This window comes from Physella acuta, unplaced genomic scaffold, assembly GCF_028476545.2.
Source record: "Physella acuta isolate Inbredline_101_S28 unplaced genomic scaffold, ASM2847654v3 ptg000027l, whole genome shotgun sequence".
Classification (NCBI taxonomy): Eukaryota; Metazoa; Mollusca; class Gastropoda; family Physidae; genus Physella; species Physella acuta.
The window spans coordinates 232,388-304,476 of NW_026731547.1; the positions used below are offsets into that span (position 1 = coordinate 232,388).

A 72,089-nucleotide genomic window follows, 5' to 3' on the forward strand; every position below is an offset into this window, starting at 1 on the left:
TGTCTCTTCGAATTATATAATAGGAGTTTGTTATTGTTTTGTAATTTCTGGTATTTTGTTTTACTAAACAAATGTGTGATATCAACTCTTGCTATTTATAACTCTTTGTATAATAAACATGGAACCATTTTGACGTAGACTTTATCGTATTAATGAGTCTAATCGTGAACATCTTAGGATTACCCATTTTTACATTAAACTTTGACCTTGATAATATGACACAATCTGTTGCGTTAGGTTTTGACGGAGTGTGGGTTTTTCAGCAGTAATTTTGTCGACCTGATTTCACTTTCTTAACTTCAAGTGTATGGCTCATCATCTTAAAAAGTATAAGCAACATTACATTTTTTATAATAATACATTAAGTGATTGGACTAAAATCGGGTAACTTCTCAATATTTTGCGTTTTGAGTGGATTTTTTTAAAGTTCCCGTCTCCACACATTACACCGCTTGCCTTATTATCTTGCCGCTACCAATTAACCCTTAACTATCGTTCATTCCGCTTTTATACACACTTTCAACCGTGGGATAACAATACCGGGCTTACATCAACTCACACAAACACTTTTCTCTACGGTCTAGACTATTCTAACCCATTCTAAAACCTCCAAATGACCCGTAAAAACTTGCTTTGGGTGAATATCTCGTACGATAATGTTGTAAATTAAGAAGAAGAAGAGCTAACAATAATAAAAACAATGATAAAGAAGAGAAAGCAAACAAATATTGAATACAATAATTCAACGGCAGAAAATATCTTCAAAACTGCGGCCAATTGTCCACAGCGTATGACTCGGTTTTTTTGTTTACCCAGTGCGACTGTAGAACGTCCCTGAGTTTATCCAGCTATGATGGGAACCTGACTAACGTTGGTTGTAATGAAAGCATCTGGGCATAGTTATGAAAACGTTATCAATACATATGCTAAGGACACAAAAATACTTGAGCTCTACTTCACTTGCCAAAAGAAATTTCGTTTTGTATATCAATTATATAACGAGGTTTACCTACGTTTTATGTTTCACCAAACAGATCATGACAATAACAAACATCAAAATTGCAATAAAAATAAACATAATATTAATAAACATTTAAATAGACAATAGTGGAAACACGTTCTTCAAAGTTGTGAGAAGCAATTCAATCTATAGTCGAGTAGTGATCTATCGGAGTGATGTAACCGTCGTTTAACTGTTCAAGCTGTTGTGACGTCAGCTGGCCTTCTATAGCCTCAGAACTTTGATTCAGATGACCAACGGTTGGTGCCAGCGAGTCTTGAACATCTACCTCGCTGTAGTGCCGCTCTTGTGCGTGTAAGGTCAAGATGTCCCCAGCGTGTGTCTCGCTTTGTTGATGACCCCGTGTGTCTGTGTAGTGGGTCTGGACATCCTGAACTTCGCTGTACTGGTGTAGGTTAGACAACTCTAGTGTAGGAGACGGAGGATAACTCTCGCTGTCTTGTACAGGAGTTATTGCAGCATTCATGTAGCGGTCTCGATCAGTTTCTCTGTCATTGAAGTAGCATTTGTCGTAATGTACAGTAGGACGACAAAACCGTGCAGTGCATTTGTTCACTGGGTGACAAAAGAGGTCAATGTATGCTCTTAAAAATGAGGGTTATATAAAGAATATATTAATCAGTAGAGATCAAGTCTAACTAATGCAGGCGACCACTTACTTTTTGTATAATGAGTCACCAAACAGACGAGGACAATAATCAATATCAGGGATGTGGTTGCCATGGTTATTAAAAATATGACAACCAACCTAAAACTATTGGTGTTTTCTGTGGAATATATAAATCTTTTTTTTATATATTTCCTTAAAAACATGTTAGTAAATATCTTACAAAAAATTTCCAAAAGTAAATTTTAGTAATATATATATAACAAAATAGTTTTGAGACAAATATTTAGGCTACAACAGGCTTCCACATGTTTAACGAAATTTGGTAGGAGTAAGCGTATATATATATATATATATATATATATATATATATATATATATATATATATATATATATATATATATATATATATATATATATATATATATATATATACATATATATATATATATATAAAGCAAGACATTTTTTAAAGTACAACACGCTATTATGGAAAAATGATTTGGAAAGACAAAACAAGTAAACAATTATTATTTTCATAATCACTGACTAATGGTTTCAAAGAATACCCTAACTATCTTCTTATTTTAGTGTTACTAAAATGTTTCAAAATGAATAAGCGAAACGTACTTTGTTTTTCATTGAGTTAACTCTGATAATGTTTAACTTTTAGACGGTATTTAATTGTTTTGAAATTAAGTTTTTTGTGTTTAAATACTGTGATATTAATGCTCGGTTCATTTCTTGTAACAGTAAAATGTTTGCTATATTTTAAATAACTGTTTTACTACCAAGATGAGTTTACTGAATTCGAGGTGAGGCCGAACATTTTTCAATTCGTGTCTGCAAGGAAACAGCAGACTTATTTGCAGTAGATATTTATTATTACGTTTTCTTTTTTGAATGCAAATATTGTTTTAAATGTTTGTTTGTGATGTTGGTGCTCGGTTCATTTTGTAAACCACTAAACTATAAACAATACATATGCGTTGAATAACTGTGTATACTATTAAAATGGGTTAAGTGAATACCCAAATTAAGTTAGTTTTGTGCGTCCAAAAAGGCTAAGAACCACTGGCCTAGACCAATATATAATATCTAATAGTCCAACCTAGATATTCCCAAAACCTCAGTATTTGAATGAATTATAGGGTTCGGCGTGGTCTATTCGGTAAAGCTCATGGTTGCTAAACCAAAAAGTCTAGAGTTTTGAATCCTCGGACAGATGAGAAAACTCCAACAGCATACAACTGCTGCCTTGTAGTTTGTTCTTGGTTGGACAAAGGCTATTGGTATCAAATCCAAAAAGAAAGGCAGAATGATTTCGCATTCAATAGCCTCAATAATCTGTATTATAACAAGTTGAAACGTAGGCCTATACTTAATTGTGGTGGAGGGAGTCCCTTCCAGCAATATACATTAAGAACAAAGAAGAAAAGAATGAATTAATTATTCTTTTGAAAAAAGAAATCTCTGTTTTCTCTTGATTAGGGAGAGAAGAAATTCGTCAAGAATAATTGCTAGTTTAAAACGGAGGGGGCATATAAATTAACTTAAAAAATATTAGCTGAAAATTTAAAGTCATAACTTTGTTACAAATTTCACCTACTTGAATTAGTCACAGAAGAGAAAGGTTGAGTTGGCGTTCTCATTGTAGAACCTAAAAATTAAAAAAAAATCCATATATATTTTAATTATTTGGGAATATAATACATTTATAAAAATACATCTTTAACAACTGCATTTATTATTTTGTCTAGTTTGCTTGAAAATGGTTTAAAAGTTTACACTATTTCTATTTTAAAGTCATAATAAGTGACATTTCTCGTTAGTTCAGGTGTAAGCATGCATAAAAAAACTGTAAGAACGTTATTACAAGCTACGTGTTTACCTGTGGTATATGACATAGTAGCAATTTCTTGTTCTGTTTATAGGAAATATACTACGTTACAGAAACATACACATACTTTTAATGCAAGTTCTAAAAACATATATCAACCACATTTTCAGATGTAGGCCTTTAGGTATATACAAAATTAAAGATAATTACTTGAAAGAAAAAATTATTAGAAAATACGACAATTTTCATCAGCTTAACAAGCAAATTAATTATTTTTATCTTACTTGTATTGATAATTTAATTGATAAACGAAAATATCCTAAAGTTATTTTAAAGAACTTACCTTTTTGCAGAACTACCTTAAAGATAAAGATCAACGCCTCCTTTTCGACATTTCTCACCAAAACTTGGAAGATTTGTACATCATCTACATCAGCCGGGTAAAGTTGAATAGTAACATTGAAGGTGTCATCACCTGATCTCCTTACACCAACATACCTGAAGAGACCAGTGACGTGTGACGTGTTGACTTTGATCACGTGACCGTTTATCCCGATATGGTCGTGTAGGGGAGAGCTTGAGACAACACAAAACTGTATGGTCAGTGGTTGGTCAAGTCTGGCTGGGATTGGCTGCTTCAGGTTGTCGTTGTTACATATGGCTGGAGAAAATATGTAACGTTCATAACAGACACATGATTTTAAAAATATTTTGTTGTGGAAAGGTTTAACTTAGTATCCTCACCTGTATGATTAACTATATTTACTGTACACTTCAATGTAACGTTAAACACTTTTATTTCTATCCACAGAGCTTTGTCATTAGTTTTTCTGTGTAAAACAATGTCCACTCCATACTGGTATCTGCTGTTATACTTTGTTACTTGTATATCTTTGTCTGACAGACGTTGGTTGTCCACATAAACCTCCATCTTGTGTTGATGTTGTATGTCTACACCAGACTTTAGACAAAAGTTGATTGACACATTCTTGTTGAGTGGAGTGTAGATTGTGTAGTTAGGGTTTGGGTTATAGCAAAACTGGGGATGGTCTGTAATATATAAGCAATACAATATATTTAAAATTCACACTCACGCACTGCCACATAGACGCACATAGACGCACAAAGACACACAGAAATAGGCACACACACACGCCTTTGAGCACTTACACACACGCTATTTTTAATAGGTGTTTCTTCTACCTAACACAATTAAATGTACATTTTCATTAAAAATAATTAGCCCAATACAATTAAAACTATGTGGGAAGTACAAATTCTTCACCAAAGTTATCTTACTTATCTTCTTCTTCTTCGTTCTTAATTTAAATGTTTGAATGGATCCCGTCCAAAAAAGTATACGTGTCAACAGATTTTTTAGGCCATTGACTCCGATTTCAGCCTGCTTTTAGGATTTGCTTCCATTGCCTTTGTCCAACCAAGAACAAACTACAAGGCAGAAGTTGTTTGAATTTGGATTGGTCTCTCCTAGAAGAGTGGCTGCCCGAGGTTTTACATATCAAAATGTAGCTTTCTAAACATACAGTTTTTAAATAGTACTAGAATACCCGTCATCCGTTGGATAACTGTGGGTTTCGGGGGTCATCCATCAAAAAACATCACGTCTGTCACTCAGAGGCATAGCAACCCTTCCTGGCGCCCGGGGACAAACTTTTCGATTTTAACCCCCCCCCTCCCAAGATTTCAATTTTCAACCTCCCCCCCCTCAAACTTTTGATGTGCACCCCCCCCCCCCCCCCCCACTCAAACTTTCGATTTGAACCCCCCCCCCCTCAACCTTTCAATTTATTTTTCCAAACCATTTTGGCGCCCCAACATATGTCCCCCCGCCCCCCCCCCTTCCCCCCTCCACCTCCCTCCACCTCCCCTTCCCCCCCCCCGCCTCCCCTCCCGCCCCCCCCCCCCCTCCTCGCTACGCTACTGCAGTGTCACTTATCGTCAAAAAAAAACAGACCCCACTTTCAAAAATTTGTTTTTTATCTTTTAAAAACACCGAAAACACCGATTTCGGACTATCCCTTCATATACTGACTTCATAGGTGACCTACTCAACTCTACTTCACCTGCCCAGTGTCCCGCCAAGTCTCAGACAACATGTTTTTATCGTTTAAAAAACGATTCCAGCCGAGCATGTCTCTGACCACACTATCCTTTCATATGCTTAGGACAAAGAAACAGACAAACTCTACTTCACCAGCCCTGTATCCTGCCAAGTTCAGATAGGCAACTTTATTATTCACATCTAAAAAAAAAAAAATTGAAAAAAAAAAATCATTGACGAATTGGTCTAGAACCTGTGCCACCCACATGAGAGCCGACCTCACTACCAAGTTAGCTATTTACTCGTGACATTACAAGTGAAGTTTTATACTATACTTTGAGTCTCCTTACGCGCATAGATCTACATCTAACTCTAGTAGTAGTAACTTTCAAATTAAATTTTATCTTAAATTAGCAAAACAAAAATTTATATAAAATAAAGAAGGTCTGAAATTATCTAGATCTAGATAGAATTATCTAGATCTAGTCTAGATTCTACGACTCTTTTGCTTAAGTCTTCTTATGTTTAGTTTTTCTTGCTAGACCTAGAATCTAGATCTAATCATTAGCTACGCTTATAGGCCCGGAGCGAGCATTTCAAAATTACCATATTCCAAACAAAGATTTATATAAAATAATAAAGGTCTAAAATAGTTTAGTATATAGAAAATCATTATTATCTAAATCTAGATAGAAAATTATCTATATTTTAGATCTACGACTGAGCTATATCTAGAGTTTACGTCTATAATTTTGCACACTTAGCGGTATAGAAGCCGCGTATGAATCTTAAGTTATGCAAATAGGCCCCGCATCCAGCATTTCCTAATTAGCATATTTCATAGCTATACAAAAAAAGATTTATATAAAATAATAAAGGTCTAAAATAGTTTATTATATAGAAACTCATTATTATATAAATCTAGATAGAATTATCTATATTCTAGATCTACGACTGGTTTGCTAAAGTTTCGTTTTTTTTATTGTATTTATAACTAATAAATCTTGGATTTGACCTAGATTTTTAGATTCTAGATTCTAGATCTAGATCTATAAATAACTTTCCTTCGACAGCTGATCTTTAGACCTAGAGAAATTTATTGTAAAACTAAATGAAAAAGACAGTTGAAAATTGATATAAGTGTTGGAACGTAATAAATACAGCAAACGGACGTATTGTTAAAGTTAAAGCCGACAGAAAATTAGCTTTAGAACGCGTTAAACATTGGAATGGGAACACAATCTTCTTCGATAGGCCGCCATTATCGATGAAAAAAAAATAAACACATCATGTGACGTCACTGTTTCCGTCGAGTCTAGTGGCTTTTCAAATCTTTTTTAAAAAAATGGGTTCCTCTGCGTATGAATAAATCAATTAATTAATTAACGTCTTTAAATAAATTTGTGATCAACAGTCTGTCTGCATTAAAAAATTATTCTCTACCTGCATACTATTTTACAGCTTTCCAGATAGAGTCGAACATATCACAATAGTCGATCAGGCAAACAAATAAATATTCAAACATGTAAACAAAGTTGAGTTTTAGTAGTATATAGATACATTCATGTTTAGATTTATATACGTTATTTTCCTACTCACCCAAGCTTTGAAAATATTTTATTAGTTATAAAAACTAACCTTTCAGTTTAATGTCAAACATGACTTGAATAGAGCTTGATATTATTTTATGTTTTATATTAATTGTATAGAGCCTGAAGTCTGATTCTTGTGTAGTGTTCAACAAGACTTGAACACTGAAGAAATTTGTTGAACTCCATGTAGTGCTGTTAACCTGTAATCGGTTACTGTCAACATTCGCAATGACATAACCAGAGGTTATGACGTCAAAAAAAAAACATAACGGTGTCATTAACATTTGCGTGAATCACGCTGTTGTTGGTTGTATCATCAAATAAACGTGGGGGACCTGGCAAAAAAAATCAATTGCACTTTGAACATAGTTACACGTGTCGTGTAACGCTAAAATAACAAAACATTCTTTTGTTGTTATTATTGTCTTCCAAGTATTTTCACTTTCAATTCTTTCAATACATCCCATTATAACACAGTAAAATTGTTTTTACATTATATACAACATATTGATTTTAAATTTAATGGAACTGCAAATAAATTAATAAAAACTTACATGTTGAGTGTGTTAAATGTAATGTACGTTTACTGTTATGTCCTAGAAAATCTGTCACTTCACAAATGTAGCTTCTGATGTGTGAACACAATGGGTCGTAGAGGGATGTTTCAAGTGACATTTTAGGCTGGTAGTTTTTTGGGCTGAATGTTTGACTTGCTACAACAGTTTCCGTTTTGGAATCTTTGATTTTTATAGCTCGTGGGTATCCTGTCGCTGAGCAGTGTAATTTTAGATTAAGCTCATCGTTATCACTAGTTAACTGATAACTAAAGGTCACGTTGTCGGTACTACCTACAAAAAAATTATTGAAACGTTAGTTTTTATCTAAACATTTTTTTTTATTTGATATTTGAGTTGAATAGTTTATTATCTTTTACATCCACCCATATCTGACTCTCAACAACCTTCCTACAGCAGGTAAACAAGACAAGTGGTATGACGCCCTGATCCCGTTCTGTCAGGTTATGTATTGTAATGTTGACTGTACTGTGATACCCACTCTCACTAACAGTCACCTCATATCTCCCAGTTGACAAAGGAAATATTTCATCGTTTCCAGCCATGATAGTTAAATGTTCTGTCACATTTTTACCACAGACAACAAGAGTGCCAGAGCCAGTGCCGTTAACTGCTGATGCGATTCGGATACTTTGGGATCTCTCAACACACAAGGTTGGAGTCTCTAAAAATACGCTTATATTAAGTTTACATATGTTTTAGTTTATTAACAAAAGCTTTTATATTGTGAGAAAATGGAATATTTTTAAAAGTATTTTAATAAACTTTAGAGATTGAAACTTTCATTTCAAAGTTATGTTGAAAACATGTTAGTTGACTGTTGAGCCATGATTATGTTTATATTTAAAGAGATGCAAGCTAGTTAATAAATTCATAGAGTGAATTACTATCGATAAACCATATTTGAATCAAACTATTTAAGATTAGACAAATAATATTGTAGAGAAACTCACCATTTACCTGACATTGCTTATGCTTGCCAGCTGCTGCTGGACACGGATATGGTATCTCTTGTAAAGACGAGGCTAGAACATAATACTTTTAGTACAATATATTTACACAGTTCAAAGTAGATTAATTTACTTATATTTAAATATGAAAGTGTCAATTGGTCGCATAAATTATAAAATATGTGTGACTTACCAAAAATAACTATATACAAAAGTAGAAATAACAACAGCCTCTTGTCCATAGATCTGGCAGAATTTGTATGGAGCCTATACCATAAACGGCATTGTTTATACCATAAACTTAACAATAAATATAGTAGAGTCAAAAACATTTTTTTAAAAAATCTATATTTTCCTTCGATTGTTACATTTAGTACAGACATTTTCTTTTCTTTTAATAATTCTGAATCTAAACGAATGCGTTTGTTATACGCAACACAATATCTTATTAAAAAAACATTCAAACATATTTCAGATGTGTTAATTTATCTTGTGATTGATATTGATGAAAATGAAACATAAATGGCTAACATCCATTCGCTAAAAAGAAGATATGAACTATTTGAATATTACGTGACTCATCTGTTTTTATAAAGTGATTAGCCAGACTCAAATTATATCGGAAGGGTGTTGGTTGGGTTTAAATGATTTAGTGATTCCATTGTTCAAAGGTTGCAATAAAATAAAACGCATTATGATGCTCGACACGAGATAACATACGTAAAGATTTATAGTTGTTAATTATTTTTGTTAAATTTAAACCGATTTTGTTATTAATAATCAGTAAATATAATGAAGTCAGTACACTGTGTTTAACCAATTCTTTTATTTTCTTTTACATTGTAAGGCTTTGATCAAAGTTTTAGAAGTACGTATGCCAACACACTAAAATAGCATATACTAGGACAATCAAACGAAAGTAACACACAGCTGCTGTATACAATGTGTACTGTCCTCATTTCGTTTTTTAAGGAAGTAAATAAACAAAGGGAGAGAACCGTTTTATTAACGACAAATGTAAAATCAGCAACGTTAAAATATGCTGCATGTAATAGTAAACTCCTTTAAAACAAATTTTTAACAATGCCATTTTACCAGTTATGGCATAACTGCTAGTAATAACCAATCTGCAGGAACAAAAGACGTAATCATAAAATAAAATTAAAATAGAATAGGAGGCAGAATAGAACTACAGTGCCGCCAGACCCCGCAATGCGGAGGGGGGGGGGCGCACGGCATTTAGGAGCCCACAGCCGACCATAATAAATTTTTTTATCGTTAAAAAATATAATTTTCTTGCATTTTTGACTTGATGGTTGTTTTGTAAAACGATTACCGTAGCTGCGATTTGATTATCTTTATTCTATAGACACCACCCCACGCTCTTGAATATTCTTTCTTCTTTTGTTTTTAAAACACTGTGAAAGCCGAGTCCTCTCTCTCCAACAATTAAACTTAACAAAGATAAGCAAACGTTCAAACCACTTCCATGACTTATTTCCCTTTTTTAAAAGTCAAATATGGGTGCTCATAAGCTCATTTTAATAGATTTCTACTAAACAAATTAAAAAGCAATTACTTCTATTACGTATTATTAGTTTTTATAAAGTACTTACTAAAGAATGACATTTTATAAAATGGAAATGTATATAAAATTAATAATATGAATACAAAAAACAAAAATAATCATAACACGAGACACCATTACTTCTACAAAGCTTTCATGTTTTATATTTTTTTGGCCGACAATATGTTAAGAAGACCTATAGCAGAGATAAAATAAAACTGATTTTATCAAAACACACTAATGCACTTACACACATGACATGATGTAGATCTTGTAATTTGTTTCAATTGAAAATAAAAAGCTTTTTTTAAAATCCCGAACAGGCCAACAATGAGTATCCTATGTTCGTATTTTGTGTTTGTATATATATATATATATATATATATATATATATATATATATATATATATATATATATATATATATATATATATATACATGTTTATATATATATATATATATATATATATATATATATATATATATATATATATATATATATATATATATATATATATATATATATATATATATATATGGGGGCTGAAATTATTTTTTTTTGCGGGGTGGCCCTTTATTTCTAGTTCCGCCACTGAGAGGAGGTACATACAACTACAACTCTTAACAACATTTTGTAAAATGAGGTGTAATTGCCGGGGGAATACAACGATCATCTATACCAGAAAGTATGAAATTCGTATCCCAAAATTAAGACCATTGGACGTCCCAAATTCTACCAAGACCAGAATGTTAATTTAAGTAAAGGCAGTATTTTAAACATGGGACAGAAGATTCGGGATATGAAGGAATAGTGTGGTCAGCATTACGTTGTTCCGCCTCTATTTTTGCTTACGTGAGTTATCAGTGTTGGGTGGACTCCGGGACGATTTATGGACTTTGACCAGGACTCGAACTCGAGACTTTTGGGTCGCAGTCTAGCTCTATACCGCTATGTCACGACGTTACATCATACCAAGTGTAAAAATACAAACTAACAGGCTAGTTCTATTTTAGATGGTAGAAATTGTTTAATTGTGCCACTATTAATTTGTATCATAATATACTCTACTAAGCCTTACTTGGCATTGTTAAATTACTGTTTTTAAATACATCTAAACACGTTTATGGTAATTAAATTACTATACGACATCAAAGGCATTTATTACGTGATACTTTGTCATGCTATTCTACTTCACCGGCAGGTGAGATTAGTTAAAATAAATTTAAAGCTGAAATATTTTTTATGTTTGACACTTTTCCTTGCTGAACTTCGTTCACTAATGTCATAACCTAGAGCTAAGTGTGTTTTCCGGTTAACTTAGTAACACAAAACATTTCAATCTTTCTACTTAGCTGTGTAAAGAAAATGAATCATAGAACATCTAGAAAAATTTGACTTTTATAAAGAACTTTAACACTTTTAACTCTTTGTGATTATAAATAATTCGGATCGACTAGAGTTGCCAATTGTAAAAACAAAAAATATTTCAAACGTAATAATATGAAGTATTGTATGTATGTCAAACTTTCATAGACACGTTCTCGTTTCTTCCATGCGTGTAGCATCAAAACGTATGTTGTTCTCTGACAACCTGGTATTTTTGTAATTTGTATGTGTTTATGATTATTCTTGTTTTTTATGGGAAAAAAAGCATATTGGCATAGAACCTTAAAAAGAAAGAGCGATATTGCATCGTTAGATAAGAAATGTTGTGGTGTTGCCCTGCTAGCTTATAAAGATCCCGGTATAGCATCGTTAGATAAGAAAGAGTGTGGTATAGCACCTTAATAGAAGAAAGATGGTGATATAGCACTTTTAGATAAAAATGAAAGATTGTGGTAAAGCAACGTTTGATCAGTAGGAGAACCAAGCTATTTGGAAAGATACATCAGGTATTTTAATCGTATATTTCGTCGTTCAGATATTCTAACATTCAGATATGTTTCGCTTGTGTTTGTTACATTTATACGACACCTTTAGTGTACATTTACCTTCCAAATACTGACACATGTATTGATACAAACGAACACATAGGACGATGACATGCAATTTACTCTAGAAATATTTTATATTAGCAAAAAATATACAGTGGAGTACTTTCCTTAAAGTATACTTTTTAAATTAATTTTATTAAAAAAAGCTTAAAATTGATAAAATCAGTATTTAACATTTAAACACTATAAAGTTTTTTCACAAGGTTTGAAATTACTATCCTATAACTAATTCTGGCGTTAATATAAGTTAACAAAGTAGAAAGACAATGTTTGCTATATACTTCTATTCTGATTACTGAATTGGTTAATTACATTGTACTTTATTATAATTATATTAAATGTAAGTTGAGCTCGCTACTTCAAAACACACGTCTTTTAAGCAACTGTATATTTTTTTAAAATGTGCGAAATCTACATGTAATGCATTGTATTTATTCATTTATTATTTATCACGTATTTATTCATTTAATATTTTGCCTGATGTCCGTTTGCCTTTTGCTTTATATAATTAAACTAGACAGTCGTATATGCTGAATTATAGAAAACATAAGTTTTTCCATCGTAGCTCACTGCGATGTTTGAGTCTGTGGATACTTCATCAGGACGATCGTAGTGATCGATTACATCAATATACGATGCCATATCGTCCTCCGTTTCATTTAAACCACAAACTATTTCTTCATAGTGGTCGTTGTAATCGACTACCTCAATATATGCATCGATGTCTTCATCGTCGGAATTAGTTTTGGATTTGGTCCAGACAGTCGTATAATTATTTTCTATTTGAAAAAAAATCTTAAATAATTATTGCATTAATAACTTAGCACATGTTTTGTAATCCTCAATATTGCATCAAAATATAAATAGTTTAAATCATTAAATTGTAAAATAAATAGTATGAATAATGTATATATATATCTCAATTTAAAAAACATCATTTTAATTTACTGTACAATTTAAAAGTCATGTTAAACTATTATTTAATTGGTGTTATAATCGTATGTTTAACTACACACTTTGATTCAACTAAATTTAATAAACTTTAATTTCCAATAAAAATAAAATCTTCTAATGATTAATGTAAAATATTTATTTATTTTTAGAACGAAATATTTTATTTAAGATTGATATATTTACCTTCAAAGTAACTGCTAGCGTTTCTGAAACTTATAATACATTTTATATAAATATGCTACTATACACGCAAACATTTTAATGGAAAACAGATCAAATAATAATTTGTTCAGTACATCAAAAATTGCATTGCTATGAAATTTTTTTATTAAAACTGTACTTACATCCTACAAACAAAGGGTATACCTGATTGGATTATAAGACAAATATTTAGTTGCTTGTTCCTCAATACTTCTTACAAAATATCAAAATATGTTATATTTTTCCAATTAGAAATGTTAAGCAATTTAAATGAAAGATAGAATACGATATCAATCATGTGTGACGACTAAAATTGTTTTTTAACCCTAACTGTTTATGTTCAGATGGCATAAGCTGATAATATTTCTTACATTTAAATTTAAAAACTCCTATCAGTGCTATAATACAGAAAGCAGACAGCCCTGTAGATATCGCTATAGTTTCCCAAGTCTTTAAACCTATATAAACACGTAAATAATTACTTTTTAAAATGCTGAATACATTTTCAAATAAAAAGTTAATTTAAGCATCAATTATAATTATTTGGTGTATTTCTTAATGATAAATGTGGTATTTACCTTTAGTGTTGTGTAATAATGCTACTGTAATGTTTACACCATATGCTGCATCCGACTTTTCTCCAGTTACTTTAGGATATAAGTTGACGTGAAATGTGGTGACGCCAGACTGGATTTCTTCATACAAATTGACTTGACATTCTGACCTAAAGTATTCCACTGTGTTCGTGTAGCTTGTGTGGTTATACTGGACTCGGTCTTGGGGAATCTTAGGAGTTAGGTTCAGAATTAATGTCTCCATAAACATGTGTCTCCAAAATAGTAGGTTTTTTTTTAGACTTTTTACATGCTTTAGTACATGCTACAAAACAAAATAAGCAACTTTTATTAAAGCCTGATTAGTAATTAAGATTGTCCACACCTGGTATACATTTACTGAGTGAGATGACTTATAAACAATGTCACACATTAAAACAGGATAAACTTTTTCAGTCCAACAGATTAACCATTTGTCATTTAGGAAAAAACAATCAGGTCGTGTGGGTCGTACTGTTGAAACAATATATGTAAATATACTAGATAATGTGGTTTTACAATGAGAAGGAACTTAATTACAAATATACTACTGGACAAAAGTTATGAACGAATAGTGAAATGTAATCGAACATATTAGAACTATCGTATATTAAACGTTAGCTAGAAAAGTATTAGCAACATGTTTTTTTTTAATATAATTTAAATATCATTTAAAGAATAATAACCATATTACAAATGTTTGAATAATTTAATTACAAGTACCATTAATAGCACTTTGCACACTTAGGTCAGATTTTTAAACAGTAAATTTAAAATAACTTTTAATATTAACATTATTACCGTATGTTGTAAGATTGCAGTCAAACAACATTATGTCATCAACTGGATCCCACAAGCTCCACCTCGTGCCATGTAAGCTGCGACTTACAGGAAATGTAAGGTTTGTCTCTATGTAATGTTGATGTTTTGTTAAAGTGGCTTGTGCTGAAGTTGTTTCTCCAGGTGCAACTGTACACACAGCCTCATCAATACAGATTATAACTTGTTTGAAATTTTGTTTCCAGAAAAAAAAATTGTTCTCCGTTCTACCTGTTGTATTTAGCTTAACATTTATTGTTTTTAATGTATTTTCTTCAGCAGGACCACATGATGTAATTACTAAGAAGTAAAAAGGTTCAATACGTTCATAATTCATTACAACACTTGTTGTGTCGATAACTATAACAAACTATTACAATTCAGTTAAAATTATTTCATGAAAAATATCCTGTATTCTTTTTCTACATTTTAGAACGTAATTAAATAAAAGCTTTTGATTCAAACGTTCTTGTTGAGTTTTCTCAATGTATTAACATTTTATTATAATATAATTGATGACTAAAATAATGTATTGTACAATTAATTAACGCAAATATAGTTAGTATAACCGAGCTAGAAAGCTAGTAATTTATATTGGAAACTTTAATTAATCAAACATCGAATTACGTCATTGTCATCCGATATAAATCCACGTGCAATTAGACATAATATATGTCCGGTAGAATTGGTTGAAATAAATTTTGCTCGCCAGTTTTGATCCCCTCGACAAATGACAAAACGCCGTGAAAAAAGGTAAATTAAAAGCATTAAAAATCTAAAGTAAATTGACAACATCATTTGGGTGGTTTACAAAATGATATAAAAAACTGTATTATTAATTTTTTTGGATACTTATATCATAAGTAATGAAGTTTTCTTAAATTTAGTTTCTGATTTATCAACATATATTTCATATGAATTTTTTTTATTGAATTTAATTGAAGCTAACACTGATTAGTATATTTTTTGAAAGTAAAAACGGTTTTATTTGTGCTAATTTAACAAAAACATTATTTAAAAGTAATGACAACTTACACTTACACAAAAGAAAAAAATCTTAAAACAAACCTTCAAAGCACAAAACCACAACACCTAAAATAGAAATTACTGCTCTATACATGGTGTAAAAATGTAGAAACAAAATCCAACACAACGAGTGACATTTAACTTAATGTGCTGGATTAATCACGCCAGTCACTTGACTTTACAAAATCAGGGCACACGGCATACATTTTCTTTATCAAGTGAAAGTGTAGATGTCTAGCTTATTGACTCATTGTTGGTGTGTTATTAACACACCTCACTCAGAAAAAAAATGCCGAAGTGCCCCAAATCTAGAGACCACAGTCTAGTTCGTCCAAGAAGTTGTTTGAACCCTCCGATATAAAATATAATAAAAAACAACAACAAAGAAGATGTTATTAAATATAGATGGGTATTTAATTATATAGATAGTATATTGGATATGTATTGACACCTATGTACATGTCTTTCATATTGAGATAGCGAAGATTATGATTAGCTTACAGCACAAACTGATACCAAGTCTTGAAATTTGAACGGCACCGCCGTTCTTAGCAATCTACGTGGCACTTTTAATCTTTTTACCAGGACCATCAAACTTTTTCTCTACTCTAATAATAATTTGTCTTTCTTTTATTTTCAGCTGCATAAGCAAACTGTACATTGTCTAGTCACAACAACCAGAAAACACGGTCACCAGTCTAAAAATACATCATTGGTAGCAAATGATTGTTATCATAACCAGTGTATCTTTGAGACACATTTTTACAGGGAGTGAAACATTGAGTTGGGTGATGGGATATACATATATATATATATATATATATATATATATATATATATATATATATATATATATATATATATATATATATATATATATATATATATATATATATATATATATATATATATATATATATATATATATTCTATGACGACCGTGTGACGAAAAGATACCTGAAATGTCCTATCAATTTTCTTTTCTTTCTGAGAAAACAGCAATGCGCGACTGGTCCGCAAGTTTACAACTTATAAAAAGCAAAGTGGAGTATGTCTATTAATCCCATCCTAAGTCATTTTAGTCATCTCTTGTAGTGTTGGGAGCGTTTTAAAACAAAAGTCGGTGCAATAGTGCTCATGGTTGAGCCCGTGGTTCTCCGGGGTCACACACTGATGCAGTTGTGTGAGAGTGTATGTGTGTGTGTGAGGAGGGGTACACCTGACCCCCCGCAGGACGCCCAATACGTGAACCCCCCCCCCCCACCCCTATTGTTATGACGGCCACTGGTCCAACCGCACCCTACCGACCGGGACACCGCCCCTACCATATTAAATAAAATGTTTATGTCAGTGTTGAACAAACCAGACGTTTTTATGGGAAAGTGAAACAATTCATTAAATATGTCCACTTAATCGTCCTAACTTGGTTAAATTCCCTCTAGTAATTTTACGATTTTGCGGGTCCGGACAGTGGCGTCGCCAGGTCGGGTGTCACTCGGTGAAGCAACTTATGGTGTCACCCACCCCACATTTTTTTCTCTGTAAATTTTGCAGTTGGTTTACCCCCCCCCCCCCCCCCCCCCAACTCCCATGGTAAAAGCTTAAAAGTGTTCACATTTAATCTAATTGTGTTTATCTATTATGGTTTAACTCCCCCCCCCCTTTCTTTTCGTGATCGTCATTATGTACTTAAAATACTTTTAAACTCTAATTTACCATTCATTGAACTGGGAAAAAAAATGTTTAACATATCTTGCAATCTTTTTGTCATGGCGTCACCCTCGTAAATGGTGTACCCTGTGATGTCCTCGCGACGCTTCTGGGTCCGGTTCCGATATTGGCCTTTGAATGGGTGCTAATGCCCTTAACAACATAATGGTTGGTAATGGTCTTAACAACATAATGTGATGTTTTAGTTACTCATCGTAGAAGAAATATTATATCAAGGTAAGAAATTAAAAGTAAATTGATGCGTGTCATTTAGGTGAACATATGCATGAATGTATTCAAAAATTACTTTAGCATAGAAATATTATGTTATTCTTGTGCTATACTTAGAAACTTTATAAATGGCTTATAAATACAAAGTGTGTTTTTAATTAATATATATCTAGCTAATAGCGATCGGTCATGAAGTACTTTTTACCGAATTTTATTTTTTCTACAACTAATCCCCGTTTTCTTAAAAAAATCGCGGTCTTTTTAAAAGTAATTTCGTGTGTAAAATGGTGTTATTTATACTTTTAACAACCCTATAAACACTTAGTTTACCATCTTTATGGAGGACTTTGGACTGTATTTATTCAACCTAACGAACGCAACTTTAGGATTTCCCGTCGTTGCATCGAAACTTGACCCCGACCGATGTGTCACATGACTCAAAACATTGCAGTTTGAATGGGCTGTGAGAACTGACTAAGCGTGGGTGTGTAAGCCGTACTCTTATAAGCCTGACCTAATTTTGTTGCGATTCAAATATATAGTTCGTTGTCTCGAGACTCATACTAAGTTTTATTACACATTTTTTTTAAAACATAAAGCACTAACAAACTTGAATCATCTACCCAATAGTTAAGCTAGTTGATTAAATTGAGTAAAGAAAGCACACAAACACTCATATCAGAATTCACATTTCTTTCAAGTTATAGGCCTAACTGTTAATTAATTGATATACTTGAGTAAAATTGCCAAAAATAACTAAAAATAAATAAATATAAATAAATCAAATAAACAGAAATATAGAGTGTAGAACCAACTTCTCCATTATTTACAAAATATTTTAGCCACCTAGATGGAGGCATACGGCTGTGGTCAGGCATGTAGAGGGGTGTGCGCCGCTATGCGACACTTACCCCTAGACACAACTCTATGTGGTTCCCCCAACGACCCCAAGAAGAGATAAGGGGTCATCCATAAATGAAATCATACTCCTAGGGGGGAAGGGGGAGTCCGTAATTTTGTGACGATGTGTGATGAGAGGGAGGGGGGGGGGGGGGGGGGGGGTTCAGATGTTGCGACGTCACATTTTTGCATTATAAAAAAGCTATGTTAGAAAACGAATTTTAGACGTTATTTCGCGTTTTAGATAACTGTTTTAATAAATTGTAATAGTTTAGACAAGAATTTTGGAAAAATATCGATGTTTAAAAATTCAACTGCAATTTTGAGGGGTGGTTGTAGGTTGAGGTGTGACGTCATTTTAAGGGGGGGGGGGGGGGTTGTCTGGCTTTTTGTGACGACGTGTGACGGAGGGGGGGAGGTAAAAATCGTCAAAAAAAGCGTGACGTCATTTATGGATGGCCCCTAAGGGATGATTTCGGTTTTTAGATTTTAGCAGTCAAAAACTGACGTATTTTTACACTATTTAAACATAGAACACTAGCTTTTCATATTCAAAGTAACAGTTAAAAAGAGTCGTTAAACAAGACATTTCTTTTTTGTAAGTGTTTACCTCCCCCTTTATCCCATAGCACATTGAAACACATCCCCATTAAAGATGACTCCCCAACCCCGCTTGTACTTTATAATAACATCATACTTCAGTCACAACCCCTCCCCCACTCCTACTAAAAATACACATTGCACTTTTATGAATGTTGGAAAATTGATGTGTTTTAATACACACGCTTTAGTCAAAGTAGAATGAAATTTAACTTATTAAACAGTGTCGGTACATTATAATAATAGTTGGTGCTTTACAACTAGGCGCAGTTTTACAATAAACATTTACAGCAATATGTGTTTTATTTTATTTTTCTTTCGACGAACTGATTTAACCCACAAGCAAAGACTTTTCGACTATTATGAAATGGTCCACTGTTTCGCGGAATTTCAAGATATATGTTCAACAAATATTTGTTAATTAAGTCGAGCTAATATAGATGTAGGTCAAATTTATTTTTTACTTTAAAATTCTTTTTTTTAAAATCACCTTACTAGATGTTTCAAAAAGTGTTGGTTTCCGAGTTAAAAAATTGGTACCTTTACATGGAATTGATGGAGCATGGAGCGGTGCTTTAACGGGTAGGCTTATGTAGCCGTTTCTTTTAAATTTGACTTATCCTTTGATAATAGTTTGAAAAATAGTCTTTAAATGTTTAAGTGGTACGTCTTACTTTATTTCAATATAGCATTACAAATTATGAATCGCATTTCTTAAAAGTTTTTGTTGTAAAGCGGTGCAATAAAAGTATCACATACCATACATGTGATAAAGGCGAAGTTGTGATGAGATGGCAGATCATTAGAGGAGATAGAGTTCTATTTATAACATTAAAAATGCCTTTTTAAGCTTCCGTCTAAGTACGTGTGTGTGTATGTGTGTGCGTGCGTGCGTGTGTGTATGTATGCGTGCGTGCGTACGTGTGTGTGTATGTGTGTGTGTGTGTGTGTGCGGTAACAACAATCCATTGCAACCATACATCCTGCACACGTTATCTTTTTTTTCTAGAAAACCTGAACCGGAATCAAAACTCCTATTTTCATATAAACAAGCTACATTACAGTGAAATTAAAAATTCTCAAAAAATAATTCTTACTTGCATACCACTTAAACTCTGTAGGATTTGTACTTTCAAATACATAATGTTTCGATAGCTCAGTGCTAATGGATGTGTTTACTGTTTGCTATCTCCATTCTACATACCATTAAGTTATAGTATATTTAATGGTATATTTTTTATCTTACATTTTATTTTTCATGTTTAAATATTTCATAAACAACAAGAAGAAATAACTGAGTTTTTTTTTTTTTTTTTTTTTTTTAAAGGCAACACATTTTGTTTTATTTAATTTTACGAATGTGTAAACCAAAGGGATAAACATAGTTGCATTTATTCTTTATATAAATATGTAAGAATTAGGTAGCATTTGTAGAAATAATATGTATAATATCATGTTTTAAATATGAGAGTATTTTTTATTACAGCTTAAACGTGCGGGATATTTTTAGTTTTTAATCTTTAACGTGAGTAGTAGTAAGTCACAAACTTGAATATAGAGGGAAAAAAAATCTATGTTGAAAGTAGGCTATGATATCGCAATAACACAATAACAATTTTTTAAAAAAACTTTAAAATGCGTTGTAGCTTTAACAGCATTAATAATTTACTGCAACAACACAATTAGGAAAAAAAACTAGTTACGTGTATATAATGATGACTTTGGTAATAGCATTCATTATAACTATCATTATGATGCATTTGGATTAAACTAATATCCGTTGATTATAGTTTAGATTTAGAACTGATAATATATTATTGAATTATTTCCAGCAAAAATTAAGAGCAAAATATATATCTTAATAGAGGAGTTGTGTGACGAAACATACCATTAAGTTAATGTTTGTAGATAAATTATTATATTCGTAAGAGTATTTTATTATATCAATGGATAAACTGGTGTTGTTAATACTACAATTGTATCAAGTTTGTTCTGGTAAGTTATTTATATTTTATATATTATTTATATGTGTAACCATACATTCACTTTTAATTTAAACATGGTAAATTAAATTATTTTTTATATATTTACAATATGTAAAACATATTCAAACTAAATATAAACATTGTTTTCTAGCTTCGTCCGTACATGACCAGCAAAATTCATGTCACACATACTCCAGCAATAAAACATGTGCAGTACCGGGTAAGTTCATTCACGTAAAGTAGAATAATTTGTTGTGCTATAAAATAATTTTAGAATATTTTTTAAATTTATTTTTGAGTTATTGAAAATTAATTAACCATACCAATTTTATATCCAATAAGATTGTCTTTTACATAATCAACGAAATTCATCTACTTCGTTTTCAATAGGAAAATCTTTTAATTCATTCCCACCGCCGTGTTTGTAAATAATAAATTAAATAAAAACTTGGCAATTTTTAGCTGTTAAGCTAGACAAAGTTTTTACACTGAAACTCTTCACTTGAGATATTTTTTATTGCTTGGTTTGTAAACATCTAATTTAATCGAATGTAAACATGTTTTTAGAGACTCCAAGCTTGTGTGTTGAGAGATTCCAAAGTATCCGAATCACATCAGCAGTTAACGGCACTGGCTCTGGCACTCTTGTTGTCTGTGGTAAAAATTTGACAGAACATTTAACTATCATGGCTGGAAACGATGAAATATTTCCTTTGTCAACCAGGAGATATGAGGTGAATGTTAGTGAGAGTGGGTATCACAGTACAGTCAACATTACAGTACATAACCTGACAGAACGGGATCAGGGCGTCATACCACTCCTCATATTTACCTGCCCTTTAAGGTGTCTTGACAGTCAGATATGGGTGGATTTAAAAGGTAATAACCTGTTTAATTGAAATATCAAACCAATATATACTATTTAGATAAAAACCTAACGTATGATTTTTTTTCTAGGTAGTACCGACAACGTGACCTTTAGTTATCAGTTCACTAGTGATACCCATGAGCTAAATCTAAAATTACACTGCTCAGCAACAAGATATCCACGAGCTATAAAAATTAATGATGTCACAACAGCAACTGTTGTAGCAAATGAAACATTCAGCGCAAGAAATTACAAGTCTACAATGTCACTTGAAACATCACTCTACGACCCATCGTGTTCACACATTACAAGTTACATTTGTGAAGTGACAGATTTTCTAGGAAATAAAAGTACACGTACATTGCATGTCACACACAAAAAATGTAAGTTTTTTTTATATTCATTTGCAGTTTCATTGTATATAATTTAAAAACAATTATACTCTGTTTTAATGGACTTTATTGAAATTTGAAAATAATTGAATAGAATAATACAAACAAAAGAAATGCTATTTGCATTTGCTTTTTTGTTAACTTAGCGTTGCACGTATAACTACGATCATAGTGCAATTGATTTTATTGCCAGGTCCCCCACGTTTATTTGATGTTACAACCAATAACAGTGTGATTCAAACAAATGTTAATGACACCGCCATGTTTTATTTTGACGTCATAACATCTGGTGACGTCATCGTGGAAGTTGACAGTAATCGAACACAGTTTAACATCACTAGATGTAGGTCAAATAATGTTTACTGTGTTCAAATCTTGTTGAACTCTACACAAAAATCAGACTTCAGGTTCTATACAATTAATCTAAAATATAATGGATCAAGTTACATTCAAGTCATCTTTCGCATAGAACTAAAAGGTTAGTTAATATAACTATTAAACTATAATCAATGCTTGGGTGAGTAGGAATATAACGTATATAAATCACAACATGAATGTATTCTCTTTCCAAAATCTATGTTTATGAAATTACATATTAATAAGAAAAATATTTTTGTGAAGAATTTTATAGGCCTAATTCCTACCAAGTTTGATTGTATTGACGTAATTTGTTGTAAAAATATTTGTAAGAATGTGTTAGGTATAAGAAATATAAAAAATTGCGTTGGTGCTTCTTCGTGTGCGTGCTCAAAAGCGTGTGTCTGTTTCTAAGTGTCTGTGTGCGTCCATGTGGCACTGCGTGACTGTGATTTTTTAACATAATGTATTGCTTAAATATTACAGACCATCCACAGTTCTGCTATATCCCAAGCCCTAACTATACAATCTACACACGACCCAGCGCGAACTTGTCTGTCAACTTTTGTCTGAAGTCTGGTGTAGACATACAACATCAACACAAGATGGAGGTTTATGTGGACAACCAACGTCTGTCAGACAAAGATATACAAGTAACAAAGTATAACAGCAGATACCAGTATGGACTGGAGATTGTTTTACACAGAAAGACTTATGACAAAGCTCTGTGGATAGAAATAAAAGTGTTTAACGTTACATTGAAGTGTACAGTAAATATAGTTAATCATACGGGTGAGGATACTAAGTTAAACCATTCCACAACAAAACATAATTTAAATTAAATCAGGTCTTTTTTTATAAGCGTTATATATTTTCTCCAGCCGTATGTAACAACTTGCAACAGCCAATCCCAGCCAGACTTGACCAACCACTGACCATAGAGTTTTGTGTTGTCTCAAGCTCTCCCCTACACGACCATATCGGGATAAACGGTCACGTGATCAAAGTCAACACGTCACACGTCACTGGTCTCTACAGGTATGTTGGTGTAAGGAGATCAGGAGATGACACCTACAATGTTACTATTCAACTTTACCCGGCTGATGTAGATGGTGTACAAATCTTCCAAATTTTGGTAAAAAATGATGAGAAACAGTCGATGGTCTTTTTGTCTCAAGTTGCCCTGCATAAAGGTAAGTTTCACAAAAATAATTGAAGGATATTATCAATCATTTCTAAAAGAAAACAGCACTCAGTTGCCTATCCAGGAGAAAGCAGGGGAACTGGCCGTCCTCCTGTATTTCTTTATAGAAATTTAAATAGTATTGTATTATTATATTTAAAGAAAATCAATTATTTTCTCCTTTTTAATGCATTATTACATTAAAGATTGTTATTAAAACGTTTCAGGCGATTGGTTTTTCGGTAGGCTTCTTTAAATATTTTTTAATAGAGTTGCGTGACTAAAAACTACTGCGCACCAAATGAACATGATAATGCTCGTATAATAGTGCGGAAAGAGTAATATTAAGACAGCCTACTCATTTCAGAGCATTTTAATTAATTCATAAAAAATGAATTAGGCATCCAAATAAATAAAATTTGATGTCATATTGCATTGTCTTCAAGTCTTGACCAGCGTGAAGCGAATCTGAAAGTTAAGAGTGCCTTAAATTTCACTCGCCCGTTTCGATCTATAACGACAGACTGGCGACAGATAAAGCATGTAAAAATGCTTCGAATACGTATTTTATAACTTTAGTAAGTCACTTTATTTTGTTTCTCTGAACAGAACAATGGAATGTTACTGTCAATAAGTCGCATAAAAAAGGTAAAATTGTTTAGTGTGTTAAAAATAAAGCTCGTGTCCACATTATATTCTTTGTGTGTATTTAAAACTTGATTTTACCCGGAATACTGCTTATTCACTATTAATAAAGAAAAAAAATTAACATTTAGCTATATCAGTACTTAAAAAGGCTGTTCCTAATATGTGTATTACAATATACATTATAACTTTTCACATAAGATAGGCCTACACATTGTTACTAATTACTTTTAGTTTCAGATTTTTCAGTAAAATCATCAAGCCCGTCTCTCTTACCAACCACAACTACCGGTAGAAGAAAGTTGTGTTTCAGTTACGATTAAAAAATGTTAGCTACGTCTTCGTTTTAAGTTTATCTACACCCCATTTTAAACATACAATAACTATATGAGTGCATCACTTACATTTTTCGTAATGAACAAAGAAAATGGCAATATTTACAAAGATAACTTTAGTTTAAAAGAAAGGAAATAACAGTTGTAACTGTAACAGGAACTAATTGTTTTATATAATCTACTAGCCCCAACAAGATTCTATTTTAATATAGGCTATGTCCAAAAATAATAATCCAGACTTGCAAATAGTGGGGTGATACGACGTTGACGCTGTATTTATTAAACGCCAATCTATTTCAGAACTTATTTAACTCTATTTGCACACCGTATATAATTTATAGTTTTATTTTTATATGTAAACGTTCACGTAAGAGTGTGCATTACGTACTGTAATAATAATATATGTCATTTTATATAAATAGCATCCACTGCAGTAAACTCAGTCTATACAACTGCTAACGTATCAACTCTAAACGGCGAGACTTCTAGAGATGACGTCACAGTGAAGGTGATCATCGGTGCTCTAGCGGCGGTCACCATCGCTACAATTATCGTCGTCTTCTCTGTGCGTAGAATGAAAGGTATTTTCATTTTAATACATCTTCTTTTACTTATTATAAACCTCACATGTAAACTAAGATTCGGTAGATGAAGAAGAGTTCATATTTTTGTGTAAATTCGATATTTGAAGGGTTAGTGTGGTATGCTAGGTAGCCTTTCCCTAAAGTGAGTCTGGTACCCATTAGATCCGAACTCGATTCTACCTGGTTAAAAGAGGTGAGCCTTACTTACCGACCATATACACACATACACCTTACATAATGTACTGATTTAAGACTGTACCCCGACCTTTTAAGTAAAAACAAAGTTTGGTTTTTAATAAATTATTCTGATTTTACTTCAATTTTTTTTCATATTGCCATTTTAAGTGAAACGTTTTCAAGATCCTATACAGCCTCCAAGGTGAGTAAACTTTAAGGATGTTTAAAATTAAAACAAAGCATTCTTTTTAATTATACATAATAGCTACACCCGTTAAAATTATTTCATATTGAAATAGGAAACTATACACATTTAACCATAGCATTAGCTGGCTACATAATAAACGCCTATGTATGCATTTGTTTTTGTTAAAGACAGTATACATTAACTTAGGATTATAAATCATACATATATATATATATATATATATATATATATATATATATATATATATATATATATATATATATATATATATATATATATATATATATATATAGTTATGAAGGTTTTAATTGCCTTTCACCACAACAAAGATTTTTTTTTTATTTCCAACAGCTACCAGAATGTTATAGCCAGAAACAGCAACGATAACTCTAGTCAAGTCTTCCATACACCGACAGGTTTGTTAGCAGTTACATTGAGTTACAGCTCGCTTATGTATAAAATAATAGCAATCTAGCCTTAAGGTTAGACATACTAAATCAAATAACGAGAACAAAAGTATACTATTAATTAATTAATGTTATAATGTCATATTTTATTACATAAGGTAGTTACAATAAACAATTTTAAATTGTATATACTGTTTTTAAATTTAAGAACCCGCATTAAAATAATATGTTGTCATATTCAGTCAATGTGACGACGGAATCGACCACTTCACGCAACTCTGAAGGACTAATCTACGTCACAGTAGACCACACCAGCCTACGTGACAGCCTGTCCACCAACAGGTCCAGTCACAGTCAAGATCACGTGGTCTACGCCAGACTGGACTTTCAGAAAATGGCGAAGAAGGAACAGAAATCCAGACACTAGGAGAATGAAGGAGAGAGAAGGGGCAGAAATATAGAGTAATAAATAGGGAAAGACATAAGAAGACAGGGTTGATAATAGATAGCAAGACGAAGATCTGGAGATGTTTGGGATGATATCAAATGTACAGAGTTTTGAAAGAGCAAACATTGTTGAGACCTTTTGAAACGTTATTTATCCTATTAGCTTGAACATTATTTTTGTTTTAGTTGATGCTTTTTTTTTGTCAAAGCTGCAATATATGGAGTTTAAAAAAACAAAGAATTTCGTAATTTATACTTTTCTAGTTTGAATCCCGTGTTCGAGACTATGAAAATATCCGTGAGTCCACCGTTTTTACTTTCTCGTATATACGAAGTATAGAGAAAGTCTTGTAATCATGCAAAAAAATAAACCGGGAGTGATCTCCCCTAAACTTTCTCGAATATTCTAATATAACACTACGGGGGAAGGCAACTTGGGATATAGACTTCTAGACATAATTTTTAATCCATTTTAAATACTCAAACTTTTTAAAATAGAACATAATCTCGTAGGAAAAAGAATTGCACACCAAGTGAACGTTAAATAAAGATGTGCATAATAGTGCGCAATATTATTAGTACTTTATAAATTTACATGCGTTTTTTGAGAAATCGGAAATAGCGTAAATTAGTACTTCCGGTCAATGAAAATTACTCAATATTTGATAGAAAGTAGAGAATTAGATCTTTTACTTACATATCAAATTTCATTTATCTATCTGAAATAGTACTCAAGTTATAGGCTTTTGAAAAATTCAAAGTAGAAAAAGTACCACTTCCGGTTATCGGAAATCGCTCAAAAGTTGATACGGATCTACGATTTTAATATAATACTTATATATGAAATTTCATCGACCTAGCTGTAACGGTACTCAAGTTTTCGCTTTTACACACACAGAGACACACAGACACACAGACACACAGACATACGGACAAGGTTGCAAAATTATGTTTTTCCGTATCAGTGAGGTGTAAAACGTCGAGATTTGCAAAAATCTCGATTTTTTTACTTTCTCATATATACGTATATCACTTGGTTTAAGGGGGCAGTATCACCCAGACTAAGGGAGGTAAACAAAAACATTCACCAAAAGAAAACTATTCGACATACACATGTCAAAATTGTACAGCAGTAGTATCGTTTCTTCTGCTATAATACAGTATATAAATTGTAGGGTATATGTATAGCAACAAATTTTCAAAAAATTATTTTATTACATTTTGAATTTGTTTGTAAACAATTTTCCGAAACCATAAATAAAGTACTTAAAATTTGGTATAAACGTTCCTTGCGTTAATGGCTATGTCCGGAACTAAAATCGTAAAATTCTATCGAGGGATAAAGTTTTTAAGAAGTCTTCTTATGTCGCATGATGAACGTAGTAAAAATCAAAAAAAAAAAAAAAAAAAAAAAAAAAAAAAAAAAAAAAAATCAGCTACTGCCACCACTCATTGGCTGGGCGCGCTGAAAGTCAAATCTACAACACTGAGACGTAAAAAAAAAAAAAAAAAAAAAAAAAAAAAAAAAAAAAACAAAAAAAAAAATTAAGTTTTTAGAAAATTTCAAAGTTCAATTTTTTTGGTCTGACTTTGAAAAATTCTAAAAATTTCAAAATTTTAACAGTGTATACTCCTAGTTCCAGACATAAGCTACCTTGTTATGCATCTCCTAGAGTATTTTCAGCAGGAAGGGCCTAAATGTTGGAAAAGCGCAGCCAAAAATAACTTATTAAAAATGTTTTGGTAAAATTATTTATAAAATTTTTTTTGCATCATACGTTAACTTTCTTTTATGTGCTGTTTTATAGCTCCTTGATAGTTACTATTATGGTAAAAAAAGTATGTGTGTATGTATAATAGTTTTTTTTGGCAAATTTTTTCGTCAATTTTCAAATGTCTGGGTGATACTGCCCCCTTAACTTCAAGAAAACCTTGAACATTTTATTGTAGAAAGATATGTATTACAGAGGCGTAGCGATGGGGAGGGGGGTACATATGTCCCCGGGCGCCAACCCAAGGGGCGCCAAAATGGGTTAAAAAATTAAAAGCTCATTTTAGCTGCAGTTTTGTATTATAAATATAACAATATATGGGGGAGGGATCTGAATTGAAAGTTTGTCCTCTGGGGGTGTCATATTGAAAGTTTGTCTCCGGGCGCCGGAAGGGACCGCTACGCCTCTGAGGTAAAACTGCAGTCACCAATCAGTATAGACAGTACAAGTTCATAAGCATAAAAAGAGTAGGCTAATATCTGTTAGCTAAAGTTATCAATCATAGGTACAAAATGTAATGAACGGTTGCATAAGTATGCAAGTTTTAAATTTTATTCCGAATAATAATTAATCACATATGCTAAGCAATAAATTATGAAGAACATTTTTTTAGAAAACAATGTTTTTTGGAAAGTCATTTGTAACTCACTATGTATTTTAATAACAGCATTGTTTTATTTTTTTTTAATTACTTTACTCCTGAATAAATAATTATTATTCAATAGTATTTTTTTTTTCGCAAGAGCTCATGACATGAGTGTGAATTTTTATGAGAAACTTGACATTGTTCATCTACTGTGTAAAATGTATCATGTCTACACAGGGTAGCTAAAATAAACATTCATATTATTCTATGCCTAAGTGTATTTTTTTATGCTCACAAACAGCTGAATTTGATGAAAAGTTTACTTGTGTATTTAAACCATTTTGTATAGAAATCCTGAAATGTTGAAAGTGTTGATACACCCTGATTTATATTTTCAAAAGTTGATAATGACAGATCTGGTTTTATGTCCACAGATGTTGAAAATTCCACTTTCGGTTTATGGAAATGCTGAAAAATTAATTCACAACTACATATTTGATATAAAACTTATGTATTAAATTTTATTAACCTAGATGTAACGGTACTTGAGTTATCGTGTTTACAGACCGACACATGCGTACATACACGCACACACGCACACACACACACACACATTCAGACAAAATTGCAAAACTACTTTTTTCGACTCAGGGAAGTGTTAAAGGCCGGGATTTGTGAAAATCTTGATTTCGATTTTCTGTACGATTACAATACTTCCTCTAAATTTCATATACGAGAAAGTAAAAATACGAAACTACATTTAAAAGATTGCAGAAAATATCAAAGTAAACTTGTGATAAGTGTACATATTCTGTAAAATTCCATTTGTTTCCACCAAAATTATTATAAGTTTTAACTAAAATGTTATACTGAACTCTGCTATAGAGACAGCACAGAAACATTGTTCTTCCTTACTTGGCAAGTGAGAAAGAGATTTTATCTATATGTAACTAGTAACCTATAATTAGCCAAAAACGAAATACAATTACAGTAGCTTTGATCGTTATGCACGGCATGAAAAAAGTATAGCAAAGGGTACATCAAATAAGTTTAACTTGATTCAATTATTTATGTATTTTACTTCTAATTGTTTTGCTCTATTGGTTCTCAGTGTTCAGAATAAATAAATGAGTTGATGAACAAATTTGGAAAAGACTATCAAATTTTGAAAATATTCACAAACAAATTGCATGACATTCTAATGTCCGCTTTTGCACATTAACCTTTTATTTTTGTGCTGCACACAAAGAAAACGGAAGAAGTCAAGCAGTGGTGAATGTGACATTGAACAACAAAACAAGTGAATGTGATAAACATGAAGGCCTATATCTACATGATTAGAGTTTTTTACATGGTGCACGGCCTTATATTTGTAACACAACTATAACAGAAAGTAAATGTTGGTAAATTTAAGTGATTAGCATAAGCATAAACTAACACAACAATACACCTAATCGCAAGAATAGACTCGTGTAAGGACACAGATCGGTTGATTGGAGAAATGATAGATCTAGATGTAGATCTAGTAATGGGCAGGCAATATCTCATCTTGCTCGCCACACATTTCTATATGTGTAGATAGTAGTATAGGCTTATTTACCATATGTTCTATTTTTTTTAGCTAAAATCCCAACACAGCGTAAATATTCCGGAATGATGTAGGAGGATGTTAACTTATGTTAGTATGGATTTGTAAAGATGTGTTACTGTAAAACATTGTTTAAGCTATTGATGAATTTCTTTTAAGTGTAGGCTATATAAAGTGCGGAGTGTATTATATATGGTTTTAAGCTTATTTCATCATGAACACATGTCTTAAAGTAACAACAATGATTAGTATTAACAATAATTAGCAACAGTAACTAGCAGCATGTTGTATGTACATTTGAGACAAATAGCGTGTCGAAAAATGTAATTTGAGATCGTGGTCTGCCGGATTATTACATTAAAAACAGAAATAAAATTGTCTTTATATAAACAGCAAACAATGCTCAAATAAATAAGCAACAAAAGATATATTATACTACTACTTTGAGTCTTATAAGTCATCCAAGCAAAATCCTTCTTAAGTTAATACTAAATAGACTAAAGCCACAAGCTGAAAAGTTCATAGGTGCAGTGGCGTAGGCAGGGGGGTGTTAGGGGGGTCATAACCCCCCCCCATAGACCCCTCGTTATATATATAAAGTATGATGGGGGGTGCAAATCGAAAGTTTGTCCCCTGGTAAAAATTGGAACCCCCCCCCTTGAGACGTTCCTGGCTACGCCACTGCATAGGTGTAGCAAAAGCAAGCGTCAGACAGTGACTCAGCACAACTAAGCAAATTGTATGTTACTTAGCGAAAAATACCTACAACGCCGGCCACATCTTTATCACGTTTTGATGGATTAGATTTTAAGAAGGAATTTGGCAGAGTATGACATGATGCACGGTGGGCTACCATGCATAAATACGACTTGAGCTCAAATTTCAATGCGTACTAGAGATCAACCATGGCAGTAGTTTTCAACAACACAAAGGCGAACAACTCAAAGCGCCAGACATGTTTGCTTGCTCTGTCCCGTTCTTTTCAATATCTCTTTAAAACGGGTCATAGAAGACCATGCTAGCTGGGTCAGCATCGGCGAAAGCATTATTACCAAACTACGCTTAGCTGCTGCAATCGCATGTAGTTGAGCGAGAATTGGTAGATCGATTGGACAGAACAACAATACATACGGCATGGAAATCAATGCCGACAAAACAATGATCATGACCAACAACCCGAGGGGTATTGGGGTAGAGATACATAACTAATGAAGAGGATCACTAATGTAATTTGTTTCTTTGAAAATCTACTGAGTATTGTCAAAAAAAGAAAATTAAGATGGTATAGGCATGGGGGTCATATATAAATGACGTCACGCTTTTTTGACGATTTTTACCCCCTCCCCTCCGTCACACGTCGTCGCAAAAAGCCAGACCCCCCTAAAATGATGTCACACCTCAGCCACAACCCCCATCAAAATTGCAGTTGAATTTTTTTTAAAAACATCGATATTTTGCCAAAATCTTGACTGAAATATGTCAAAATAGAGTATTTAATCAATTCTTATTTTAATTTATTAAAACTGTTTTCTAAAACGCTAAATAACGTCGAAAATTCGTTTTCTAACATTTCTTATCTATAAAGCAAATGTGTGACGTCGCACCATCTAACCCCCCCACCTCCCTCTCATCACACATCGTCACAAAATTACCGACCCCCCCCCCCTCCCAAATGCGAGTGTGACGTCATTTATGGACGACCCCCATGCCACAAGAACTAACGGCCTATCCAAAACAATAATGTAAGCCAGGAGGGTGAGGTATGGTAAAAACGTCAGATGGATGACTTCAAAGATTGGGCAGGGCAGCCCGTTGTATAACTTTAGGGCAGTAAAAAAAAGAAATAGATGACTGAAAATTATAAATAGAATCAACTAAGGTGCCTCAACGACCCCTAGTAATAATTGATTGACTGATTGTGTGCTAATAATATCGATGTATTATAAATAAACAAAATCAACTAAACAATGACTGCACTTTTCCGGAATAATTATAGACGTTACATCGATGTTTTTACTCTTATATGTTAAATAGGGTATTTTTTATTATAATTTTAAGTACTCTTTGCTTTCGAGAAAATAATAGCACAGTTAATTATCAATACCTTAACATCACAATTATATATTTCATTGCAGTATGAACCACATAACAGACACGTGTGTCCTATTTTATTAACCGGTGAAACCAATGGAAATAATGTTCCTGATGGTGAAGTGGATATTTGTACTCGTCATTTTAATTTCCTTACATGGAGGTATTTGATGTATATATATATATATATATATATATATATATATATATATATATATATATATATATATATATATATATATATGTGTGTGTGTTGTTCTATTGCTTATTGTGTCCAGTTTATTCTGCAATGTTTGTCTCTACCCGGAACTGAAATAACAGTTACGTGAGTGTGCACATTATGCAACGACAATAATAAATCATTGTTTATTATTCAAACCTGACTGTCCATAGGGCAAATGAAGTAGAGTCCAACTGTTTACATGACCTCGGCTTATAAATGGATAGTGTGGTCAGCACTATGCCAAACCACTTTTACTTTTCCTAACATGAGTTAGGTACCCATCAAAGCCGGTGGGACTGGGGGACGTTCTATTGACTTGAATCGGGATTCGAACTCGATACTTTCGGATTAGCAGTCTAGCGTTCTACCACTAAGCCATTACTGTGCATGGTTTTTTTTCATCAACTCTTTGGTTGGGGCATATAGTTGCCATGAACTAACATTCAACTAGACCTTACACTTTCTGCTAGAAGTTTACAAGGCGAAGTGTCTAGGCCCACAGCGACGCACACATCATAAAACGCACGTAGCGAAGAAAAGCAATGTAGTCTCCCTAACAGAGGCTGGAGGTCACCTATTATAGGGCTGGTAAGTAGGTTAATAAACAGTTATATGGCTCATGCAAGTTTTATTGAGCCGGATGTATATTACGTAACACAGGCTTTTGACTATGTTGCGAGCAGGCAGGACAATCATTCAACAATGTGCTGTATCAAAAGGGTCATAGATCTAAAAAAAAGTCTGGTTTATTTAACGACGTTTGTTCTACCTTAGCCACTGGCTCGTTCTGTGGGCCCCCACCAGTTGTTACAAACAGCAGTTGGACGTTGCCGTGTGTTGGTGATAAGAATGAAATGTGTCACTTTGTCTGTGATTGGGGCTTCAAAGCCAACGGTCTTACGTACACGCATTGTAAGGACGACGGTCATTGGTCAGATCCTGGAAGGTGTTCTAGTAAGCTGATAATTTTATTTTATATAGATTGAAAAATAATATAATGTAATACATGTTGTTTTTTTTAAAATACTTTATGTTTATGTAAGTAGGCGTTAACTCGCTGTCAGTTTTCTGCCCTCAGCAGAGTCAAAGAAGCTGACACCAAATTCCGTATGCGGCCGAGTCAATTAAAGAAACCCATTCACAAAAAAATATTCACATGTTTAAATTAGAAGTAGTAAAAAAAAAATGTCCCCGTTTTTTTTACAAAAGTACAACCCTTTTTAATTAAAACATCTAAACGTTGATGGTCACTTGCGGTAAGTTTTCTGCGAAGAAACTGACCTGCATATTTCTACGTTGGCTTAGTTAAATTATAAGCGTCTTAAGCATCAGCAATTTAAAGGAGACGTGTAATTTTAATTTGCCAACAAATGTTTTTTGAAACAACTGATGTACTAAACAATATAAATGTTATCGCCTAAAAGCTTTTGTTTTTTAAAAAAACACTAAGTTTTGGAAAGGTAAGTTATAACATGTTTAAATAATTAAAACTATTTTATTTAAGTTATGCACTGTGGAGAGCTACCAACCATTCATAATGGAGAATGGAGAACGAATTGCGAAAAAAACTACGGAACCAACTGTGCGTTTCTGTGTAACGATGGCTACATTGTTCATGGTGCTACAACTGTCCAGTGTATGTTTAATGGTGTAAGAACGTATTGGTCAGCGCATGGTGGCTGTGTAGGAGGTTTGCTTTTATACGTTTTATTCATAGTTTTACAGTGTTTATTTGTATGCTTGTTGCACTTAGATTATTGTGTGTTAATGTTTGAAATGTGCTTGTCATTTAGAGGAAAGTAAATACAGGGGAAAATAGAAATTACGGTAAACCTTGTTAAAGTGGGCTCATTAGCATTAACGCCGAGGATAGTTTTTGATTAAAAGATACATTGCAAACAATGCATCTGAAAAAAAAAAGTAAAAACGAAACTATAATCACAACGTTGTGGTTATAGTTTAGTTTAGAGCCCAGACGTAGAAGTTTAGAAGCTTTATGTTTAACAGCCCCTCGCCAACAAATGTGACTAATAGTAACGTACAACTGTGATGCGCAGTGCTACCAAAATATTGTTTCGGTTAAACTAGTGTTAACCGCGATGCTGATATCTCACCAAAAAAAGCGTACCACACATATCAATTGATATACACATTTTAGTAAATATTCATGAAAACTAAAATGTGAATATCAATTGACGTGTAGTAGGCTTACAGTTTTTTATATTATTTTTTAAATGTAACCAATGCCTGCACTATTTGGATTTGCTTCCAAAGAAAAAACTTCAAGGTAGCAGTTGTTTGATTTTGGAGTTGTCTCTCTTAGAAGAGTGGCTGTCCTTAGCTAACGAGCCTCATCTGCCTGAGGGTTCGAACTCGAGACTTTTCGGTTTACCGACTCGACCACGCCGACCACTTGTGTAACGGTTGCCAGTTATGTTCTCATGAAAGTAATTTTCATTGTACAGTTCCAGAGAAATCTGTCGCCCCACCTGTGGTTAAGGATGGCGCACCATTTTCTGCTTTCTGTGATGCCGACATTGCCTGGGTTCCAGAAAATATAAAGGGAATCATAAGTATTCAAATGTCCTTGAAATCACCGAGTGGATCTTCAGTGACCTACGGCTACTTACAAGATTTTCCGTACTCTTCTGAGGTTAGTGTCTGTATTAACGTGCACGTTGCGAATCTGTATTCATAAGTGTGACTATTTCACGATAGAAAGATCATTTTGGGATTTTTTTTATTATGAAAAACATAACTAATTAGATACAAAGTAATATTTGGAACATATTTGACTATTAAAACACACATCTGTTTTACTTATAATGTGCTTATAAAGCAGATGGCACGCCAACACACACACCTTTTTAAAATTATTTTGTTGCATTCTTCTTTTTTCTTCTTTGTCGCTCTTAATTCTAGTGTTGGAAGGGATCCCCTCCAACACAATTAAGTATCACGTGTCAACTTGAATTGCGCCATGCAGGTCATTCACTACGATTTTCTAGTTAAATTTGCTTATCCTTATCTGCCTGGGGGTTCGAACTTGAATTGCACCATGTAGGTCGTTGACTTCGATTTCTGCTAGCTTTTCTTGTTAAATTTGCTTCCATAGCCTTTGTCCAACCAAGAACAAACAAATTTCATTTTGGAGTTGTCTCTCCTAGATGGGTTGATGTACCTAGCTATCCTTTATCTGCCCGGGGGTTCGAACTCTGGACTTTTCTATGAGCTTAACCGACCTTTCAACGCCGACCTCATTAACGGATATTTTATCTTACATCGGCTTTTAATATTTGTATTATATGTATTTTTAAATATAAAACTATAGTTTAAAATTGTATTTTATTTGAATTAAAATAAAATTAAACTGTCTTATCTTTCATAAGATTGGCGACAGTCCAGATTGGGGCGTTACCTTTTATGGAGTAGGACCGAAAAACAAGTATGGCTTGTTGCATAGGAACAAATTTCGTATGCGAATCGACGTACCCCATGCTAGCACCGCTGATAGAGGCGTGTTTTGTTGTGAAATCGCATACTCCGACTCACAGTCAAGTTATGAAGCTAGCAGTAGATGTCAAGACATTAGAGGTAAGTAAATCATCATTAACACAAACACGTAAAAATAAAAATCGACATCAATGGCGCTAGAAATTAATTGCTCCCTGCCAGAATACTCGCAATATACACTTTAAAAATTTTAAATAATTTGCGATGTTATACAATAAAATGTCGTTATAAAAATTTATTCGTGTGTTTTATGTATGACTTTTCCAAGTATTTGACGAATTTTATGATTGAAGTATTTTCGGAGATGAAACAAAAAGTTTGAAAATAAAGCCTAACATATTTTTGTTTTATTTTCATTTTCTCTTTGAAAATGAAAACAAGCATTGTGAAACATCGTCATGTCTTTGAATGTAAATGTTTTTTAGAAATATTTCCCAGAAATGTTTTGAGTAAACGTGAGGTTTAAAGAAATACAATTAACTATCTACGATACAATCAGTTAGATAGTGTCTTATATAGGTGAAATTTAAGGGCTAAATGGTGGGTTGACGTAAATAAATAAAAAGTTCGTCTTTAAGAAAAAAAAACATTCTCTGCATTTGCAAATATTACATTCACGTTTAAAATATTACTTTTTTTTTTAAATTTTATTCCAACTTCAAAATGTTTTTTTAATTGCGCTGCCGCTCTGGATTTAAATTAATAAAAACAAAATTGACCCATATAGATGCTAGTTTTTTTGTTTACTTTTTGTTTATCGCATTAACCTTTGACTAGAGTCAAAACGTATGGTATACGAAATTCAAAAATACTTACATTTATTGCTGTTTATCTTAAACAAACACAGTTATTATCTTCATATTCTATATCTCTAGTTGGTAACAAAGCCATAATCCATCCAAGTGTAGCCATCCCGGGAGAATATGTGACAGTATCATGCGACGCTGATTTGGCTGGGGTACCAATTACAGCGTCAGGCTTGGAATATCTGATGTTAACGTGGAATAAACACGAGACGGAGCCAAGTTCTATGCTTATGTATGACATTTCAGGAGATCCTGGAAATACAACTGTAAGAAATGTAACACGAAATTGTATAATTTGAAACGCCTTTAATAATGTGCATAGCTAGAGCTTTTACCTTTAGATGTTGGTGTAGCATGCGTTTAAAAGACGAATATAACTAGTCTACTGCGTTCTCCATCACATGTTGCTTTTCATTTTTGGGTTTGCTTCCATAGCCTTTGTCCAACAAAGAACGAACAAGGCAGAGTTGCTGTCGAGCCCCATCTGCCCAAAGGTTTGAACTCGAGACTTTTCGGTTTAAGAACCATGAGCTTTACCGACTCGACCACGCGGAACTTATATAGTTAGTATTGAAACATACTTTAGGCATAAGTGGACGTAAACTGCTGCATATAGCACAGAAGGCACTAGCTCGTTTATGTAGATTTATAAAGAAGAGAGATACTGTGTATGTGCTTTTGTTGAGAAAATGTTTGTATATTTCTGGAAGACGTAATTTGTATACATGCATTTAATTGACACCTAGATAATTCAATAATGTTTTGTCCTTTTTTTAACAAATCGTTTTAATTAACGTAATGTATAAAATAACACAATTAAAGTACATTTATTACCCAGCACATAAAGTATAACTTTATTTGATAAAAATAAAGCAAAATACTTTCCTTTATCGTGCTAGGTAATTTACAAAATTTTAAATTCCGTTAATTAAGTCAAATTTATGTCATGTTGCATTGTCTTCATGTCTTGAGCCACGTACCAGCTACGAACCATATCTGTCAGTTAGAAGTGTCTGCAATTCGATCTAGACAGACTGACGACAGACTGATGACAGACTGACGAGGAATCGAATTAAATAAAAGCTTGTAAAAATGTTTAAATAACATGCTTTGCTTTTAAATAATAATGCGCTGAAAATGAGAAAAAAAATATTTTCTTTAAATACATAATAATGCTCTACTATTTAAATAACTGTAAAGATAAGCGTAGGTTAATATATTAAGTAATAAATAAATTTACAAAAATGTACGAAGCTACCCACGCCTTTCTTTACAGCTCATTAAATAGTAGTGTATAATTATTAAATTAAAGAAAACTATTTATTTTCTCCTTTTTACTGCATAATTATATAAATACTTGTTATTAAAACGTTTTTTTTTTAAATCTTTTTTGACAATGTATTTTGTATATTTTTTTCGTGTTTAAAGATCACACAATTATAATCTGGAAATAATAGCCCATTAAGGTATTATGTTGTATTAAAATCGTTTTTTTTTCCAACTTCTACAAGGCCTTAACACATATAACCAAACCCAGTTGGACGCAAAAAAGGAATTATTTCATGAACGGACCGAGACCTGTAACAGACCGCGTTACATTCAACATGAAGTTTGTTGCCACTATAGGTCTGAGCATCAATCAGTTTCAAGTCACGTACTCTGGTTGGTATTGTTGTGGTGCTGCTTATGTCGACAATCGAGATGAGAGCAGATACACATACGGCTGTCAATATTTACCTGGTAAAGATGAATTAATGTAAAAAAAAATTAAAAACAGACGGATACACTCACGTGTGTGTGTGAGTGTGTGTGTGAGAGTGTGTGTGTTTGTGTGTGAGTGGGTGTGTGTGTTGCAGTGCTTATTAGCAAATGTAAACTGGACCATGATGAATACTCTAACATTTCTAACACTTGTTATTAACTAGACATTCTTTTTAGTAGGCGTTTTTACACAGTGCTACACAACTCCTAGTTTGAAGGTTAAATGCTGTTAGGTTAGAAGACCTGGGGTCTTGATTAAGGTTCTGATCTCTACCTTGCCGTCTGTATAAACACTACATTCACTGCAGATAAACATAATTCCTTCTGGAAACATCGGCAGCATAGCTCATGTCTACAAATAAATTAGCACAAAACATTTCAATTTCAACGCTGCAAATTATCTTACTTTAACTAATTCGTGTATCTTATTAGATCTCTTTAAATAGCAATTAAATAAAAATTTTACATTTGTTGCATGATTCAACAAACTATCACTTTAATTACACATATACAACCAAAACAACACTGAATAGACTTAAAACTACAAACCGATTTTCGTTATAATTAGATAAATAATTAAACTAATACATTTTCATCGATCGTTCTTCAGAAAGCAGACGTATTGTGCAACTATATGGTGAGAAGACATATCCTCTTGAACAGGCAGTATCGATATTCAAACGCGCCATCAATATGATGTATTCTTTTCTTATTTTTCTAATGAAATGGATTGTGGTTTATTAACAGTACTTTTATTTTTCTACTTCAAACAAAGCATGTGTGGTTTATGTGATTTCCATTTAATCCTTCGCGAACTTTGATATTAGTGTAAAAAAATTACATTGACGTTTTATTTTAAAACAATTAAATAGTGGAAGTGATTTATAAATCTTTATTAATACCGAATTGAAAAACAATTACAACTTTACATATAACAATTTTTTGGACTTCTTTACTTTGAAGGTAATCAATGAATTTTTTACCTTCGTATCATCTTCTCACAAATATTTTTATAGTTATAATTTTACTGATCTGTGTTTAGTACGTCTCGCAATAATTTTTATTATTATATCCGCACATCGCGGTAGAAATGTTGTGCCAAGAAAAAACAAAAAATAGTGTTTAACCTTTTGTTTGCTTTACGTTTAATTTTTACGGTAACGTTTTTTTAAAATGAATTGGATAACATTTGTATTTATAAAATCAGTATTCATTTGAAATATTTTGTGACCATACTAATGTTGTATATTATTTGATTTAATGAATATCACCTAAAATTTGAGTGCAAATGTAAATTTACTAACACATTTGGTAAAGTTTATGAAATTGTTAAAATGTTGCACTCGTAAACCATCATTTTGAAAAAGTCCTCATCCACATATTTTCTTAAATTCATTTGCATTGTTTTTATTTTACCATTTTGACTTGTATTAGCGAAACGGAATAGCAATTTAAAATATTTTAGATAACGACCATTAACTAGATGATGTTGTTATCCTACTTTACTATACTATTAAGTTTAATTACATTTAGGTACCTTTAATACCAAAATGTATTTAATTATCAATGAAATTTACTTCTAACCGCACTAGAGTTCCTGGTGTATCTACTTTTTATTGATAGCAATACTTTGTATCTTCTAATATTTCTTCCTTGCATCAAAATACTATTAATTGGTTAGATTTTTTAAAAATTAAATATTGATACATTTAATTTTATGTGTAAACTATGTATAATATAATAACACAATAAGCTGATTACTTTTTAGGCACCAACACATTTTTATTCTCGGTTTTTACAATATTTATCTTTATTAAAACCAAGTATTTTAACAATTATAATAGTTTTATTATCTTACATTTTTGGTTGGAAATACATAATTAAAATTTTGATAACCTTTCGTGTGTTTACTTTTTTTATATTACGAGTTTTATGAATTTTCGGAAAACAAATTTTTTTTTTTCATTTTTTTCTTAAATGGAAGCAAAAATATTTCGTTTGAAAATTCCACTTCCTTAACATACACATTCATTTCATTTTGTAGCACATTAATTATATGACCATACCGATAATACGCTTATTTATTCACATTTAAGGTTTAAAAATTGCATTATTCTTCATATAGAACCATTCTAACAACAAGAGTTTCCCTAGCACATACAACTAGGGCGTGGCATAACCTTGCTACAGTTTCAAAACGAAAGCTTAATATAATTAACTTTTTGCGTTTAAATTGTATATTGCTGAACGTGTAACTTTTCAGACATTCGGGTTTTGTTTTCTGATAAAATTTATTATTTTAACCATCCCACACAGCATGGGAATGATGACTTTTTTTTAAATTTTGAAAATGTGTCTCAACTTAACAACAACAATTAGTAATTGTCTATTTTGTTTTATTTTAAAGTAAGTTTATATATATTTACACAACCATGATACATTCTGACATGAGTATATAATTTTTAAACAAAGTACATTATGTAACCATAGGCATATGCGTTTTATTTTTATTAACATGTTAAATGATGATCAAATACCTAGGATCACTGTTATTATGATTTTAAAAATTTTAAATCATTCCATAGCCAACTTTTAGAAACATGCAATGCAATTTTAAGTGAAATGCATTTTTACACTCTTTTATTTACCTTTTTTCCTCTGTCTTCCTCTGTCTCTCTCTGTCTAGATCAGTGGTTCCCAAACTTCTTCGAATGGCGACCTCTTTTATAAAAAGTAAGTAGCACGCGACCCCCATTGAATTAAAAAGCACTAAAATAAGATTTCTAGTGGACTTTCTACATGAATTATTCTTGAAAACTGCTTTAATACTATGAGTGAAATTACATGCTATTGAGTAGCCTCAGCATTCGTTATTGAGTTTTTGTTAACGCCAACATCATTTCATTCTCAACAATTAATTTTATTCTTTATTTTGTTGTTAATTTGGAGAAGTGTTGAAAATCTATTCTTGAAAAGATATGTAAACACATAAGGAATTAAAACTCGAAAGGCATTTTCACGTTTGGGTATGAATGGTGCAGTTTTTTATTTAATACGGTACGTGACGCGGAATCATTTCACAAATTTAAGAATTCATCTTGTAATTCATCGGGAATGCTGGCAACATCGAGGGAAGAAAAGAATGCGTTACGCGTCAATGGAGATTTTTCTTCTTTCAGCTCGTGTGTTTTCAGGAGATTCAATATGCCAATAATGCTCTTTCAATTTTTTTATTTATCTCACAATCAGATTCATCTACCACACTGCAGAGATTCTCAAACAAGGCAATAATTCCAAGATTTTTTTCGCCTATTTTTGCAGCTTCGATACAAATGCCCCGAGATTATCACGAAAAGAGATCATATTCCTCTATTTTTCCCCACTACAAGTCAACATCATCTATTCATCAGAATCCGTCTTAAGTCAGCATCTCCAGCAGTAGATACAGTGCTCAACTGTTAGCAGAGTTATCCTCTACCTAGGCTGTGACCACAAGCATCAACGGCAGTTGGTGGATTGTTCAACCTAGCAATCTACCTAGACCATTACAAAAACCTCATCGGCAGTAGTTTGCTCCCCCCCCCCCCCCCCCACGGTATGTCAAACGCTTCGACTCTCCTTTATCCCAAACATCATCGGCAGTAGATTTGGCCACGGGTGTGTCATCCACTACATATTTCTGTGCACTCCAACTCCCTAGGTCCAAATAACTCTAGGAAGCCCCTCCTACGCCCTTCAAGTGGGCTTTTATATACCTGTGCCCCACAACCCCTTCTATGCCCCTGCACCCCACCTCCCTAGGTCCGTATCACCAGCAGAAGACTGAATCACCCTTGTATGGTGATTTACTGTCTACATGTCCGTGTTACCTAACCCCAAGAAACCCCTCCTACGCCCTTACACTGGGTTGTCATATACCTGTGCTCCACAATCCCTCAGCAGTAGACTGGGTCATCTTGATCCTCTGTGTGCTATGACCAGAGCACAGATGAAGAGAAAACACGTTTCCAAGTCAACTCAACAAGTTCAACAATCTAAGTCTGATATCAACGACGAAAGAAGTGCGAACTGTTACCAGCCAACACGTCTTCTGAACTCTGCAGTTCTGAGCCATTTAAGCAGTAAGCTTGCACACCTGAGGGAAAAGCACGCTACAGAGCTTGCTAATTTGATCCATGATTTTGCAGATGTACGTGGTGATATTCCAAAAGAAACCTATCTCTGCGAACATGATAATGAATCTTTATCCAGAGGCGTAGCAAAGGGGGCGGGGGGGGGGGGGGGGTGGACCGCACCGGGTGACACCATTTAGGGGGGGGGGGTGACACCAAGGCAAAATATAGCAAAATATATAGAGAAAAACTTGACGGGGGGGGGTAGAAATCGAAAGTTTCAGGGGAGGGGTGCAAATCAAAAGTTTGAGGGGGGTGCAAATCGAAAGTTTGAGGTAGGGTGCAAATCAAACATTTGAAAGTTTGTCCCTGGGAAGGGTAGCTACGCCTCTGGGGGATGACACCATTAAGTGCCACTGATAATGATATTGATGGCGACCATTCGGCTCAGCTGAAACAGCACCATATAGAGTTAACCCGAAGAAGTTAGCTGTTACCCTTCAAGAGTTTTTAGTATACTATGTCGGACAACGACATCATTGAAGTGAGTAATAGTAACTGGTCTTCTACTTTACTTTTAGTATCTAAACATCAGCAACACAAACATATTTGATTATTGCTGTATAGAAACTACAAAGCATTAACAAATAGCCTTATTTACTTTGTTTGATAGCCTAATTATTTGCACGATCAAAAATGTATAGTTTTGAAAAAACAATTCACGTAGAGGACTATTTGAACCAATAAATACCCTATTTGCTATAAAATTCTTATTTTTTATTTTTGTTAAAGTTGAAAATACCGCGTTTTTTTTAAATAAAGCACTTTGTAATGTATCTCCCATTCGTCAGTCTCCAGTTTGAATCCAAGGTTCGAGTGTCTAATGAAGATTGTCCATCGTTCATTTTCGTCTCTTTAGGTTTTTTTTTTTTTTTACTTATAATGGATTAATACATTTTACTGTTAAAAGTATATATTATGTTCTATATAAATTTCATTTTGTTCGGGGGGGGGGGGGGGGGTAAACGGAAGAAACTCTGCTATTGGTGTCACGAACGTGTACAAACACACGTATAAATACACACACACACTTGTAGGCTGTTATATAATGATTTGGCTGATCGAATGATATGCAGATCAGTGTTTCTTCCAGACTTTTTTCTCCGGGGGGGGGGGGGGGCACTTGAAATCTTCGGGGGGGGGGGGGGTAAACTTTCTTCGGGGGGGGGGGGGCGGACACTGTTAAAAGTATATATTTTCTATATAAATTATATAAATTTCATTTCGTTCGGGGGCGGTAAAAAAAGAGATGCCTGGAAGAAACTCTGATGCAGATTTGTAAATTTCAAATTTGGTTTCAACCCAATCTTCTACGGTGGTCATTATATTTGGTTTCAACCATCCCCCTCCCCCTCAATTTGTGTCGAACGGCTTCAGTTCGTGTAAACATTATATCAACCCTCCTAAAAAGGCATTCAATGAACTAACTTGAACAGTTACTAATTCAATTCTCAACAAAACATTTTTTCTCTTATGTAAAGTGAATTATTAATACAGCTGGATGTAGCAGGTTTACGTCATGATGTCACACGCCCCCCCCCCTTACCCATGTCGAGACTAACATTGAAGACAGACATCTGAGCTAGGTGATAGAGAAAACACAGTGAATTTGTCAAATAATTTATTTAATTAATTTTTTTTAAAATACAACATGCATATAAACCGCCATACTAGCAAGCTTTTAAAATAATATATCGAGCACAACAAAAGAAATAAGAATATTTTATAATGTATACAGTGAGTGGCACTGTTATCTTTTTTCACTTGAGTGTGACAACCATGATAAAAGCTTAAGCTTTTAGAACACTAAAATAATAAACGTTAAAAATATCAAAGTAAAAGATCTATAATATGAATAAAAGTGAATAATATTTTTAAAAAACGTTGACATTGTGTAAATGACAAGATGTTTTAATCCTGTTACTGCATTGAATATTGATGATACTTTAATTTAGCCAGTGGGGGTTGGAGTAGTAAAATATATATCACTTGGTTTAACTTCACATTAAAAAAAACTCAAACTTTTGTTGTACCAAGATAGGTAATGATGCAGTTACTACAAGTTCAAAAGGTTAACCCTTTCCCCGGCGACTGGGTGTAATCGACCCGAAGTCGCTATATTTTTGCTCATATCTCGAGTCTCGTTTTATAAATTTTTCTGGGCCTCATTCCCATCTATAAGGTGGTTGGGATAAACACATTGGAGGTTGTAAATTTTAAAAATATGCGTAAAATTTTTTTTATGAGGGTTTGAAATTTTTTTATACGGTCCCTGGCAACTGGGTGCTACACACCCGTACACAATTTTGAATGGAATAAATATTTATAACTTATAAACTGGCTTCTAACAATTTGTTTTTACTCATTGTGGGTTAAGTCATTGTGTTACATTTTCAAAGTTTAACTATAAATTAACAATCTGAAGGTATTTGAGTAACAAAAATATCAAACTGGATTGAAATAATCAACTTTAGTAATAAAATAATAGAACATTTGCACCCCAGAGAGCACAGTTGTTAGATAAAATTAAAATAACTGGACATTTCCTTTTGCTGGCAGGGAACTTTTGTTTTCTTTGACAAAATATGGGCACCCTTTTAGTGGTGTTACATGAGTCACATGCCCAAAGTATTTTAATTCCATACTTATCGGAATTGCTTGGTATGTATTGGATAAATCTACTCCCACCTCTAAAATCAATCACTTGCTAATTAGTAATGATCTCTCCAGAAACATAACACCTTTCTAAATTTGAATGGAATATCTACCATAATGGAAGCAAATATACCATGAGCCTGATGGACTGTTAGTGTTATTGTTGTGAAGTGAATATGACCCAGAAGGTTGCTGAATTTCTTCATAGAAAATTCTGCCTTCAAAAACTTCCATAAGCAGAACTGAATTGACATACAACTAAATTGTTATTCTGCAGAGTGCCAGTGTCTCCTCTTGCTTTCTCTCCATCCCTGCTAATGCAGTCAAATATTGGTTGTATTATTTTTTGTATTCATGCACAGAAGAAATATTTAGGGTCAGGCTGTTTATAAATTTCCTGGGATTAGCACTTCAGGCAGTGGTCTAGTGTATTGTTACTTTGTCTTTCCTGAAAATATTTCTTTTTCTTCACTTTGCAGCCGTTTCATTTCATTATTAGTGCCAACTGTTGATACATTATTGATAGTTGAAATGCAGTATATTGGGTAGACTTCGTCATCAGAGCTGCTTGATACTGATGGCTGCCAGTCTTCATCTTCTCTCTCTGATACTGATAGTTCAGACTCAAAACTTGTTGGTCATTTTCACCTGTTATACTAAAACTGGCAAATATATCCCTTTATCATTAGCACTTGAGTTTAGACAAAAACATTCAAGACTTGTTTCTGTTGTGTTCTCAATAACGTGTATGACTATTTATAAACCTTACTCTCAGGGTCACAACCTGTAGAACACCCACCCCACTCCCAGTTTGATCAATTAATTGCCCAGTATTAACTTCCAAGCAGCATTACAAAGTTGTTTTGCCTTTTTGTCCTCATTCCTACTCCTAATGAGGTTAATGTCAAGTTACTCTGAAAGGCTCGAATGTCTCTATCTACATTCCAGAGCTCCCAAAAAAGAGTACAAATCACTATATATGTCCTCCCACAGGCAATCTTACCCCTGCATTTCATTAACCTATTGTAACTCTAAACTACAGTTCTGTCTGTAACTGCAAGTCAGAGCTCCAGCAAAGAGTATAAACCACTACATGTGTCCACCCACAGGTTAACTCTTGCTTGAGAATCCCATCAACCTGTAGTATCATATTACAGCTCTCCTATTGACAACATGTCTTGTGTTCCCCATGGCCTCTGTGCCCTGAATACCTCAACTGTGTCAGTATTGTTACCCACCCCACTAAGAATAAAGAAAAGAATTTACTATAAGAAAGTCTTTGGGTGTGATCCACCCAGTTGCCGGGGACAGGGTACCAAATATGTTGCCGGGGAAAGGGTTAACAAGTTTAGAAAGATAAAGTTATACATGGGAATATGTTGGTGTGTGACTGTTGATTTTTAAACAGATATCCTAGGTAGAAAATGTTCTGGATGGCCCATAAGTATCATATACTTATACAAGTTTTTAATTGCATACCTTATAATAATTAATCTTATATGCTAAGCAATAAAATAATATTATTTTTTTAAACAAACAACATTTTTTGTAAATGCATTTGTAACAAAACATCATTGTTTTAATTTAATTTTAAATTGATTTACTTGCTAAAGCTCCTGAATGAATAATTATATTGTTCAATATTATTAATACAAATGCTTAAGACATCAGAGTGAAAATTTTAATCTCTAGTGTACACTGTATCATGTCTACACAGAGTAACCAAAAAAAAAAAAAAACAATTTTTTACTAAATTTCGATTCATATTATTCAATGCCTGAGTGCATTTTTTTATGCTGAGTTAAATTACTCTTCTGAAAGAAGCTTTTACAACAAATTTCACATTCATAGATTTTTTCAGCAAAATGATTTTTTATATGTTTTGTTAAGTAACTTTTGAGAACAAACTTTTTGTAACAAACATCACATTCAAATTGTTTCTCACCAGCATGAAGTTTGACATGTTCATTTAAATGAGACTTCTGAGAAAATTGCTTATCACAAATTACACATACATACTCTTCAAGTACGGGATGGTCTTTTTTATGTTGATAAAATTCCATCCTTAGAGCAAAACTCTGAGAACAAAGATCACATTTAAATAGTTTCTCTCCAAAATGACGTTTTCTGTGCTTAGATAAATATGTATTCAGAACAAATTTTTTATGACAAATTTCACATTCATATTTTTTGTGTTTTGTGTGGAGCATTTTATGTTCAGATAAGTGAGATTTCTGTGTGAAAATTTTAAGACAAATTTCACATTCATATTTATTATCTCTGCAGTGGCTTTTTAAATGTCTCTCGAAAAAAGTTTTTTTAATAAACAGTTTACTGCAAACATTACATTCATATTTTTCATTTAGATAATGGCGCTTTTTGTGTTTAGATAAATACGTTTTTAAAACAAATTTTTTATTACAAATGTCACATTCAAATTTTTTGTCTCCTATATGAAGTACTTTATGTTGAGCTAAATGAGCTTTTGTGGTAAATATTTTTTGGCAAAGATCACATTCGTGTGGTTGATCTTTAAAATAAAGCACTTTATGTAGAGAAAACACAGACACTTGTGGAGTCTCTCCTGTGTGAGTTTTTAAATGCTTTGTAAGAAGGTTGATGCTCACAAACTTTTGTTTACACATATCACACTCATAAAAAATCATATCTTTCTGCATTAACTTAGAGTTCAAGGAGTAATTATCAATTATTGAGTTTTGTAGAAACTTTAGATCTTTTACATCATTATAAATCTCTGATTTCAAGACTGGGAAATATTCACAAACAGCTGAATTTGATGAAAAGTTTACTTGTGTTTCTGAACCATCTTGTATTTCATCCTGAAATGTTGAAAGTGTTGATACACCCTGATTTATATTTTCAAAAGTTGAAAATGACAGATCTGGTTTTATGTCTGCAGATGTTGAAATATCAGTTAATTCATCAGTTGAAAATTCATCAATTGGTTCAATTTTAACCACTGGTGCACTTGAAGGATCTTTAAAATTAGTTTCCTTTTCCATTTTGCATGGATCAAGACTGAAAAAGGAAAACAAAAAAAAATGTTTGATTCAGAGCCAAAATAATTAACAATAATATAAAAATAAACTAATAAATTATTATACTAATGTTTCTAAAGATACATTTTTTTTAAAACATGTTGACATGTACTGAGAAAGATAGTCCATCAGGACATCACCCTCCAACGGGTTAAGATAGACATAAACTTCTGTGACAATTTTGAGGGTCGAAGTCGGTTGAGCTGTTATATTATTTAACTGTCTAAATGGGCGTACATTACAAAAGCTAATCAACACATATTGCATTGTTTAACAAATACACATATGAGCAACAATTCATATTAAAACTATGGTTTGCTACTCAGCCAAAGCGTGTTCTCCATACTATATTTTTCATATTTGTTCTTTTGTAATATAACAATTTCTAACATGGTGTAGCCTGACTCTCAAAAATGAAAATAAACAAAATTTCACATGTAAGTAAAAGATTTCTTTCTTTTCCTTTTGTTGAATTTTGAATAATTTCCGGTGACCGGAAGTAGTATTTCAGGCTATTTCCGATTTGTCAAAAAGCGCTTATGAATTTATAATATCATTATACACACATTGTTTGCTGTTCACTAGTTGCTCAATTCTTATATCTACGATATTCTGTTAAATTTTTAAAAGTTTAAGGAATTAAAAATCATGTCTAGAACTATATCCCAAGGTGCATTCCATGTAGAGTTATATAAGAATATTCGAGAAAATTTAGTATAAGTTCAAGCAGTGATTATTAGCCAGGTAGACTACAATGGAGTTAAAAATTGAGAAGCTCTGTCGCACGGCATTCTAAACTTTAACCCCTCTCCCGTGTGTATTGCAACACCTGCTTTAGACACGAAGGCCCATTTTCTCATTCGACAAACTACAGTTTAGTCCAGGCTTCCTCATGACTTTTGGATTAGTAAATGTGGCTTTTACTGCTAGGCCACACCATCCCTATTTAATATCTTCACAATTTTATAACTGGCTAGCAATAACTGTACGCCATTAAGCTTGTATTGGTTTATTTTATTTTCAATTTAACTCTTATGTATACTAGCAGTAATGTTTACGCTAAATTATTTTGTAGGCAATTTGTTACTTCAAATGCAACAGATAATGTTGACTTTTGGGAAGGAGGCCCTGTTGGTAATGGACATTAATAATTTTGTGACAACCACTTGTTTAAGACATTCTTTTTTGTAAAACAAAAACATTTTGTAAAATAAAATGGTTAATAGGTAACAATCAGGAATACTTTTGAATCATTTTATTTTTATTCTAAAAAGTGTTAGGGGCCTATGAAAATCATTAATTTGTATTTGTGAGAAATATAGTTATGTAAATTATAATGTAATAGAGCTTTAAAAACAAATGTTCTAATTTTTTTTTGAAAATACTAAAAAAATCAAAGGCATCATTTTTTTTGTAAAATATGAGAAAAACCACACAATCACATTTGTAGGCCTAAAACTACATCTATATATATAATTCTCTTCTTGGATACCCTAGAAAACATCAAGCTATAAGTGCGCCTAGCAGCCCCCACTCTTCCTCTCTAAGCATAACCCTACCACCGCCACCCCCACATTTTAGAGGGGTGGCCCTCTTGGTTAACATTGCTTTTAACAATTTTTCACATTCACTGAAATTATTTGTATCTTACCCTTTTACTGATATGATAAGCATGATCCTAGTGAATGTTTTTTTAAAAATTACCTGGTATTTAAAAAGTTAGAGGGGTTTTTGTTCACATCCAAAAAACAAGGGTCACAGAAATTGGAAAAACCCCATAATAAAAACGAAGTGACTACTCAGAAAACGATTTTCACCCCAACGTCTCCACCTGTGCAGTGCATGTGCAGTGACCTATGGCTAGGGTTGGGGTTAGGGGTTGGGCGGTTAAAAACACATGCATGCGCAGTACCATCGAAAACATTGCCCCGAGGGCAAGTCGTAGTTTCTCTCCATTGCGCTTGTGTATCTTTTACCGGCTAGCATCGGCCTAATAAAAAAACCGTTAAAAATTCATAACTTTGAAACAGTTTGAGCTAAAATTTAAAATATCTTTATTCTGGCTAAATGAGCTCTATAAGATGGAGCTATTCCATTTTTCAACTTTTTTAAATTCAAATTTTATCCATGTACCTGCCTAAGTCCCTAAGTTTAAAATTAGAATCTAAGTCTAGAATCTAGATCTAGATTCTTCTACTATTCGACGAGACGTACAACGTACGTTTACTTCTTACTTTACTTACTGTTTTCTTTAACCTAAAATCTCTTGAGTGTGGGAAGGCCTGATAGTATTAATCCCATATTAAATTTCAACGATGCAAGATAAATTAACAATCAATTAGGCCTATTGTTCAAATAAATAGATATCTAGATTACTAGACTACCTAATCCTACTAAATAACATTTGTCAACACTAGTCAACAAGAGCGACCCGGATGTTGTTTCTTAAAAACCGGATATATTGGACTGGATTTAAAAAAAAATAGAAAGCCGCAAAACACGGCTCGTGGGACGGAACGCGAAGTCAAATAATGGCCTAATAAAAAAAATAATAATAATTAATTAGTGGATTTAAATAAGCGGGATTTGAAAATGGTTGGATAAAAAAGGGGAACGATCATTATTATTATTTTAAAAAATGAAAGTCAAAGGATACTCTTAACGCATCCATCCAGTGGCGTAGCGAGGTCGGGTGTCACCCGGTGCGGTATTTAATGGTGTCACCCCCAGAGGCGTAGCGACCCTTCCCGGGGACAAACTTTCAATTTTCGATTTGCACTCCCCCCCCCCCCCTCAAACCCTCAAATCAAACTTTCGATTTGCACCCCACCCCTCAAACTTTCGATTTGCACCCCCCTCAAACTTTCGATTTGCACCCCCCACCCCCACTCAAACTTTCGATTTGCACCTCTTGAAAGACTATTTAACACTCGAATGAATCACTTAATTAAGAGGAATTATCATTTTTCAGTATATATTTTGCTATTTTTTGCCTTGGTGTCAACCCCCCTAATTGGTGTCACCCGGTGCGATCCGCACCACCAAACCCCCCCCCCCCCTCGCTACGTCCCTGCATCCACCAGTAATTCAATTACTTCCAAGTTTGTAAAACTGTAAATAGAGGAAAAAAATAAACAGTAGAATGGGTCTAAACCGATTTTCAAATATCTTACTAACAGGAAACAATTATACCCATTATTATATAGAATCGATCTAGGTTAGAATTTAATAAATCACTTACAAAAGAACTTTGTAACTGTCAAATTAATTGTGCAGATCGAAAATTGTTTTATCTTCTGTCATAACAAAATACCTGAAGTAAAAAATTAAAGAACTATCAACATAATATCCAGAGGCTACAATTATAATAGATGATTATTTCACTAATCCATAATTAAGATAAAATGCGTTAAAATATATTATTAATTCCATTTTAAATTGTTTCCAAGCCTAACGCCTACTTGATATAGTAGTTTTAACAAACCTCAAAATATAGCACACAAATATATACTAATTTTTATCTATTAGAGCTGGCCTATTACTATTTTTATTTATACAAAAAGCTATTAGATCAACGTAGGGGTGATTAGTCATTAATAATGTTTTACGGAAAGAGCAAACGATCAATTTTTTGTGTATGGGGTCAACCATAAATGACGTCAAGCTTTTTCCGACGATTTTTTACCCCCCCCCCTCCCCACGTCACACGTCGTCACAGAAAGCCAGACCCCCCCCCCCCCCCCCCCCCCCCCTTTAAAATAACACGATTTTAAATGCAATGAGAGTAAGAAAATAAAACTAATTTTCATTTTTTTTTTTCATAAAACTGATAGCTCATGAGATCTTTTACATATTTTAGCCACAAAAACTTTTATAAAAGAAAGCAAACTAGTTTAATTTTCTTTTTTTTTCAGTGTACTTAAAAGATTGTTGCCATAAAGGTTTTTTAATACTTTTTTTTTTCGATTATTTTGGAAACTGCTTCCATTTTTTAACTCTCTAGTAGTCTATCATTGAAGATGGTGCTACTACAGTTACGCCTTTTATCCTTCACAAGCACTTTGTTTGGATAGAGGCCAGTGATCTGCTGGTGGTGGTTGTTCATATAACATTTGCTGCCATACAATAGGACATGTATGGGACGGAGTGGCCTAACCCATAAGTCTCGAGTTCAAATCCGGGTTCAAATCAGCAGACCGTCCCTGAGTCCAATCAGCTCTGATTGGTACCTAACTCACGTTAGGGTAAGTAAATGCGGCTAGGCATAGTGCAGACCACACTATCCCTTCAAATGCCGAGGTCACATAAACAAGTGAACTTGCAACGTAGACCGTCAGGTTTGAAAGGGAACTTTACTCTAGATAGGACATTACTTTTGAAAAGCCTGCATTTGGTCTTGGAGATTTTCTTTGATGGCCGTGTTTTTGCATGCTTGCAAAAGGATTGTTTGATAAGTTGTTTGGCTTTAGAGGATGTGTGTTTTAAGTTCAGCGGTGCAGTCTGCTTCATAATGATGGGGGGGGGGGGGAAGGGAGAGAGTGTTCAACAGGACTTACTAAATACACCTAAAAATGTATAGACATTTAAGTGCGTATTTGTTTGTTTAGATTCATACCTACACACATAAACATATATAAAAATATGGCTGCCTTTGTTATCTGGTTTAAGTGTAACAATTATATTAATCAGTGGATTTATAAATATGTGTAATATAACACAATTATATCAATAAGTTGATTTATAAATATGTGTAATATAACAGTTTTTGTTTATTTTGAATATTACAATTAAAAAGAATTTTCATAACTATAAATTTTACTGTTGACTAAATTAATATTGAGCATCGATTATATTAAGTACATATAGGAAGGATCAGACCCCTCGGAATATATATAAAAAGTATAAAGGAGGGGGGTGCAAATCGAAAGTTTGTCCCTGAAGAAAAGCAGGCTGAAATCGGAGTCAATGGCCTCAATGGCGCATAACCAGTTGACACGTAACGCTTAATTGTGTTGGAGGCGTGGTCGAGTCGGCAAAAAGCTCATGGTTGATAAATTCGAAAAAAGTCTCGAGTTCAAACCCACTGGCAGATAAATCTCGATCTCCTTCAACACTAAAAATTAAGCACGAAGAAGAAGTCCCTGGGTAAAAATTGGACCCCCCCCCCCCTTGAGACGATCCTGGCTACGCCACTGGGCAAGATGTATAGCAGTGTTTTAGATTGTTTTAGAATTAAAAACATATTTGTGTGTAAATAAGGTTATCAATAAAATTATTTTCATAACTACAGTTGGCCCTATATTCTTATATTATTATGTATTTGTATGAATAGTATGATATGATGGTAATAAAATAACACTAAAAAAACTATTGTGCATTTAATTTTATTGATTTACTTAAAAATTAAACACAACCAGGTAATTTTTAAAACAAAATTTTACAGAATTAATTTAAAGGTGTAGATAATTTAACATTTAATTTTGATTTACTCTGTGATGGCAGTTCATTATTATTAATAAAATTATATTCCTATAAACAAAGAGTATATCAACATTTTCCTGTGTTATAATATGAAAATAAAAAGTGTAAAATTATAAGATTTAAGATGGATAGAAATGAGACAACAGAAAATCTCTGTGAAATGTGTATGAATGGTAGTAAATTTAAGTGCAGGTGTAGGTGGCCTATTATGGCTTTCTACCATCTTAATAAAAACATTTAACAGTCAGATTTACAACACTAATACATTTTTAGCGTACTTAAAAACAAGCACTTAACATTATTTACAATTGAAATATAAAAAGAAATATTATGACAAATGTTCAAAGACTGATTGGTTTTACTTAATTTGTAATTAGCTAGAACTAAGATCAACATGAAATAAAGCCAAAGAAATATTTTATTGGAATAATTTTTTTCCATGTATCCAGTACATAGGGAATCACAGAAAAATATCTTTCCACTTTTACCTTTTTCTGGCAACTTTTATTGCAGTTTTCCAGAATATTCCAGAATATTTCAGCTATCGTCAGTCCTTTTTCTCCAAAGCTTTTCCATGTTTTCTCATGGCCTTCACTGTTTTCCTTTATCCGATTCAGCTCCATTGTTGTAATTTAATCAGCTTTCATCCAGTGCCATATCTTTTCAATTCTGATATGGCTTCCATTTCTTTTAGTAACTTTTATGTTGGGTCAGTGAATGCCTTTTATCCTATTCAGGCACTTAAATTGGTAGGAATCCAGAGAGTTGATGGTAGCAGAGTTGATTTCCACCATTCACTGCCAGAAAGTGGAATTATACCCTCAGTAATAAAGCTTGTCTTTATGGTAATAATTCTAATCTTAACAAATTTTCTCTATGAGATCATAAGCAATGATGTGCTTTGATCCTATTTTTTAATAACATGTTGTAAAAAGATACACTATACTATGTCATACACATTTAAGCCATATAAGTAGTTATTTAGAAATTTTTATAATAAAACAATTCAACAAGTCATGAACTGAACAGAAATGAGTTTTGTTATCACAATGTAAATTGATTGATATGAGTAGGATGATAAACATTATAATTATAAAAATTATATATATATATATATATATATATATATATATATATATATATATATATATATATATATATATATATATATATTAAAATACACAATTTATGCAGAGAAATAAAACCTCTGATAATAGACCTAAATTCGATCTAATTTATGAATTAGAGTGGAGTAGTACTAAATCTAAATGACCATAGTCATGATAATGATAACAACTTTTACTTCCAGAGCAGCAGAGCATACATCTTTCTTTAACAACTTGTATTTTTCTATTATTTCTAACCACGTGTGATTACAATAAATATTATTTTATTTACAATTTAGTTTAAATAACCCTGTGAGGTACATAAAATTTGTTTCAAAACCTCAGGACCTTGGATTTAGCAGTCGAGGGTTATACCACTCAGCCATCCTGGCCCTCACATGACATACAGATTTCTTAAAAAAAAATTTAAAAAGAATGACAGATTATGTAATGTTTGAATTATTATGTTATTTGTATTGGGCCTTTTTTATGTGAGCTGGAAAATGTTTAAAGTAAAGTATGATACAAAAAGAAAAATATAACAATTTGTAATTTTTGTTAAAATAAAGGATTAATTAAACATAGGTAAACTGAAAACTTTTTACAATACCAACACACAACAGATGGGGCCAGTAAAGGTAAGCACCCCTTTGTATATAAAATTACAGGCATTTCTATCCAGTTACAATAACTAATCTTTGCCAGCCTTTTACTAGATTTGACAACATCTGGAAGCTTAGATTCAATAAAATTTGACATTTGACTTTAAAATATTTGTTTGAAAAAAAGACGTAACGTACTTAAAAGCATAACAATTTAAATTATATTTCCTTATGTTTTTCAAATATATAAAACAACCAATACAACTTTCTCTACAATACAAATATATTTATGTTAACTTTACAAAAAAAACAATTTCATAGGCTTTGATAAAAATGTTCAGAACAAACATTCTTTCTAAATCATATTTATTATAATTATCTTTTATTAAACCAAATATACACTTGCTATTCAAATAAGACTTTTTAGGTAAATATGATGGCAAATTCTGAGTAAATATTAATTTTCTTCTAAATGTATCTTTTTATGTCGTTGAAAATGAAATTCCCTTTTAAACATTTTGTGACAAACCTCACATTCAAGGTGTCCATATTTATCATGAACTTTCTTATGTTTTGTTAAATACATCCTCATATTAAACTTTTGATGACAAATTGTACATTCAAATTTCTCATCTCCAGTATGAAGCCTTTTATGCTTATTAAAAGAAGAGTTAGTGGAATATATTTTATGGCAAACATCACACTCATAAGTTTTACTGCCACAGTTCATTTTTTTATGTTGCTCTATTAGATATTTCTTGAAAATAACCTTATGGCAAACTTCACATTCATAGTTGTCTACTTCATCGTGAATTTTTACATGTCTTGCTAAGTAATGGTTCAGAGCAAACTTTTTGTGACAAATGTCACATTCGTATGGTTTTTCTCCAGTATGAAGCAATTTATGCTGAGTTAAATGAGAATTCTGAGTAAACTTTCTATGGCAAATTTCACATCCAAACTGCCTATCTCCAAGATGAATCTTTTCATGTTGAATTAAATTTGTCTTTAGAAAAAATCTTTTAAGACAAAAATTACATTCATATTGCTTCTCTTCAAAATGAAGTTTTTTATGTCTAGACAAATTGACCTTTTGAGAAAACTTTTTTTGACAAATGTCACATTCAAATCTCCTATCTTGAGAATGGCGTTTTTTATGTTCTTGCAAATAAAGCTTTTGTGCAAACATTTTATGACAAACATCACATTCATGTTCTTTCCCTATCGAAGAATGAATCCTTTTATGTTGAAATAAAGCAGCTCTCATAGTAAACCTTTTAAAACAAATATCACATTGAAATGGTTTATCTCCAAAATGAAATTTTCTATGTGTTGCTAAATAACACTTATGGGTAAACTTTTTATGGCAAATGTTACACTCATATTGCTTTTCTCTAGAATGAATGTTTTTATGGACAGTTAAGTAAGATTTCTGAGAATATTTTTTGTGACAAACATCACACTCAAATTGATTTTCACCAGTATGAATATTTTTATGCACATCTAAATTAGACTTCTGTAAAAACCTTTTATGACAAACATCACATTCATATGGCCTTTTTTTTGAATACATCAAGTTACGCAGATTAAAGCCAGACTTATGTAATTTCTCTCCTATATGTTTTCTTAAATGTTGTCTTATGTTGCTATTCCTCATGAATTTTTTATTACATAAATCACACAAGTATGATATCACATCTCTGTGAATTAATGGATATCTTAAAGAAGAGTAATCAATAGATATGTTTTGCTGAGTTTCCAGTTCATCTGAATTGTTATAAATCTCTGGTTTTTCATCCTTAACTGTTGATACATCTTGATTTATGTCTTCGTGATATGAAATGGATCTATCTGGATCAATGCCTTCATACGTGGAAATTGATTCTTCTGGATTTATGTCTTCAGGTGTTGAATCTGATATATTTGGATTTCTTTCGTTAAAAGTACTAATGGACACGTCTGGTTTTATGTCTTCAAAAGTTGCACTATCAGTTGAAACATCTGTTGTTATTACCTCATATGGTTCCACTTTAACTACTGGTGTATTTAGAATTACATGTGTTTCCCCTTCCATTCTTGATTGGTTACTAAAAAAAAATAATGTATGATTCCAATAAGCCACTATTACATAAAACATATAGTGTGTTTTTAAAATAAACATTTTTTTTGCTACATGTTAACTACTGAAAATTCATGCATGTCATTGCTTATAGCGTTCTAAAAAATGTATAAACAGTATAACCCCATACAATACTTATGCTGGGTGGGGGTAAACTGCAAAGATGTCTGGACAAATTATTCTGCAACCAACTTAAAATGAACTCTGATACAGACTTTAAAGACTTTTTGTTTGATTTTTCCATCGCTAGATGTGCTGATGATTTAACATCTTCTTTCTTTTATGTTGAAGACTGAAACTGCCAGATATATCGCATTCGAACATTACCATGCTCAAAGCCACCGCAAACATAAGTTGAACTGTTGCAAAGAAATTTTGTAATATTACTGCCGCCTACTATTTATTTTTTTATCGTTGATTTTTTGTTTACTTTTATAATTTAAATTACTTAATAAAAAATAAAATAAATTTCTGACAGCCCACATCATAGTATATTTTTTGTTTACAAAACTTTGCAAATAAAAATTTTAAATAACAATGATGTAAATTTAAACAGCATGACCTAAATCTGCCATTTTATATTTACAATTTGTACAATAAAATCTATGCAAGACTTTCAAATAGTAGGATGCCATTGTTTATGTCACCATTACATGTATAAACCACATTGTTTTTGCTTTTTAAAATTTTTTTATTTAGTTAGGCCTACCGAAAATATTAAATTAAAACCATAAAATTACCCTACAACTTTTATTCTTTAGTAAAGTCAGAAAAAAACCAGACAGGATTTTATAACCATATTCATTTTAACGAAATGACTACTCAGAAAAAGATTTTTTCGGCAGAAAATATGAAACTCAATAGTTATGGGCATGTAGAGTAAGCTTAATATCTACTCTAGGGTTAGAGTTAGGACAAGAGTTCTGCTGTTAGTTTGTAAACACACATATGTGCCGTTGAAAATCTCGCAGCGAATGAAGGCGTTAGTTTCTCTCAATTGCGCATGCGAATCTTTTTGGCTAGAATCGGCCTAATTTTAACAAGGTCTAGATCTTACCCCTTGCATGATTTTTAAAATATTTAATTTTAAATTATAATAAAAAATTAAAATTTTTAATGGGCCTCTCGAATACCTTGTGCCTAGTTTGATTGAGACATTACTTTACTTGCTCGGGTCATTGATCATTAATACTAATTAATAGATTAGCCTATAGATCATATTCATAAATTATAAATCTAGATCTGAAGTAATCTATCATTTTAGGTAGATCTACATAAATTGGCTGAGAATGTAAAAAAAGGTGACTCATTAGGCCTATTAATAGTAATTTAATGGACACCAGCGAGAAAAGTCTCAAAGGTATTTGAGAGGTCCATAAATTAATTTTAAACTCTTGCATGATGTAGTTACAATTAATATGGTTATAAAATCCTGTCTGTCTGGTTTTTATCGGACTTTACTAAAGATTGGATGTATTTGATGTTTTTAATATTTTCTGTAACTAAATAAAAATAAAAAAAAAAGCAAAAACAATTTGGTTTTCACTTGTAATGGCGACATAAACAATGGCATCCTGCTATTCGATAGGCCGCCATAAATTTTATTGTACACTTTGTAAGCTAAATATAGAAAAACTAGGTCATGGTGTTTAAATTTGCTTTGTTGTTTAAAAACTTGATCTGCCAAGTTTTGTAAACAAAATAACTATAAAGTGGGGCTGTCAGAAATCGATCACGGAGTTCCTTTACTGTACAGCCAATCAATGTTTGTCTTACGAAAGTGAAACATAAGGTTATAACTTGGGCTTGGTGAAAATAAATAGAAATGTAGGCCTAGTTAAATGTAGCCTTAAACTCAACAAATTATTTTCAAGTTCTCTGGATCTGCAATTTGTATAGCATTGATTCTAAAAATATTAAATTTCTGAATTAATTTTAGGCTTAAGTTTTTAATAAAATTTTATCTTTTATTATTTTTATGGTCCTAAATCTAAAAAAGCACATTTTTATTCCATGTCAACAACATTACGAAAGGATTTTCGTCAACTCACTGGTGTCCATTAGTGATTAGGCCTATTTCACATTTTTAGTAGGATTTAATTTACAGTTTACAGTGTTACTGATTTACGTTTTGAAAGTAACAAAAAAAAATGATTCAAAGTTTCATTAATGTACCTGTTTTTAAATGATTATATTAAAACTTTTCAGTAAAAAATAAAGACTAGCAATGTTTTCATCAGATGCAACCTAGCTCATGTACTTTAGCAGCCATCTTGTTTATTTTTTTTAGTCTAATTATGGTTAGAGACTCAGGGGAAACCACTCTAACTTACAAATGGCCGCTGTTTATATAGCAAATCTTGCTCACAAACACTGCTGTTTTAAAGTTAATTTCTGGCCTATAGGGCCTCTATTGATATATTTAACCATTGATTTTGTTTAATTATTCAAATATCTATAATATGGAATAAGATTTGCTATTTATTCAGCAGCCATTTGTAAAATCGAGTGTAAAAAATAAACTTCAGTGGACTTAAGGATAGGCTACTGGATGGAGGGGAGGGGGGGGACTCGTGATCACATGGATGTTCTTGAATTTAACATCGAAGTACCTAGATTTTAAAAAAAAAACACAACTCGTATGCTGTGTGTAAAATTTAAAATTAAGACTGTTCAGCTGGAACTTAAACGGCGGGATTTTTTTTTTACCTAAACTAGGGCTATCCATACAATAAACGACAGCACCTTTTTACCGGCTCCCGGTCAAAAACCCCCTGGACATAAACCCTCCGTGATATAAACCCCCTTGACGAAAAGCCCACCATTTAATTGTAAATGCCAAATGGCCTACATTGGCCTACATATTATTATACTGACTGGAGATTTGATGTAGATAAATTAGATTATTTTTTCTAAGAAAATATTATTTTTAAATGTTAGGCCTATTCAATTTATAATTTTTATATCAGCATGTCGGCCATTCAACGATCTATCACGTGTAGCTGACGCCAAACAGAGATACCTGTATGGTATTGCACGAATGCTATTTTTAGCATCAGTGATGCGGTTGAAAAAAACGAACTAAAAAGTGGTTTTTAAAAAGCGGGTCAGGGGAGGTAATTCAACTCGCGTTATGAGACTAGCTACTTCTTACATTACTTACTCTTATTTAGTAGGCCTAATATTTAGACTTATTATTAGACATTAGAGTTGAGAGTGATTAGACGATTAGTATTAAGTTTCTATACTATTAACTTACTATTATTAGATCTACTTAAAAATCTCCTGAATGTGAGAAGGCCTGATAGTATTAATCCCATATTAAATTTCAACGATGCAAGATAAATTAACAATTGATTATTGTTAAATTAGATCTAGACTCCAGGTAATTCAGATTACTAATAAAAAGTAATAATGTAATAACTAATAACATTTGTCAACACTAGTCAACAAGAGCGACCCGAACGATCATTATTTAAAAAAAGAAAATGACAGTCAAAGGTGGGGGGGGGGGGGGAGTACCCCCTTCCCCCCCCCCCCCCCCCCCCCCCCCCCCCCCGAAGAGATGCCTAGAGGAAACTCTGCAGATAATCGTCCTTCACATATCGTTATAAAGAAAATACTTTCAGTTGTTTCGACTTCATAAACAAGGAATCACTAAAAGTATAAAATAAACAATTGTTAAAAAAAAAAAAACAACTTATAAAGACATGATTTTAAATGCACTGAGAGTAAGAAAATAAAACTAAGTTTCTTTTTTTTTTCATAAAAGCTCATGAGATCTTTTACACATTTTAACAACGAAAGCATTTATGAAAGAAAGCAAACTAGTTTTATTTTCTTATTTTCAGTGCATTCAAAAACTTGTTGCCATAAAGGTTTTTTTTATACTTGTTATTTCCCCCCCCCCCCCCCCCCCCCCCGATTATTTTGGAAACTGCTTCCATTTTTAACTCTCTAGTAGTCTATCATTCGAGATGACGCTACGACAGTGTATGCCTTTTATCATTCACAAGCACTTTGTTTGGATAGAGGCCAGTGATCTGCTGGTGGTGGTTGTTCATGACATTTGCTGCCACTTATGGGACGGAGTGGCCTAACCCATAAGTCTCGAGTTCAAATCCGGGTTCAAGTCAGCAGACCGTCCCTGAGTCCAACCAGCTATGATGGGTACCTAACTCACGTTAGGTTAAGTAAAGGCGGCTGGGCATAGTGCAGACCACACTTTCCCTTCATATGCCGAGGTCACAGACACAACTAAACTCCACTTGCACCGTAGACCGTCAGGTTTGAAAGGGAACTTTACTTTAGACAGGACATTACTTTTGAAAAGTCTGCATTTGGTCTTGGAGATTTTCTTTGATGGCCGTGTTTTTGCATGCTTGCAAAAGGATTGTTTGATAAGTTGTTTGGCTTTAGAGGATGTGTGTTTTAAGTTCAGCGGTTTAGTCTGCTTCATAATGATTGGGGGGGGGGGAGTGTTAAACAGGACTTACTAAATACACCTAAAAATGTATAGACATTTAAGTGTGTACTTGTTTGTTTAGATTCATACCTACACACATAAACATATATAAAAATATGGCTGCCTTTGTTATCTGGTTTAAATGTAACACTTATATTAATTAATGTATTTATGAATATGTGTAACATAACAGTTTTCATTTATTTTGAATATTACAATTTTAAAAAATTTCATAACTGTAAATTTTCCTGATTAAATAAATATCGATTATGTTAAGTATGTAGAGGCAACATGTATAGCAGTGTTTTAGATTGTTTAAGAATTAAAAACACATTTGTATGTAACTAAGGTTATCAATGAAATTATGTTCATAACTACAGTTGGCCCTATATTCTCACATTATCATTATGTATTTGAATGATAGGGTGATAATAAAATAACACTAAACAAAAACAATTGTGCATTTAATTTTATTGATTTACTTAAAAGTAAAACACAACCAGGTAATTTTTTAAACAAAATTTTACAGAATTAATTTAAAGGTGTAGATTTAATTTAATTTTTAATTTTGATTTACTCGGTGATGGCAGTTCATTATTATTAATAAAATTATACTCCTATAAACAAAGAGTATATCAACATTTTCCTGTGTTATAATATGAAAATAAAAAGTGTAAAATAAAAGATTTAAGATGGATAGAAATGAGATAGTCTAGGATTCTAGAACTTGAGACAACAGAAAAATTCTGTGAAATGTGTATGAATGGTAGTGAATTTAAGTGCAGGTGTAGGTGGCCTATTATGGCTTTCAACCATCTTAATAAAAATATTTAACAGTCAGATTTACAACACTAATACATTTTTATAGTACTTAAAATTAAAAACAAGCACTTAACATTATTTACAATTGAAATATAAAAAGAAAGAAATATGCCAAATGTTCAAAGACTGATAGGTTTTACTTAATTTGTAATTAGCTAGAACTAAGAGAAACATGAAATGAAGCCAAAGAAATATTTTATTGGAATAAAAAATTGTTCCATGTGTCCAGAACATAAGGATATCACACAAAAAAAATCTTTCCACTTCTGACTTTTTCTGGCAACTTTTATTGCAGTTTTCCAGAATATTCAAGAATATTTCAGCTATCGTCAGTCCTTTTTCTCCAAAGCTTTTCCCTGTTTTCTCATGGCCTTCACTGTTTTCCTTTATCCGATTCAGCTCCATTGTTGTAATTTAATCAGATTTCATCCAGTGCCATATCTTTTCAATTACTTCTGATATGGCTTCCATTTCTTTTAGTAACTTTTATGTTGGGTCAGTGAATGCCTTTTATCCCATTCAGGCACTTAAATTGGTAGGAATGCAGAGAGTTGATGGTAGCAGAGTTGATTTTCACCATTCACTGCCAGAAAGTGGAATTATACCCTCAGTAATAAGGCTAGTCTCTATGGTAATAATTCTAATCTTAACAAATTTTCTCTTTGAGATCATAAGCAATGATGTGCTTTGATCCCCTTTTTAATAACATGATGTAAAAAGATACACTACACTATGTCATACACATTTAAGTTATTTAGAATTTTTTATAATAAAACAATTTAACAAATGATGTACAGAAATGAATTATGTTTTGACAATGTAAATTGATTAATATGAGTAGGATGATAAACATTATAATTATATATATATATATATATATATATATATATATATATATATATATATATATATATATATATATATATATATATATATATATATATATATATATATATATATATATATATATAAAATATATATATATATATATATAATATATATATATATATAATATATATATATATATAATATATATATATATGTATAAATTAATATACACAATTTTTGCAGAGAAATAAAACCTCTGATAATAGAAATAAATTCTATCTAATTCATGAATTAGAGTGGAGTAGTACTACATCTAAATGACCATAGTCATGATAATGATAACAACTTTTACTTCCAGAACAGCAGAGCATACATCTTTCTTTAACAACTTGTATTTTTTCTATTATTTCTAACCACGTGAGAATACAATAAATATTATTTCATTTACAATTTAGTTTAAATTACCCTGTGAGGGTACATAAAAATTGTTTCAAAATCTATTTATAAACAATATAGTAATCATATACATGACACAAAAAGTTATTCATTCTGATCAGATGGTCAGTATGGCAGATGAATTTCATGTGACATATAAGGGGACAGTGTGGGCTAGTGGTAGTGTTAGACTACTAACTCGAAAGTCTTGAGTTCAAATCAGTAGAACGTCCCTGATTCCACCCAGCTTTGATGGGCACCTTATGTACATTAAGGAAACAAAGGTGGCTGAGCATATGTCAACCACATTATCCCCTTCATGCCGAAGTCATTCAAACAGATGAACTTAAACTTTATCTGCCCCATGTTTCTTAGGCACACACAGGGAAAAGATGATGATGACATATCAGGAAAGTGTTGTCAGTACTAGGCTGCCTTTTCTTTCCTCACATTCATCTGTGAGCTGGGTGAACCAAAATATGTTCCTAAGATCCAAGTCTGAGATCTGACCTTTGACCTCAGGACTTTGCATTTAGCAGTTGAGGGTTATACCACTCAGCCATCCTGGTGCTCACATGACATACAGATTTCTTCAAAAAAAAATGACAGATTATGTAATGCTTGAATTTTTATGTTATTTGTATTGAGCCTTTTTCATGTGAGCTGGAAAATGTTTAAAGTAAAGTATGATACAAAAAGAAAAATATAATAACAATTTGTAATTTTTGTTAAAATAAAGGATTAATTAAACATAGGTAAACTAAAAACTTTTTACAATACCAACACACAACAGATGGGGCCAGTAAAATTTAGCCACCCTTTGATTTTGTTTGAAAAAAAGACGTAACGTACTTAAAAGCATAACGATTTATATTATATTTCCTTATGTTTTTCAAATATATAAAACAGCCAATACAACTTTCTCTACAATACAAATATATTTATGTTAACTTTACAAAAAACAATTTCATAGGCTTTGATAAAAATGTTCAGAACAAACATTCTGTCTAAATCATATTTATTATAATTATCTTTTATTAAACCAAATATATACTTGCTATTCAAATAAGACTTTTTAGGTAAATATGATGGCAAATTCTGAGTAAATATTAATTTTCTTCTAAATGTATCTTTTTATGTCGTTGAAAATGAAATTCCCTTTTAAACATTTTGTGACAAACCTCACATTCAAGGTGTCCATATTTATCATGAACTTTCTTATGTTTTATCAAATACATCCTCATATCAAATTTTTGATGACAAATTGTACATTCATATTTCTCATCTCCAGTATGATGCCTTTTATGCCTATTAAAAGAAGAGTTAGTGGAATATATTTTATGACAAACATCACACTCATAAGTTTTACTGCCACAGTTCAATTTTTTATGTTGCTCTATAAGATATTTCTTGAGAATAACTTTATGGCAAACTTCACATTCATAGTTGTCTACTTTATCATGAATTTTTACATGTTTTGCTAAGTAATGGTTCAGAGCAAACTTTTTATGACAAATGTCACATTCGTATGGTTTTTCTCCAGTATGAAGCATTTTATGCTGAGTTAAATGAGAATTCTGAGTAAACTTTCTATGGCAAATTTCACATCCAAACTGCCTATCTCCAAGATGAATCTTTTCATGTTGAGTTAAATCTGTCTTTAGAAAAAATCTTTTAAGACAAAAATTACATTCATATTGCTTCTCTTCAAAATGACGTTTTAAATGACTATACAAATAGACCTTTTGAGAAAACTTTTTTTGACAAATGTCACATTTAAATCTCCTATCTTGAGAATGGCGTTTTTTATGTTCTTGCAAATAAAGCTTTTGTGCAAACATTTTATGACAAACATCACATTCATGTTCTTTCCCTATCGAAGAATGAATCCTTTTATGTTGAAATAAAGCAGCTCTTATAGTAAACCTTTTAAAACAAATATCACATTGAAATGGTTTGTCTCCAAAATGGAATTTTCTATGTGTTGCTAAATAACACTTTTGGGTAAACTTTTTATGGCAAATGTTACACTCATATTGCTTTTCACCAGTATGAATATATTTATGCACATCTAAATTAGACTTCTGTAAAAACCTTTTATGACATACATCACATTCATATGGCCTTTTTTTCTCTCCTATATGTTTTCTTAAATGTTGTCTTATGTTTCTATTTCTCATGAATTTTCGATTACATAGATCACACAAGTATGAAATCACATCTCTGTGAATTAATGGATATCTTAAAGAAGAGTAATCAATAGATATGTTTTGCTGAGTTTCCAGTTCATCTAAATTGTTATAAATCTCTGGTTTTTCATTCTTAACCGTTGATACATCTTGATTTATGTCTTCGTGATATGAAATGGATCTATCTGGATCAATGCCTTCATAAGTGGAAATTGATTCTTCTGGATTTATGTCTTCAAGTGTTGAATCTGATATATTTGGATTTCTCTCGTTTAAAGTGCTAATGGATATGTCTGGTTTTATGTCTTCAAAAGTTGCACTATCAGTTGAAACATCTGTTGTAATTACCTCATATGGTTCCACTTTAACTACTGGTGTATTTAGAATTACATGTGTTTCCCCTTCCATTCTTGATTGGTTACTAAAAAAAAATAATGTATGGTTCCAATAAGCCACTATTACATAAAACATATAGTGTGTTTTAAAATAAACATTTTTTTTGCTACAAGTTAACTACTGAAAATCCCTGCATGTCATTGCTTATAGGGTTCTAAAAAATGTATAAACAGTATAACCCCATACAATACTTATGCTGGGAGGGGGTAAACTGCAAAAATGTCTGGACAAATTATCCGCAACCAATTTAAAATGAACACTGATACAGACTTTAAAGACTTTTTGTTTGATTTTTCCATCGCTAGATGATTTAACATCTTTCTTTTATGTTGAAGACTGAAACTGCCAGATATATCGCATTCGAACATCACCATGCTCAAAGCCACCGCAAACATAAGTTGAACTGTTGCAAAGAAATTTTGTAATATTACTGCCGCCTAATATTTATTTTGTTATCGTTGATTTTTTGTTTACTTTTATAATTTAAATTACTTAATAAAAAATAAAATAAACATTTTAAATTGTTTATTTATACTTCCACGCTTAATACAAATTGTTAAAGATTGAAAGGTATTGGCCTTACACAAACAATGTGGCTGACAAGATTATATGAACTCATAGTGATCCAAAGCATGGTTTGTCATACTGCTATTGTCAAGGCTATGACCTATGGTAAAATTTTTATGTGCACCTAACCCTTCAAATGGTTTTTTTTTTCTCACAAAGACAAGTAAACTTGAGCAGGTGATCATAGGAGCAACAATGTCATAATTTTTTAATATTTAAAAGAAATCCTAGCTAGATCAAGAACATTTTTTTAAAAATATATAATAAAATAAAATTGCAGTTTGACACCGTTTATATATATATATATATATATATATATATATATATATATATATATATATATATATATATATATATATATATATATATATATATAAATATATAAATATATAAATATATATATATATATATATATATATATATATATATATATATATATATATATATATATATATATGGTTCCATGACAAATGATCTCAGGACAAATGATCTCAGACAAATTATCTCACAGCAAAATTTTATCAGTATGTACGATGATTTTAGGGACGGAGTGGTCTAGCGGTAGAGAGCTGGACTACTAACCCGTAAGTCTCGAGTTCGAATCAGGGTTCAAATCAGCAGACCGTCCCTGAGTCCACCCAACTCTGATGGGTACCTAACTCACGTTAGGGAAAGTAAAGGCGGCTGGGCATAGTGCTGACCACACTATCTCTTCATATGCCGAGGTCACAGAAACAAGTGAACTCTACTTCACTTGCCCCATAGACCGTCAGGTTTGAAAGGGAAACTTTACTTTACTTTACGATGATTTTAGTTGATTTGAACTTTTTTAAAAATTGACTGTATGTATGGTTTTGTTTACTCTTTTTATGCATAATAATTGATTGTTATAAAATGAATTTGTTAAACTTAACACACAAATTTGAATAAGACTTCAGGTTTGTAACTTAAAACTGTTGTTTTTACTGCATCATCAACACAAAAATAAAGTTTACGTTACTTTGCTGGCAGGTACATCGTTATGATCACACATTTCCAATACTATGTGATCATGTATTGTGTGAGCTTTCTCTATAGCCTACATGTTCTTACTTGACATTTCCAAATCTCTTTGCCTGCTGCTCTACTTATGACTTTTATAAACAGAAATTCAGTAGAAACTAATGTCCTATACCTTATCTGCGAGGTAACGAAAGAGGCCTTAGCTGAGTAATCACCACTAATACTGCTTTGTTTGTGTGCACACTACGACAAACTTAGCTCCGCGATGACCGCTGCCGTTTAAATAAGCCTTTGTCACCTGATCACTAAGGTGTGACCGACGCATAACAATTGACTTTGGATGCAAGTTGTATTGTCCATGGAGGGCGTATGTCTTTCCCTTAAGGCATGTCTCTGCCTTCAAAACGAGCGGCCACCTTGATTCGAAGCTGTGTCTTTATTGTTATTTTATTCCCTTTGATCTAGTTTCGTCCACCTGACATGGTAGGATTGTTTCGTGTTTGTCAAGCGCACCTACGCTGTCTATCGAACAAAATTCTTTAATTTTCACATACTATATTAGTAATCTTAATTTTTAGTGCAACATGGCAAAGTTATATGGCAAATATTTCTTACAATTATTATATAGGCCTATAAACAATATTAAACATAGTAAACAAAACCATATGACAGTCAATAAAAAAAAATGTTCAGATCAACTAAAATTATCCAATACACTTTTAAAATTTTGCTGTGAGATATTTTGTCTGAGATATTTTGTCTGAGATCAATTGTCCATGATATCTTTTGTCCTGATATATTTTGTCCTGGTATCTTTTGTCCGTGAGATCATTTGTCCGTGAGATCATTTGTCCTTGAGATCATTTGTCCTGAGATCATTTGTCCTGAGATCATTTGTCCGTGAGATATTTTGTCTGAGATCATTTGTCCTGAGATCATTTGTCCTGTCACCATATATATATATATATATATATATATATATATATATATATATATATATATATATATATATATATATATATATATATATATATATATTCCCCAAATCCTAATCAAAGATCATAATATTAAAATAAAAATATTGGTGGCTCTTTAAAAACTGGGAAATTTTGTAAATAGTAACTTTTGGCTCTTCCGTCTCAAAAGGTTGCCGACCCCTGGCCTAGGGTAATATAGCATCTGTTATTATTCTAGAACTAAATACTAGTCTAAATTCTTTAATTAAATTTAAATTAAGGCCTACTAGATCTAGGCCTATAAACTATAAAAACATTAAATTTGATTAATATTCATGAATAAATATTAAATGAAAATATATTAAAGAATTGATGAATAACAATGATTAGACCTAATGGAGGCAACCGAGTTGACAAAAATACTTCCATCATATTATATTGACTTTATTGTTGACATGGATTAAAAGCATGCTTTTAATATTTTGCAATCAAAGCGATCATAAAAATAATAAAAACTTAGGCCTTAATATAATTCAGAAATTTAATAGCCCTATTTTTAGAATCAATGTTATAACTTGAAAATAATTTTTTGAGTTTAAGGCTACATTTCCATTTATTTTCATCAAGCCTAAGTTATAACCTGATGTTTCACTTTTGTAAGTAATGTAAGACAAACATTGTTTGGTTGTACTGGAACTCTGTGATAGATTTCTGACAGCCCACATCATAGTATATTTTTTTATTACAAAACTTTGCAAATAAAAATTTTAAATAACGATGTTGATGTAAATTTAACCAGCTTGACTTAAATCTGCCATTTTTTATTTACAATTTGTACAATAAAATCTATGCTAGCCTATCAAATAGCAGGATGCCATTGTTTATGTCACCATTACATATGAAAAACACATTTTTTTTCTTAAATTTTTAATTTAGTTAGGCCTACCAAAAATATCAAATTAAAACCATAAAACTAGCCCACAACTTTTATTCTTTAGCAAAGTCAGAAAAAAAACCAAACAGACAGGATTTTATAACCATATTAATTTTAACGAAATGACTACTGAGAAAAAGATTTTTCGGCAGAAAATACGAAACTCAATAGTTATGGGCATGTACAGTAAACTTAATACTGCGCTAGGGTTAGGACACGAGTTCTGCTGTTAGTTTGTAAACACATGTATGTACCGTAGAAAACCTTGCAGCAAATGAAGGCGTTAGTTTCTCTCAATTGCCAATGCATATCTTTTCGGCTAGAATCGGCCTAATTTTAACAAGATCTAGATCTTACACCTTGCATGATTTTTAGATTTTCAAAATATTTAATTTTAGATATTAATAAAAAATTAAAATTTGCTAAAATTTTTAGTGAGCCTCTCGAATACCTTGTGCCTAGTTTGATTGAGACGTCACTTTACTCGCTCGGGTCCATGATCATTAATACTATTAGATTAGCCCATAGGCCTAGATCATAAATTATAAATCTAGATCTGAAGTAATCTATCGTTTTAGGTACATAAATTGGCTGAGACTAGTAATGTGAAATACAGTTGACTCATAAAATTTTAGATTTTATTTAGTAGTAATAGTAGTATAGGGTGTAGTATTTAGGTAATCTATCGTTTTAGGTACGTAAAATTGCCCGCGACTTGTAATGTGAAAAATAGGTGACTCCTTAAATTTTAATAATTATTTCACATTTTGAGGAAGATTTATGTTTTTTAAAATACAAAAATCTTTCCTTGTTTCATTTATGTACCTGTTTTTAAACAATTGAATTAAAACTTTTCCGTAATAAATGAAGACTAGCGATGTTTCCAACAGATGCAACCATGCTCATTTACTATAGCAGCCATCTTGTTTAAGTTTTATTTTTATAAGCTTCTAGCGCGAGATTCAGGGGGAAGCCACTCTATTTTACAAATAACTGCTGTTTATATAGCAAATCCTGCTCTCAGACACTGCTGTTTAAAGTTTAAATTCTGGCTTACATCAATATATTTTAGTTAGCGAGGCTCACTAACCTGAAAGCGTCCTTGGTTGCTAACCTGAACATGGCTACC

The 72,089-nt window shown here is 32.3% G+C and overlaps 6 protein-coding genes across 9 annotated transcripts in view; 2 read left to right on the plus strand and 4 right to left on the minus strand.

Moving 5' to 3' along the window:
- Positions 1–13,466: 13,466 nt before the first annotated feature.
- LOC131941046 (uncharacterized) lies at positions 13,467–14,190 on the minus strand. Its single transcript, XM_059300031.1, has 3 exons — positions 13,944–14,190; positions 13,737–13,823; positions 13,467–13,530 (listed from the first exon to the last, which is right to left on the minus strand). The coding sequence occupies exons 1-3, from the start codon at positions 14,188–14,190 to the stop codon at positions 13,505–13,507; spliced, it is 360 nt and encodes a 119-aa protein (XP_059156014.1). The 3' UTR covers positions 13,467–13,504.
- A 6,218-nt stretch (positions 14,191–20,408) lies between these two features.
- LOC131941059 (uncharacterized) lies at positions 20,409–27,193 on the plus strand. The gene is made up of 14 exons (XM_059300038.1): positions 20,409–20,472; positions 21,110–21,239; positions 21,381–21,449; positions 21,797–22,108; positions 22,187–22,480; positions 22,683–22,832; positions 23,333–23,611; positions 23,728–24,039; positions 24,639–24,677; positions 24,909–24,965; positions 25,432–25,590; positions 25,939–25,972; positions 26,330–26,394; positions 26,628–27,193. The coding sequence occupies exons 2-14, from the start codon at positions 21,191–21,193 to the stop codon at positions 26,810–26,812; spliced, it is 2,004 nt and encodes a 667-aa protein (XP_059156021.1). The 5' UTR covers positions 20,409–20,472; positions 21,110–21,190; the 3' UTR covers positions 26,813–27,193.
- A 6,677-nt stretch (positions 27,194–33,870) lies between these two features.
- Positions 33,871–41,003, plus strand: LOC131941083 (uncharacterized). Its single transcript, XM_059300075.1, has 7 exons — positions 33,871–34,046; positions 34,597–34,782; positions 35,558–35,745; positions 36,482–36,686; positions 37,481–37,677; positions 38,923–39,151; positions 39,783–41,003. Exons 1-7 carry the CDS (start codon positions 33,947–33,949, stop codon positions 39,914–39,916), a joined length of 1,239 nt encoding a protein of 412 aa, XP_059156058.1. The 5' UTR covers positions 33,871–33,946; the 3' UTR covers positions 39,917–41,003.
- Positions 41,004–47,655: 6,652 nt separating this feature from the next.
- LOC131941025 (zinc finger protein OZF-like) lies at positions 47,656–51,470 on the minus strand. Its single transcript, XM_059300010.1, has 2 exons — positions 51,302–51,470; positions 47,656–49,038 (listed from the first exon to the last, which is right to left on the minus strand). Exon 2 carries the CDS (start codon positions 49,020–49,022, stop codon positions 47,766–47,768), a length of 1,257 nt encoding a protein of 418 aa, XP_059155993.1. The 5' UTR covers positions 49,023–49,038; positions 51,302–51,470; the 3' UTR covers positions 47,656–47,765.
- Positions 51,471–54,481: 3,011 nt separating this feature from the next.
- LOC131941098 (zinc finger protein OZF) lies at positions 54,482–61,829 on the minus strand. Of its 3 annotated transcripts, XM_059300101.1 has the most exons (3): positions 60,542–60,830; positions 58,582–58,725; positions 54,482–58,334 (listed from the first exon to the last, which is right to left on the minus strand). In XM_059300101.1, exons 2-3 carry the CDS (start codon positions 58,608–58,610, stop codon positions 56,705–56,707), a joined length of 1,659 nt encoding a protein of 552 aa, XP_059156084.1. In that variant the 5' UTR covers positions 58,611–58,725; positions 60,542–60,830; the 3' UTR covers positions 54,482–56,704. The 3 variants fall into 3 exon arrangements, with proteins under 3 accessions (XP_059156084.1, XP_059156099.1, XP_059156093.1); XM_059300116.1 differs by lacking the exons at positions 58,582–58,725; positions 60,542–60,830 and adding an exon at positions 61,798–61,829; XM_059300110.1 differs by lacking the exon at positions 58,582–58,725.
- Positions 61,830–64,685: 2,856 nt separating this feature from the next.
- LOC131941116 (zinc finger protein OZF-like) overlaps positions 64,686–72,089 on the minus strand; it is an 11,528-nt gene continuing 4,124 nt past the window's right edge. For both annotated transcript variants that reach the window (XM_059300137.1, XM_059300129.1), the window contains exon 2: positions 64,686–67,526. In XM_059300137.1, the coding sequence (XP_059156120.1) occupies positions 66,026–67,513 (1,488 nt within the window). In that variant the 5' untranslated portion in view covers positions 67,514–67,526 and the 3' untranslated portion in view covers positions 64,686–66,025. The remainder of the gene's footprint in view (positions 67,527–72,089) is intronic.

Excerpts from the sequence above, each read along its gene's own strand:
- LOC131941025 (XM_059300010.1), bottom strand. The coding sequence starts at position 49,022 with ATGGAAAAGGAAACTAATTTTAAAGATCCTTCAAGTGCACCAGTGGTT.
- LOC131941083 (XM_059300075.1), top strand. The coding sequence starts at position 33,947 with ATGTGTCACTTTGTCTGTGATTGGGGCTTCAAAGCCAACGGTCTTACG. Across the intron at positions 34,783-35,557 it reads GCATGGTGGCTGTGTAGGAG|TTCCAGAGAAATCTGTCGCC; the intron begins GTTTGCTTTTAT and ends TTCATTGTACAG. Across the intron at positions 37,678-38,922 it reads GAGATCCTGGAAATACAACT|GCCTTAACACATATAACCAA; the intron begins GTAAGAAATGTA and ends AACTTCTACAAG.
- LOC131941046 (XM_059300031.1), bottom strand. The coding sequence starts at position 14,190 with ATGTTTATGGAGACATTAATTCTGAACCTAACTCCTAAGATTCCCCAA. Across the intron at positions 13,824-13,943 it reads ATTATTACACAACACTAAAG|GTTTAAAGACTTGGGAAACT; the intron begins GTAAATACCACA and ends GTGTTTATATAG. Across the intron at positions 13,531-13,736 it reads AGGAGTTTTTAAATTTAAAT|GTATACCCTTTGTTTGTAGG; the intron begins GTAAGAAATATT and ends TAATCCAATCAG.
- LOC131941059 (XM_059300038.1), top strand. The coding sequence starts at position 21,191 with ATGGATAAACTGGTGTTGTTAATACTACAATTGTATCAAGTTTGTTCT. Across the intron at positions 22,481-22,682 it reads GCATGTCACACACAAAAAAT|GTCCCCCACGTTTATTTGAT; the intron begins GTAAGTTTTTTT and ends TTTTATTGCCAG. Across the intron at positions 24,040-24,638 it reads TCAAGTTGCCCTGCATAAAG|AACAATGGAATGTTACTGTC; the intron begins GTAAGTTTCACA and ends TTCTCTGAACAG.
- LOC131941098 (XM_059300101.1), bottom strand. The coding sequence starts at position 58,610 with ATGGAAAAATCAAACAAAAAGTCTTTAAA. Across the intron at positions 58,335-58,581 it reads TCAAACAAAAAGTCTTTAAA|TAACCAATCAAGAATGGAAG; the intron begins GTCTGTATCAGA and ends ATTTTTTTTTAG.